This window comes from Chelon labrosus (assembly GCF_963514085.1).
Source record: "Chelon labrosus genome assembly, chromosome: 22".
NCBI classification, from domain to species: domain Eukaryota; kingdom Metazoa; phylum Chordata; class Actinopteri; order Mugiliformes; family Mugilidae; genus Chelon; species Chelon labrosus.
Window position 1 is genome coordinate 15,807,930 of NC_140355.1, and position 71,089 is coordinate 15,879,018.

The 71,089-nt window shown below is 40.4% G+C and overlaps 6 protein-coding genes across 6 annotated transcripts in view; all 6 read right to left on the reverse strand.

The window, feature by feature from the left end:
• Positions 1 to 3,581: 3,581 nt before the first annotated feature.
• On the reverse strand, positions 3,582 to 8,930 carry oacyl (O-acyltransferase like; the record flags this gene model as incomplete). Its single annotated transcript, XM_084572649.1, has 15 exons — positions 3,582 to 4,152; positions 4,249 to 4,391; positions 4,525 to 4,711; positions 4,833 to 4,956; positions 5,049 to 5,159; positions 5,250 to 5,329; positions 5,417 to 5,582; positions 5,668 to 5,769; positions 5,844 to 5,946; positions 6,022 to 6,225; positions 6,324 to 6,508; positions 6,591 to 6,731; positions 6,827 to 6,909; positions 7,894 to 8,027; positions 8,774 to 8,930. The coding sequence occupies 15 exons, from the start codon at positions 8,928 to 8,930 to the stop codon at positions 4,051 to 4,053; spliced, it is 2,022 nt and encodes a 673-aa protein (XP_084428775.1). The 3' UTR covers positions 3,582 to 4,050.
• Positions 8,931 to 11,974: 3,044 nt separating this feature from the next.
• Positions 11,975 to 22,067, reverse strand: znf532 (zinc finger protein 532). Its single transcript, XM_084572365.1, has 9 exons — positions 22,015 to 22,067; positions 17,457 to 19,818; positions 17,134 to 17,315; positions 15,953 to 16,129; positions 15,283 to 15,445; positions 14,882 to 15,187; positions 14,511 to 14,623; positions 14,262 to 14,400; positions 11,975 to 14,190 (listed from the first exon to the last, which is right to left on the reverse strand). The coding sequence occupies exons 2-9, from the start codon at positions 19,785 to 19,787 to the stop codon at positions 13,687 to 13,689; spliced, it is 3,915 nt and encodes a 1,304-aa protein (XP_084428491.1). The 5' UTR covers positions 19,788 to 19,818; positions 22,015 to 22,067; the 3' UTR covers positions 11,975 to 13,686.
• Positions 22,068 to 31,000: 8,933 nt separating this feature from the next.
• On the reverse strand, positions 31,001 to 32,891 carry rx3 (retinal homeobox gene 3; the record flags this gene model as incomplete). The annotated part of the gene is made up of 3 exons (XM_084572651.1): positions 31,001 to 31,447; positions 32,183 to 32,418; positions 32,630 to 32,891. The coding sequence occupies 3 exons, from the start codon at positions 32,889 to 32,891 to the stop codon at positions 31,001 to 31,003; spliced, it is 945 nt and encodes a 314-aa protein (XP_084428777.1).
• A 4,298-nt stretch (positions 32,892 to 37,189) lies between these two features.
• Positions 37,190 to 42,242, reverse strand: cplx4a (complexin 4a). The gene is made up of 3 exons (XM_084571681.1): positions 41,951 to 42,242; positions 40,151 to 40,238; positions 37,190 to 37,535 (listed from the first exon to the last, which is right to left on the reverse strand). Exons 1-3 carry the CDS (start codon positions 42,112 to 42,114, stop codon positions 37,308 to 37,310), a joined length of 480 nt encoding a protein of 159 aa, XP_084427807.1. The 5' UTR covers positions 42,115 to 42,242; the 3' UTR covers positions 37,190 to 37,307.
• Positions 42,243 to 44,366: 2,124 nt separating this feature from the next.
• Positions 44,367 to 54,827, reverse strand: lman1 (lectin, mannose-binding, 1). Its single transcript, XM_084571655.1, has 13 exons — positions 54,328 to 54,827; positions 53,261 to 53,415; positions 52,042 to 52,149; positions 51,317 to 51,378; positions 50,850 to 50,949; positions 50,596 to 50,719; positions 50,196 to 50,254; positions 49,893 to 50,025; positions 49,505 to 49,692; positions 49,061 to 49,137; positions 45,113 to 45,275; positions 44,903 to 45,027; positions 44,367 to 44,807 (listed from the first exon to the last, which is right to left on the reverse strand). The coding sequence occupies exons 1-13, from the start codon at positions 54,545 to 54,547 to the stop codon at positions 44,771 to 44,773; spliced, it is 1,551 nt and encodes a 516-aa protein (XP_084427781.1). The 5' UTR covers positions 54,548 to 54,827; the 3' UTR covers positions 44,367 to 44,770.
• Positions 54,828 to 63,406: 8,579 nt separating this feature from the next.
• The window catches only part of ccbe1 (collagen and calcium binding EGF domains 1), a 29,347-nt gene continuing 21,664 nt past the window's right edge, over positions 63,407 to 71,089 (reverse strand). Inside the window, exons 7-11 of the mRNA XM_084572099.1 lie at positions 69,337 to 69,445; positions 68,585 to 68,724; positions 67,104 to 67,139; positions 64,538 to 64,573; positions 63,407 to 64,148 (exon numbers count right to left, since the gene is read on the reverse strand). Of these exons, the coding sequence (XP_084428225.1) occupies positions 63,885 to 64,148; positions 64,538 to 64,573; positions 67,104 to 67,139; positions 68,585 to 68,724; positions 69,337 to 69,445 (585 nt within the window). The 3' untranslated portion in view covers positions 63,407 to 63,884. The remainder of the gene's footprint in view (positions 64,149 to 64,537; positions 64,574 to 67,103; positions 67,140 to 68,584; positions 68,725 to 69,336; positions 69,446 to 71,089) is intronic.

Sequence of the window (71,089 nt, forward strand, 5' to 3'; positions counted from 1 at the left end):
GGTGACGAGAAACAGGTGAAACCAATCAAGACGGGGAAGACAATCACAAAGGCGGGAAGGGACGCAAGACCAAGAACTTAACAAAATAAAACAGGAAACTGAAAAACATGAAACATGAATGAAATTGAACACAGGAATTAAAAAAAACAGAACCATGACAAGTTTCTCATGTCTCTACACTGAATATGATGCAAGAGCCTGGAGTCAGTCCAATGAATCATCCGTAAAAGCATAAATTATCATTTCACACTTTATTTAATAGATTTAAAAAAAAAAAAGAAACAAATACGCAGATGTTATTAAGACTGTAAAGACAAATTTTCCCATTTCCAGCCTTTCTATTTTCTACATTTTATATTCAAATTTCTCATTAAACGATTTAATATATTTTCCTAAAGTGTTCCTTTATGTTTTTGAGCTCAAACTTGACTGATGGTTTGTGTCTAGTCTAATGTTTCCTCTTTATCTCTATTCTGTTTTAACGACGCGCATGTTATAACTTCTTGAAAACCCAATTTGATTATTTGAGAGGATTTTGCTCGAGACCAAAACATCTTGTTTTCCCCGTGCTCATGTCGCGCTCCTATTTTTAAGTCAAGGACAGTTTTATAACCGCGCAATTAATGGCTGTTACATCATTGTTCCTCCTGTAACAGGTGAGAGGAGCGGGGCGTTTTACTGCTTTAAAATCAGCACGCTGTAAATAGTTCTCTGGCCACAGTGACCCTCTGGAACGAAACGCCCTGGCTACTGGTCTATTTTTTATTTAAGTAAATAAATAAAATATATTCTTTGCGACTATCTTTAGCTGCTAGTTCTCTGAGAACACTCATCCCCGTCCAGCTGGCAAAACAATGTGTGACTATTGTTAGTGTGTGTGTGTGTGTAGAAGTCAGTGACAGGATTTATGAATGAGCGGATGAGGAAACAAACCGTTAAAGTCGTTACGTCACGTTGTTTTTACTCTTTTTGTGCCGTTATTTAACACTCTTATCCTGACACCTGTTGCCGAGGTACATTCTCAGTCTACTGAGACGTGGAGGAAATATTTTTCCACTTGGTCACTGAGTGTTACATTCATTGAATCACCAAGCAACACTTGGCTGTAAATTTAATAAAGTTAGGACTCGTTGTGACGCTGCTGCATATTTGTGCGTGTGAGCAGTTTTATTACTCCTCAGAAGGAACACAAGGAACAGCTGATGGGTTGCCATGGCTGTTGGGCAACAAGTAATCAGTACTGAGATTTAAAGCATGCAAAAACCAATCCTGAGTATTATTCTGTCAACCAACCTCAGTCCTTCTTGATCTTCGAGTGTGCTAGATTGGATCTTTCTCCAAAAGGATGTGTCTTTGTCAAACATTTTTTAAAAGACGTGTGTTTTTGAGAGGCTGTGGTGTGGACTTGGCCTCGTGGAGTTGTGTATTCATGGAGAGCGAGAGAGAGGTGTCGTCTTACCAAAGATATATTTTTACACCGTGTTGTTACACAGACTGCTTCAGCCTGGCGTCTGCTTTCCTTCCCAAAACTCCCAGGACAGGACGCTTTCGTAAGAAGTGTGCGTCACGACCACGTTTTGTTTGTGTGGCTGCATGAAAGTCAGCTGAACAATGTTGGACCTTAGAGAGCCTATAATAATGAATCATGATCCCTATAAGCTGTAGATGTATTTTTTATCTCGAACATTTCATGCCAAAAGGTTTTGAACAGGAAAAAATACCAACAGTGAATAAAACCCTGAGCTTGAAGTGCCACGCGACAAAGCTCAGGCCGAACATAACTGGAGTGCGAGGATGGAAACGCAGGCGCGTGGCGGTTCTGCGTCATAAGAAATTGAAAACCTTTGTTATGAGCTCGTCATCTGAGTCAGAGCCACTTGTAAGTTCTGACTCACTGTGACGGAAAGTGCAGCGAAGCCATCGTCAGAAGCAATTTGTAAATAATTGTCTTACACCAGAGCTTTTAATAGAAGGAGAAGGATGGCGGGGGAGTAATATAATGTATGAGTGAGCTGCATGAAAATGATCTTCAAAGTGAGAAAAATTCATTTTGAATGGCTTAAAAAGGGATCTGTAAGTGCCACCTGATTTCCTGCTCTATACTCGATGTTGTCACCTAGGTTTTTCTTCCTCTTTAGTTTAGCCTTTTGCTAATAGGTTGCCTTTTTACTGCCTGCTGTCAAACTACCCCTGCCATTAATTGCATTCCCAGTGGCAACTATTTTATGGCAGCAAGCTTGCCTGGAGTTGCTCCATTGGGAACTGATTGTACTCCAGCAGATCGGGTCAATCAAATCGTTTGGACGGTCGTCATGTGGTGATGGACGGAACTTCTAAGCACTGTGGAGTGGAATTTGACCCCAAAGTTTCGGATTTGGGACTTTTGCCTGCATCCTCGTGCCCCGAACTTGGGTTATCTCCATTTTGAGTCAAAAATATGCTCGTTTGTGTAATCACACACCCATCATTGCACTAAAACAGCAGCAGTGTGGTGTTGTGATGGCTGCACCCACATGAAAAGTCCGTAACCCCCTGCCACTGATACCTTTAGTTTGTAGTTAATTTGTGTTCTTAATTAGTTTGCTTTAAATGGTTACTTTTTACACACATAGTTTACAGATAAAAGACATGACACGGGTTTGTTTCACTCATTACATTTATATTATGTTGCAGATTAACCAGTTTTAATTTTGTTAATCTCTTTCAGAGTTACAAGTGCTGGTGGGGTCCGCTCATGGTGCTGCTTCTGCAGGCATGGAGCAAAGGCTCAGGCCTGCAGAATAGACTCCTTGGCTGATTGGGCTGCACCAACTCCCCACACCTCAGGGGGAGGAGGATTTAGCTTAGTTTGGCTTTATTTGTTTATTTTCTTAGTATATATAATTTTGTTATTTCTTTGTTAATGGCTTTGTCAGAGAAGATTTTTCTGGGGGGTTTTGTGTTTGTTTTTTTTGTTAGATGTTAATTGTTAGTGTAGTGTTTCTGAGTTCCCCCTAGTGTGTCTATGTGGTCTGACCAGCCACTATATATGTTCCCCATTGTGTTCATTGTGTTAGGTCTGTTTGTTGAGTTTGTTTCAGTCTGTTCCGATTAGTTTTTTCAGTTATAGCTGAGTTGTTCTGATAATTTGACCTCTTTTTTGGGCCCAGAACCTTAATTAATTTTTTGTAAGTTACTTCTTTTTGCATTCTTGGGTGAACAAAACCTTTTTTTCTGCAAACCACCTGGGTATTCTCAAGCTTTGGTCAGCTCCGTCTCTCACAGGGGTGGAGGGGGTAATTCCCACTGCAAACCTACAAATCTTTATATGCAGATGACACATTATTTTACATGTGAAACCATTTACCTTAAACCAACTCAATTTCTTTGCATTGAAAAAAAACAAAAAACAAAAAACACTTACTGACCCCGCAAAAGGTCATTGTTGGTTTTCCTTTTCTTTTATAAATAAATGTTCCCATTGCCTTGTTGAAATGCGTGAATCTGGTTGCATTAGCTGTGCGCTGCTGCATCTACAAGCTGGATCACCTTTGATTTATTGCACTGGTGGTCTTATCTTGACAAAAGCACAGCAGAAAAGATGCATTAAAGAGCAGTCAAAGAACAGAACAGCTACCATAAATGCAATTTAAAGCATCGTAGATTCATCCACAAATGCTCTGATGATTACTTTTGCAGCCGCAGAGCAACGTCCACAGCTGCAAAAGACAGACAGTGCCGCATACGGTCCAAGTTTGGTCTTTTGAAGGGTTAATGAGCAATGAATACAGACACATTATCTGCAGAACACTTCCTAAAATGTGTTATTATGAAAAAAAAAAAATAAATCTTACATGGCAACACAGAACGTGATATGAGGTAATATAAAAATGTCGGATCTGCAACATGTTTTCTGTTTGAACACGTGGTAAATTATCAAATGATAAAATAGTAACCTCAGCAAACCAATGTGAATAAGAAATACTCCACACTGGTATATTACTGACATAAATGGGTGAAAGTAAAAGAACGAAGCACAAACAAAATATAGGACAAAGCGTGTTAGTAAAATTAGTGTCTCCATTTTAGGAAGAGGTAGGGCCTCTCCACTAACACGGTAAGCACGTAGCTCGCCACCAGCGTCAGCACCACGTGCCCAAGGAACAGGTACATCTGAAGGAGGCAGACACACAGAGGTACGGCAAGATGAAGACGAGGGTCAAATGATTAGAAAAGCACTCTGAATGAAATGAAATGCACAACACTTACGAAATTGATGTCCGTGTAGTGGATTGGGGTTTCTTGCAAGCCAATGTAGAGGATGATGAAGATGGGGTGACACAGATAGCAGGCAAAACTAATGTTGGAAAGAGGGACCCAGATACCCTGTGACAAGAGGCTGTTGATGAATCCTGGAGAAACAAAGAAAATACAAATTAAATGTCTTTAAATGTGTTGTATATTTCGGCTTCCATAAGGAGTATGGTCTTATGAAACTCTTTTTTCCTGCAGAGCAGATTTGTTCATCCCCAACTTTAGGTTTACCTCCGTAGCCCTCCTCGCAGGCCAGTATGATCCAGGTAACGGCCAGCGCCCAGAGCGGTCGGTGCAGCCCCTGGTAGAGGGCGTGTGGCAGAGAAGGGTAGGCTGGGGTCTCCCTGAGGATGTAGGCCAGTCCAACCAAAGCAGCCATGAGTGACAGACAGCAGAACCAACCGAGCACTGCCTGCCACTGGACCAGCAGCAAGAGACAGGATAAGCACATAAGTGGCATTACAACTACTGGTCTTTAAATGCAACATAGGCAAGATTTTTGCATAGATGCCTCTCCGCATATTTAGATGTTCTCTCACCTTTTGCTTTAACAACTGAGCTTTCTTTGTTGTCAGGTATATTCCAGTCAAGATCCCTATCAGAAATGGCCCATATCTTGTGTAGGGTTTCACATAGTAATATAAAACATAATTCTCGGATGTCCTGCAAAACATAAAGCAAATTTGGTTTGGTTTTCACCTAATATTTCATATTTTAGTTCTTTAAGTTTTTGCACTAGCACTAGATTGTCTTACATTGTCGATGGCTGAAATACCGGTAAGTGCATGAGTGCCGTTATGACTGCACTGGCCACCGTGGTCATCAGCAGAAGGCCTCCTGCGACGATCGCGAACACGCCTCTGTGTCTGATGGAAAAATACAACAAGCCAATGTAGAGGCATGTCGACTTTTAACGATATTTCAGAATCACATTTAAAAAAAGGATGTAGACGTACAGTCTGTAAAAATAAACCAAGAGGGGAGTGGTGGCGTAACACTGGAAGTCCAGAGACAAGTACCACGTCCAAGGAATACACTGAAGAGAGATTAGGAGATTAAATGTTAAGAATAAAGAGTGTAATCTGACTTTAAAATGCAGCGTGTTGGTCTAAATTAAACCTACTATCTCGTGGACTGGGAGGAGATTGCTAATCAGCAGTAAATTAGCCCACCAGTAGGCATTACAGTCCATCATTGTGTCTACAAACGGGAACCAGTACGGCCCCCACTGGATCGAAGAGATGAGGCCGATGGTTAGGCACATGATGAACAAATGCAACGGCTGAATCCTGCAGAGAAGAAACATAAACAGATGAGGAGAATTCACATTTATATCGCCACACGCGTAGACAACGATAATAATTATAATTGTACCTTTTGATTCTCTTGAATAGATAGTTTGCAACCAATCTGGTGCTCAGTTTGCCTTCTGCCTTGTCGATGGAGCCCAGCAGGGACCGGGCGCTGAGCAGACCCCTGAAACACGAAACTCATCGAAACTAGCAACTTAAAAACTCACACGTGATAAATAATTTGTTTTCCATTCTCACCCCAGCAACAAGAAGGTGTCCACGGCCAGAAAAACAGGCCCGCTGATGGTGAGCACGTGCAGAGGGCTGCTTTCAACAGTTTTCTTCCAGTCTTTGTAGTTGTCTGCAACAGAGATATCGAAACAATGAAGTGAAAGAATATTTAGGTGACGTACAGATTGCGTGTTTCCTGTCGTACCTAAGGTGCTGATTACAGGAAACTGTGCAGAGTGGCCGCACACGATCCATAACAGGCTGAGAACGCGGATGCCGTTCAGCGAGGAGTAACCTCCTCCTGGGATGGACGGGGAGGTGCTTAAGACCCCCTGGCTGGTGGTCTGCAGGGATAACGCCTGAAGGCATTCGTACCCAGACGGATGACACGCTTGTTCAGGTCTGCTGTCTGATGAAGACGATATTTAAAAAGGCTGATTATCAACAAAATCAAGATTATTCTGATTATTAATCAGAATATGCAAAATATACATCGTATAAATATACACGTACTATTTTCTTCTGAGATGCTGTTATTAATTTCGCCGCCGGATGAGCCGTAAAGGTTGAGGCCGGAGTTCAAACGGGTCGACTCCACCGTGGGACTGACCTCCCTGTTCCGCTGCCACCTCATTATAGCTGTAAACAGGGTGGCCGCCAGAGGAGGTGCCACCATCACGCAGCAAACAAACCTGTAGGATATAAAGGGCTCAGTTTACAAGCACAAGCACGCATGCGCATAATAAGGTGAACTGAGCCCGGTCGTATACTGACAGACAGACGATAAGGGAGGCGTTGGCGTCATCGGGCTCAGGCTTGCTTGACATACAGTGGATCATGATCATCTTCTGGGTGGACTCGTTGACCAGGATGGCAGGCAGTGGAGGAATGAGAGAAATCTGATTAAACTGAAGTCTGTCTGTTTTAAATAAAAAAAAAAAAAAAGTCACATGTAAAATAAACCAGAATGACATTTCAATGAATCCAGAGCAAACAGGTTTCAGAGTCACTGACCGTGAAGCACCAATGTTTGCACCTCCTCCTCCTGGCATGAATCAGGCACACAAATACCCACAAAGTACTGGACTGTTCCCTGCAGTCATAAAACAAGTTGATTACAATCTGCTTCCTGTCACCACAGTGGTGTAGTCTACGTGATATGCAGGTATACCCACTGGAAAAGGTCCTGAAATTCCGTATAACCACTTTCCCGTTTATAAATTCGCCCTCTCTGTTTTGATCCTCCTGGCTTTTGGACCATAGGGTAGTGGTGGGCGGATCGATCCAAATAGGGGCTTCCGTGTGTGTGTTGTGGATGAGAACTCTACCTTTGCACCATTTTTTGCACTTGATTGCTTAAACTTTATTTGTGTGAGTATATTGTTATTTATTTATTCATTCGTTTTTCTTTATTTGAAACTTATTTGTCTTGTCTTGTCACTGGCTGTTCAATGGTTAATTAAAGTCCAGCTGTTGATATCTGGTATACATCTTGTGCTGCTCACAATTCATTTACATTTAGATAATACATAATCAGTCTTTCATGACCTCAGTTATGTGTGGATGCATACTTTATGTCTGTGAAGGTTCTCGGTCATCCAGGTCATGGTGTATCCAAAAAAGGTTTAAAAAAAAAAAAGCAACTGGACTTGTAAGGTTTTTTGAGAAGACAGTCTTCCCTGGCTAAGATTTGGACGTTGTTACCTTCAAAGGAGTGTCCTTTGTCCCTCAGGTGTATCGTTATCGGTGAATCGTTTCCTGATGAACTGGCTCTCCTGTGTTGGTACATGTACCAACATGTACCAATCCCCAGTCCCCTAGAACTGAAGAAGCTACTCGGATGAGTGGTGAAACGTCTTCTCAAAAAACTCTACAAGTCCAGTTGCCTTTTTTAAACCTTTTTTTGGGATATGCATACTTTATGCATTAATAAGCGTGGCCGTTCTTGTGTGGGGCCATTTTGGATCAGCTGCTGCTCTGGGAGGGGTGCTATACCCACTAGAATAAACTAGACTACACCACTGTTGTCACCGGATATGTAACGGTTATGATTTATGGTTGTTGCTGTCGTTGTTACCTGCCTAAGGAACACCTGGCAGTACTGTCCAGAGAAGCTGGGGCCGTGGGCCGAGCGGCACTGCTGCAGCAGACCGGGCCGGTTGGCGTTGCCTCCTTTGACGTTGCTACCCATCTTTCCAAATGCGTCGTACACTGGCGGCACACGGAGAAACAAAACAAAAGCTGATTTAAATGCCATCTCCAGGAACTGTGGGGCATGATTTGTTAATTTTGCCTATAAGAGGTTGATATGTTGCACCGTAATTGTGCAATTATGCTTTCTGTGCCTATTAAACGACTTTCCTGTGAAATATAAAAGATGAAAAAGTTAAAAATATGGGTTTGCGTCGTTCAAAATGTCTTGAAATTGTCACACTTACGAATACTATACAGCCCCTGCAAAAGTGTCTTCATTAATCATTCTAGACATTTAAGATGCTATTGTTTCCAGTTTTAATGCACAATGTTCAATGCACCTTGCATTTTACATAACGTATGTGCTCCAATCAGGTTTCAAGTGTCACTTGCCTCCCCCCTCCCTCCCCACCCACATCCTATATTAAGCTTCAGTCTGAAATAATGTGGTTGACAACAAATTGAGCCTTCAGTTTCACGTCATACATCCGTTCAAGTCTAATGTATAGACTTGTTATAAACTTTAAAAAGTGAATCATTTTCAGTTAAACAAAAAAAGTAGTATCCTTATAATTGTTGTTTAGTAAATAAAGTTTAAATTCATTACATATATTTATACTTTTTAATCTGAACTAGCACTGAACATGTGACTTTAAGATTTATTTCTTGGGTAGACCATTCTGAACGCCCCCTCATTAAAACGGTAAATGAGCCATAACTGCCACTGACCCAGTCTGATAAAACAAAAAAGCAGCAACACTCACTCTGAACAGCATATTCCTTTGGCTTGTCCTGGTTAATGTCCGAGAGAAAAGTGTCGGTATCCTTCATACATCTCTGGGACGCGGTCGAGGCCTCTGAGTTCTCCGTCGAGACGACACCCCTAACGAACAGAAGGAACACCAGCGAACTCGGGGCCATTTTTAGAGCCGACTGCGCCTTTTTAGTAAAGAGAAGGTGTTTAAATAACATAGGAGGGGGCACATCTTCATCCAGAGAGAGGCGTGAAATTCATCGTTCACGGCTAAATTGAAAACCTGCTTTATTGCTTTTCCCCTGGTTTTCTATATCAGGTGTGAACAGGATTTGGTTACATGAAAGAGGATGAGGGGCTTACAGAAAGATCCGGGCCTCGCACATCAGCAACATAATTAAAGTGAAAGCCTAGGGATAGTGACAGGCAACAGGGTTATATTTCTTTAAAAGCCAAACGAATGTTTCACAATACGTCCAACTGTATTTTGTGGAATAATATTAGAATGATTTGACTGTCTATAGTACATACATATCTGAATATCCACAAAGAGTGGCTGGATGGTCTGATTGTTATGGATGTGCTTGTAATTTTATACCACGACTTCATTCATTCATTAATTTATTCATCTTCTGCAACCGCTTGTCCACCCTGGACAGGTCTCCAGTCTATCGCAGGGCTAACACAGAGAGACAGACAACCATTCACGCGTATACCACGACTTGCATGACTGAAAACCTACACAGACATTTGCATTTGATTTCATTAAACTTCCATCTAAGAAATGAAAGTGATCCAGGACGCACAAAGTCCAGAGTTGCCGCTTGTTGAAATCAGCCTTAACTAAAACACCTGCGCTTTCGCTACTGTGAAGATCTCATTTCTGAAAAGTGGAAGACACGCCACATCACCACAGATTGACCACTAGAGGGGGAAATTGTCCTAAAAACATGAGCAACACTGACAGGTTGCAGCGATCAAGTCAGATTATAACCTTTAAGGTCACTCTCAGAGAGTAAACACATGCAAAGTCCTTCTTCTGACATATAATTCTGAGTTCAATGGGCGGTTCAGTTAGTAAATAACAGTTAGTGTCAGTTTTTGGCCACAACACTCAAAGTAGCGTCACCCTGTGAGGCTAAAATGGAGCAGTGTTTCAAAAATAACTCCTGCATACACAGATTATGCCAACTCAGGTGCCAGGTGTCATTCACTCATTCGTCTTCTGTAACCGCTTGTCCTGTGAAGGGTCGCGGGGGGTGCTGGAGCCTATCCCAGCTGTCATCGGGTGAAAGGTGGGGCACACAATGGACAGGTCGCCAGTCTATCACAGGGCTAACACAGACAACCATTCACACTCACACCTACGGCCAATTTAGAATCACCAGTTAACCTAACAAGCATGATTTTGGACGGTGGGAGTAAGCTGGAGTACCCGGAGAGAACCCACTCAGACACAGGGAGAACATAACTCCACACAGAAAGGCCCAGTCGGCCCATGGATTCGAACCCAGAACCTTCATGCTGCGGGGCATCAGTGCTAACGGCCCGCCTCAGTCATTATCAACTTTATTTATTTAGCTTTTATTTATTTATTCCCTAACAGATACTCACTAGATTGTTGAGTGCTGTAAGAAAATTTAAGAATTTGAACGACTTTTGGGCCAGCTTTGACGAGTCAGAGCATTCCTTCTTCTTCTTCTTCTTCTTCTTCTTTCATGCAGATTTATGGCTGCACAAATCCCGTTTATGCACAGTGGACTCCAAAAATAACAATAGTATGATTTAAACAGTCGTTAAAACAAGGGGAAATTGAACCAAACCATGAGCTGTAATATGCTAAACCTTAAGAGCAAAGGGAAACTAGAGCGTACTGTGTGTCCATACCACCATATGATGCATGGTGGTATGGAATCCATCTCTTTGATCTTCAACTTCTCCTCATATGTCAAGCAGACATATGCATCAATGATTTATTACCTCAATGAGTGATGAGGACTTCAGACAACAATAACAACACACATTGTAACCACACCGGCAGCTCTTGTGCAGTACACCTTAATCACCACTCTGAGACAGGCACACAAAACAGCTAGGAGAACAATAACAACAGCAACAAGAAGGATCAAAAATCTGACAATTCCTGCACCCCAATGTCCAAATATGCTAGTGAAATCACCAAGGGTGAAGCTATGTGTTTTGTGCAGTTCTTCAATACCTTGCTCAGTGGTGTGTACCAGGTCCATGACATCAGCTGTAGCATCTGAGATCCTAGTGCAACATTCAGTACCTAATACCTTACATAAATTTTCAGTGTTGTACGTGTGAAGGTAGACGTTTTGTCTCAGTGTATACACACTTAACTTTGTTCCCGACGGACACAGATGGGTGGTCCCCGATCTTGATCTCTGGTGAAGCAGATCTCTATCTATCCACCCCAAAAATCCCTTTCCTATGACCAGAGGTCTCAGGTGGGCCCTTCTGTGACGGGCACGGACTTTCACCGCACCCAGAACGGTGATAAGCTCACCCAGCTCTTCCTCACAACCATAAGCACTTTGCAAAACTGATAATTCACTTTAAGTTAAAACGCTTTTCTTATACAGAATTAATAATGAAGTATCACTATTAATACGAGTTCTTTATCAAAAGTTTATCTCCCATTTTACATTTTTATTTCGTGATCTCGTCAAACGCAGACAGGGCAAGGCACAATATATAACAAGACATTATACATTTGCACTTACCGAGTCGCTGTTCTATTGAGATCCTGTTCGTGACGCCAGTTGTTAGGGAGGAATTTGTGGTGATGCCGATGAAGAACGAGAAGCACCAGAGTCCTGTATGTCTTATTGCCTGAAGGAGTTTATTTAGGCCCGTATAAGCTTCGTCATCACAACATAAGTGCATGAGTCCACCTCAGTTCTAAGGGACAAACTGTAAAGCTCAGATTCTTATACTAGCAAGCAAGGCCGAGGCAGCAAACGGGAGATGTGTTAGCATCCAATTGGCTATTGTACATAAACATGAAGATAAGCATTCACACCAGCTAGGAAATACAAATTGTCAGACAGTGACAGAGGGCATTATACTCTACAGCTATGTCTGTAATGCAAAGTATCCCCCAGAGAGTGAGACTGAAGATGCCAAAGAGGGACCTTGGTCTTGGCATGTTCCTCAGAGAGAAAACAGGGCGGATAACTGACGCCAGAAGTAATCACACATTAACCACACAAACTATCCATAGGGAAGAGAAATTATTCACTAACACTGTGAATATTTTTGTTCCCTCTTCGGATTACAAAAAGTAATTTGATTGATTGTTTGGATAGGTGCAGCTTTAATGCTACAGGAAACTGGAAAAGTTTGTCTGACATTCTCAGTATTTAAACCAACTCAAATTACTCTAATCTGCATAAAGTGGATCTTATTAGGAAACAGCTGTATGACAGTTAAAACAGCATTTATCAAAATCCAGCAAGTGTAAGTCTGAATAATCATGACTTGATTTCTGAACTATTTTCACAGGGAAGAGCTGATGCCTCATGTGCTGTCGCCATCAGATCTTCCTCCTGACAGTTTTCATCATTTATTGAGATAAAAGAACAACTTTGTACACAAGCATCAGAAATGTCTAAAAATGGCAGCAAGCAGCAGCAGCAAGACACGCTCTAATCAATGGACAAGTCACAGACTGCTTCTCACAGGCAGCAAGACACTTAAAGTTGTATCATCGTTGCAGGAAAAAAGCAATAAAACAAACCGGTGGACGTCTTCTGGAAAAGCTCAGAACAAAGAAAGCAATGGAAAAAAACAATCTTGAGATGGTGTTTAATCGAACGTGCCGTCTCCCCCCAATTCAGATTTACAGCAAAGTTTACATTCGTTTTCCCCAGTGTAATATCCGTCAGTGAACATTCATCATGATTATTCCACATTATCCCAAATGTAGACAAAAATGTAAAAAGCAGAAAACTAAAACGGTAATGTTGATATATGGATGTAATACAGGTTTATTACAACCGTATTGCTATTGTCCTATAACGGCTAATATGCTGCTCAAAAAAAGCACTTTGTATATTTTAAATACTCAGGTATATAAATATTTTTAAGTGACTTGTGATCTGAAATAGCTGCCATTTTATAGTATATTAAGACAGGAATGAAAACATAAAAAAGATTCACAATCCTTTACAAAATACTTTTTAAAAAGCAAATTTGGCCCATATGTTTTGTCTTTAAAAGATAGAATAATGTTTGACTCTTTTTAAATACTTCTGTAATATATTGTTGCGTATGTGATATGTAAATGACGTTAACATTAATAAAGCGGTGTGGAAATGAGACGGATGAAAGGCGTCCTCTTCAGCTGATTGTCCTGAAATCTTACATTTTTTACTTTAGCTCAAACTTATTGCGGAGATTTCGTTTGGGATCAGTTGTTTCTGGGTGTATTACGAGACCAGAGCTGGGGGTCTTATTTTTAGAAAACCTAAAATAAGTTGAAATTGAGGTGCAACAAACCTGTACACCGGGGGAAACTAGCTCCCACAGCTCTATATATATTTATCAACCGGACATTCGTCGGACGTTAGCAGCATCGACATTCAGAACACTGCTGCCTGTATGAGGATTAATCCCATTACAACAACATATTCATACATTTTCTAGTGAGAACACGACTATGGAAACTGCTTACAATAAAAGGCTCAACTCAGTTCAAGGCCTATAGAAACGTCTATATGTGTAAAAAAAACTATTTTTCTCAATTTACTAAAAAGACACATAAAGTGGCTTTGTTGTATATTACATATTTGTGTGTGTTTATGTTCGTACATCTACAGCATAGCTACAGCCAACGGAGGTACTGTAGGTTTAGAGATCTGTGTTGCTTTTTATGGAATGGTTTAAAGTCTCTTGCTCTTATTTTTCAGCCTTACTCAGTCTCTTCGACCTGATGAACGCCATCCCATGCGTCCTCATGTGAGTATTCAGATGTCCCTCCGTTTCAAACATCTTCCCGCACACTTTGCATTTTGTGCTAGGCGTGCCGTCATCGTTCTCGTCCGTGACGTCTAACTGGTTCTCTCTCTGACTCTCCTCGTCCTCCTTGCCCCGCCCGTTGTATCGAGCGAGGCCATGCGGCTCCTTCAGCCGATGGACGATGAAGAGGTGTCGGGCCAGTGAGCGGTGGGAGGTGTAGCACAGGCCGCACTCCTGACACTGGTAGGAGGAGCCGTCGGTCTTGTGCTGGGGAATGTGCTCGTGGAAAGCGGAGATATCTTCGGTGGCGAACCCGCACACGGCGCACTTGTGAACTTTGAGGATGTTCACCTTGAGTCTCTTCAACGGCTGCGAGTCGGATCCCCTGGAGTTCAAACCTGGAGACCCCTCAGCCTCTTCTGCCTTCCTTTTGGGGCTCAGGATCTGTAAAAGAGGTTCAGTTAGCTAAGGATGTAGAGGAAAAACATGAAGGTAGAAAAGGAGCCTCACAGTACCGTTTCCTTGTCAGATGAAGCCTCCACATTTTCAGGGTTAACAGTCTTTCCTTCGGCGTCTTTAACGCCATGCATCAGCTTAATGTGCTGATCCAGCAGCACTCTTTTAGTAAAGGGCTGACTTAGAGCTGGGCAGTGCCTATCAAAGTAGCAAAATAGCAATTATAACTCCTTGACGGACTGTCATGAACATTTAGTTTTCTCTTATTTGCAAACATACAGTTTGCATGCATTTTCGCATGTACTCACGGGCAGGTGTAGACCTTCCGCAGACCCTTATGTTTGAGACGGTTGTGTCTGCAGAGACTGTGGGATGAGCTGAAAGACTTGTCACACTGTCGGCACGGGTGCTTCTTCAGTATCTGCAAGGGGAGAATGTCCAAGATTATGTCTTTTGTCTTATCATTATAAGAGGCTGGCTTTGGTACATTTTCACGTGTGTTTCTTCTATACTTGCATGCAGTAAGTTTATGTTTGCTTTCTTACAAATCTGCTTGACACAGGGTTATGCTGGTCTCTTTGGTCCGATTGGTCTATCATTAGCTGAACCACCATTGAACAGGCAATAATGGCAACATGTCCCAACATTGCCAGTATTGAGCGTAGTTTCAAACCTTCACCTTGCCATGTTCTCGCCTCACGTGCGCCACAAACAGCTCCCTGGAACTAAAGAGGCCGCCGCAATCTCCACATTTGTATCCTGAGCTGGCAGGGCTCTTCAAGTCTGCCGAACAGTTGGTCTTCTTCAGCGGTGACGGTGAAGGCTTCTTTTCTCCCTTGTCTTGACCCTTGACACTTCCTCCGTCTTTGTTGATATTTCTCGGGGGGCTGTTGGCGCTGTTAGAATTGGTGGGCTTTGTGCTGAGAGGAAGGTTGATACCCAAGTTCGGTGGACCCTCTATGGTCTTCAGGGTCCCGTGGATGGCCTGGAAAAGAACCACACATGCACAAGTTATGCCTAGAAGATTTGATAAACCATGAACAAAGAATGGCTTCAATAAAATATTTTATTTTTGTCTACCTTGATATGATCCAACATGAGTTGTTTCTGTGCATAGTGCATCGAACAGTCGGGACATTTGAACACTGATACTTTATGATTAACGATGTGCTGGTCGAAGTGTGTGTAGAGTAGAGACTGCAGAGTGAACACTGTATCACACATGGAGCATTTATAGATCACCCTGAAAGACAGAAGAAAGAGATGATTGCAAGGTGTGAAACACGTGGTAATCTTGGAAAGTCTGCTAAACATTCAGTTGTTCTTTCTTAATGTTGATTTTAGATTGAGATTTCAACAAACAGACATTATTTGGTTTCGTGAGCATCATCTGACACAATCAGCTTCAATCTGGAGGGACAGTCATGGAATAAACAGCACTTTGGTGCAAGGACAGCTGCTTCTGAGCACCCGTATCATCAGTCCCGCTAATGATGTTAGGCAGTGGAAGGTTGTCATGTGGAAAAAAACAACCCCATGTTAAGCCTCCGCATCTAAAACCTATACATCCTCCCACTGATGAAGCAGGAAGCGTGATTTTCCACAGAAAAGTGAATTGGACCCGGGAATTACATTGCAGGGCGTGAAAAGAAGGATCACGTGGACGTGTGTGGTTGTCAGCTGAAACACCTTGTTTTTATTTCAGACCTTTGCGAATGAAAAATAGCAGAAGCAGCATCTGAAAACCTACTTGGGTTCTGCTGTCTTCACTCCTGGGTGCTGTGTGTACACATGCGAGTGTGTTCCAGGTGCAGACTTGAAGGCCATGGGGCAGAGAGGACATTTATAGAAGACCTCGCAGTGTGTACTCTGGATGTGGGACTTCAGAGTCGCAAGATCGGCAAAGATCACGCTGCAGTGGATACAGCTAGGGACAGAAATTATGGATACAGAGGGAGGAAAAGTCAGACTTAAATAACATTTAGCTGATTCAAAATCAATCTGGCCCATTCCACTGAGTGAGGGAGTTTGTTTATTAAATTTAAAATACAAGTCTCACTTGTTTTATCAAAGATCTGTCGTATTTCATTATAGCGTCAGGGGATTGTTAGTTTAGCTAGCCATATGGACTGGAAGCATGGGCAAGCAGCTAGCCTGGCTCCATTAGAAGGAAAACAAATGTCCCTACAAGTACCAGTTAACAGGTTGGACTTTATTGTGTAGGTGAGAGTTTTTAAAAAAAAAATTATTTTTAAAGTTGGTCATAGCCAAGCTACTTGCCACGCTAAGCTAACGAGCTGTTCACACTAGGTACAAGTTAGACGGCAGTGTTAATCTTTAACGTTTAACTCTTTCCAAGAATATATTATGAGAACATATATGGACTTGTGTTAATAATTTTGCCTGGATGAGTCTTGGAGCATGAAGTCCAACTTTGAAATTCAAAATTCAAATCTGAAATGTCGTGAAAGTGCGTAAAAGTTTTTCTGACGCAAACAGGAACGGGATAGCATATTGTAACAAAGCCGATTTAAAATTTCAAGACGTGGTGCTCGTTTAAAAACAGTTTGATAGACTATGAGGTTATAATTGGGCCATAATTGATCAAATTAATGCATTGCTTTTTGGGTGACTCTTTCCCAAAAAGTTTTGTATCAAAGATTTGGGATTGTCAAGCTGTAGCAGGCATAATGTGATAATTACTGAAATTAAAATGACACTATGAGTGGCGGTTTGGAAGAAAAGCAAGAACAAGAGACATTTAAGGCAGGGTGTGGCCACTTAGAGAACATCACGACTGTGTGTTTTATTCAGATTTTCCAAAACCGTAGTCTCAGCTTAAGGAATAGTTTGTGAATTAAAGTTAAATGAACATGATCTCAAGCTTCATAATCTATATCTCAACATAAAAACTAAAAGCGATAGACTGACCGGTAGCCGACTCTCCGGGTGTAATGCAAACAGTTCTTGGTGACGTGCGACTGGAAGTGGACTGAGCGGCAGCTGGCTCCACATTCAGGGCAGATGTAAGGAGACTTGTGCTGGTGGATTCTCTGGTGTGACAGAAAGCTGCACTGATTCGGGAGAAGCATTTGGCAAATAGTGCATGTTTTCTAAGGGACAAATAAGAAGAGAAAGGGAAGTCTTAATACTTTTATGATTACACTAAAACATGTACAAATTTTTGTACTAAGGACCAGATTTGCCTGAAGTAACTTAGCCCGAGCTACATAGAGGTTTACACATGCACACACCTGACCATTGGACTCCAGCGCTTGTTGATAGTGCATGGCTAGCGAGCTGTCATCCTGGAACATTTCGTTACACTCCAAGCATTTCAAATTGTGCCTGCAGAGCTTTGATGCATCATCCACCAATGGCATGGCTGCTACAAGAGGAGCACTGCAAGGGGCTGAGATCACTGCAGTTTTAGACTCACCACCTGAAACTTTCCGTTGGATTTGACCTGCGGGTGTCTGTGCTTGAGAGGTGGAGGTGCTGCTGTTTGCATTCGGCGGTCCTGGTGAAGTGGACGCACTGATCATCTGGTCTGCGGGGATGGGCTTCAGGATTAGGTGCGAGCACTGCATGACTACCCCTTTGTCCTTGTGGCCCCTAGCATGAGACAGGAGGCTGCACTTGTTGTAGAACACCAGACTTTTGGCACAGTGGTTGCAGGTGACCTCGATCCGCACACTGCGACGTTCGTAGTGCTGTGTCAGGCTCTTCTCAAGCGCAAATGAGTCTCCACACTCCAGGCACTTGTAGCCACGTGATGGTAGAGCGATACAGGCTGACGTTGGCGGAGAGAGGTTTGGGACGTACACAGGCACAGGATTCATGCTACTCAGGACTTTATTGAAGGCATCCACCACGGAGCTTTGAGAGCTTGTGAAAACTTGAACCCTAGAGACTTTCTTTGAGGCCTGGCCAGCAAGAATCATCTGCTGCTTGACTTGAGATTGTTGATGCTGGGGCTGTTTGCAGGAGGACAGGGCCTTTTGGAGATCACAGGCAGCAGAGGTTACTGTCTGAGGCAGAAGATTGAGGTTAGTAAGATGGACTGTCTTTGGCACAAGTTTGGCATTTGCCAGGCTGGAGGCAGGTACCATGACAGTCTGTTGCTGGATGGCGTTCGCAGCTTTCAAGATGGCACTGCTGGCGCTTTGCACTGATGCAGCAGGGATGACTGTTGCTTTGACTGTAGTGTTGTTCGCCAGCTTTAGGTTGATAACTTGCGAACCAGCCGTCTTGACTGCTGAGACTGGCAGAAAAGCTGTCGCCACCGGTTTAATTGTCATTTGCTTGGTTATTTCAATTGAAGGTCCTCCCGTGGTGGCCACTACTGTTGCTGGCAGAGAGGGCCTCGTGGCTGATGAGAATATTGCACTGGTGGTTGCCATGACTGTAGGGCTGTTCTCTCCTTTTTTCTGACCCTCAGGATCAAACTCTGGGAGGACTCGTGTGACAGTTCGTTTGATTTGTCCAGATGAGGTTTTGATTGTTTTGATCCTAACCTTTGGGATGACCGGGGTGGTGTCTGTGGATGAGGTTGGAGAACCTTTGCTGCTGCCTTCACTGGTGACACTAGATGGGCTATCCGGCTGTCTTGCTGGTGGCCTCTTTAGGGAATCTAAGGCTGATTCTTGCTCCTTCTCTGAAGCTCTGGGGCTTTCACCGGTCTGGGTGGATTCTTTTTGTGTTGCTGGAGAGTCCGAACCACCCAAGTCTGTAGCGCTGGCCTTTTTGGCGCTGAGAGCTGCTATGGCTGCTATACAAGATGAAAGTTTTGTAGAGGACTTAGCTGTTACCAATGGGACACTGGACACATTAGCGAGTCTTGATGACTCCCCGGGTTCCCTGAACTCTTTAATTCGAGACTTGAGGACAGTGTCCTTGAGTTCCTCCTCATGCAAAGTTGCTTGAGACAGATTGTTGGGCTTACAACCAGTGGCAGCGTCATTGTCGTTGTTGTTTTGATCAGGTTTTTGACCTTTTTTTGTTCTGGGTTTAGATACACAATCCACCGCAGTAGATTTAGGACTATGGTCCTCTCTCTTAGGCTTAAAGAAAGTCTGACCTCCCTGCTTATCCATGGGGTCATCCACCTCAATTTTATCATCATCATCAAACTCTTCAGCACTAGAGATTGGACTGAACTGATTGAAGGTAGATGACTGGTTGTTCATTTTCTGTCCTTCCTCTCTGTGAGCTTTCCATCTGTTCTTGCTGTAATGAATACCAGGTGGTATTGTAGACAGGAAGCCATTGTGAAGTCCATTGCCAACAGAATGGGAGAGGCGGTGGGAGTGGACAGGCCCATCCTTCTCTGATACAGTTCCACCATGTTCACTAGCGTCTATGCTTCGGATGTTCTTCACAATGACACTAACACCAACGTCATGCGCTGTTGATGGATTGTGGGCCTCGTCTTTGTCGGCCGTTGCCCTGCTAGTGGGCTGCTTGGGTTGTCCATCGTGGTCATCTTGGTGGCCAGATTCAATCGCAGCTTTAGGATCCACCATGTCGGGGATGTCGAAGGCCGCCAGCAGGTCATCAAAGTCTGGCGTCTTCATATCTCCCATGTTCCTGCTCCTGTTCCAGTGAGGAGATCGCCTGGGAAACACAAATAAAACAGAAAATTATTAATTATGTAGGTCTCGGTAACTCTCTTTGCCGGCATCTTTTTCATGCATACAAGTTTGTATGCTCTCTATACTGTCTTTGTATAATAGTGTGTATTTGATTAAAATCTAATGCAACAGAAAGATGGAAAGATGGAATTTAGTGTGACTGTATTATTTTTGCTACCACATGTGGTCTCATAGTGAAAAGTAGGTCTGTAAAAAAATCAACATACCAGATCAACTAAGTCTTACACAAAAGGTTGATGCCTTGTGAACTGATGCTTCATATTCAGATGTCTTATGTGTAAAGTTGACCTCTTAACCCTTTGCAGAGATGCATTGCTCATACTTTCGACAGTGGAAAGTGGATTGTTGAATGAATGAATGAATGTTTGTCGCGCAACAAAAACCCTTGACCCACTGGTCCAAACCTTTGGAAATGAATGGATGGACATCATAATTAACATCAACCTTTAAACCCTGATGATAGTGTGAAATACAATGTGAGAATTAAATATAAATGAGGCCTTTTGTTTTAGTGATAGTAAATAACGAAAAAATTCATGCTGAGATCAGATATTTGCTCTGATTTATATTGTATCACTGCTGATATTTTGAAGAACATCTCCATGTAATGCTCGCCAAGCTGGAAACATGCTTTTCAATTTTGCCTTCATTAAGATTTGATTCTGTTCAAATTTTGAGATTTTATCTCAAGGGGTACGATGCTGAGACATAAAGGCAACAATGCGGAAATCTGTACAAACATTTTTGATGATAAAAGAAGGAATAAAGCTGCCAATGCCAGTGAGGTAACAAACACAACAGACCTTCAAAGCTGGGTTTATTGTTGGAGGGTGGTTATACACTCACAGTCAGTATAAAATATTAATAGTGCTCGACTGCAATAGAAACAGATGCTCCACCATTGGAAACGAATAGTTCTTAATTGTTTAATAGTGCCTAAACTTTTAGGGGATTTAGGGGACTAGCTGTTCTCTCCACAATAAAGCCTTAGTTTTGTGGTTTCATTGTCTCCACTTGGCGTGCAAGTGTCCCCTTAGAGTACAACTTCTAAAATACCACCTTAACCATGAATTAGTCACTGCTTTCTGATGCTTGATATTACATTTAGTTCTCTCTTCTCCTTCTCCCTCTTCAAATCAAAGCATGCTCACTTGAAGAAATTACATACATTATGTACGTAAGAGTATGTGCGATTACTGCCACATTTAGACCAGGAAGGGTCACTGACCTACTTCAGAGAGAAAAACACCAGGTAATGAAATAATACTTTTCTTGAAAAGCTGCTGATGCAACATGGCAAGGCTGCACCACTAAATCCCTGTCTACATCAGAGTGATATAGACTTATTGAATGCATATTTTCTGATTTATAATCCGGAAAATATTGCAGGCTACATAGTCTATGTTATTAAAACATTATTGCCACTACTGTACTTTTTCCATCAGAAGATAGCTAATAGTAGATAGAAGATCAGCTAAATTTATTGGAGTATATAAAGAGTAAACATCATGTTAGTGTATGTATGACCTGTAAGCATGGAGAGAATGTGGATTATCATTGTCTTTATTGTCTGGGGCAAAAGCCACAGTCATGGAGCTGCTCTGTTAGTACGTGCTGCTACACCAGTGCTGCTCTTTGATCCAAATGCATGACAGCCACATCTGCACACACAGACCAATAGCTCACTGCCTCAGCTTGGGTTTCAGAAAACAAAAATAAATAAATAAATAAATCCTTAATTCAGCCCAGATGATTGGATAGCTGTAAACATGAGGCCGACGCAAAACATATGACATAAGAGAAGGAGACATGATATGGACAGAGAGGGGAGAGAGAGGACGACAAATGCAGTGAGAGAGGGGGGAAAAAATGGCTGCTGAGCTGTGTGAAGCTGCAGCAGGGGAGAGAGAAAGGCCTGGTGGAGAGAACAGCTAGTCACAGCCATGACAGCCAGAGCAGCCTGACATGGAACAGAAATGAAGATTAAATGCAGACTAATATGACAAATACACAACGCAGAACCTCTCTCAGCAGCGGCAGCAGTTTAATACACATGCACTTTAGCACCTGGAATCAACACACAATGTAAAAGACTACTGCAACTAAAGTGTTTGTGAAATAATGGTGGAAACATGCAAGTGAATCAGCAACTCCTCACCCTCTCGCCTCCGTCCCTCTCCAGCCACTAGCCAAACCTTCTTTCCTTCCTTCCTTCCATCCTGCAACAAATAGAGTCACAACACTACTAACCCACAAAAGACATCCACCCCACCCTGCCCGAAAAAAAAAAAAAAGTCTTGTTTCTTCCCAACCACGCAAAAGGCCCCGAATACAGAGTCAGGTTACAGCCAGGGATCTGGTGAGTGGTGGTGGTCCTGGTATGGATCGTCCTTAGTCATTCTCTGCACCTCTAGCAGCACAGAGACATATTAACAGACAAATAGATCATGCTCCTGTGTGTGTGAGAGTGTGTGTGTGTGTGCTGCAGATTCATAGACTCCCAGCCAGCCACGTCCCCCTGCCCTCATCTCTTCCCAGATCTCCCTGCTCCCCTCGCAGTGAGCCATGCTGCATAGCACTCCGACATCCAGCCAGAAGTGAGCGGTGGCGGCGGCAGCAGCAGCAGCAGGGCCTGTGCCACGATAGCCAGGGGCTGAGCTGAGGAGGGCTGCCATGGAGCAGCCTCGGCTATCTCTATCCCAGTGGAGCACAGAGACGGCATTGTTCCTGTCAGCCCTCCGTCTGCCTCAAACCGGTTTCAGCTGGTTCCGGACACCAAACATAAAGCCCTGTGCTGCAGCACGGCCTCAGAAACACACAAGCAGAAGCAGAGTGCACTCCTCCTAGGAAGTGCTGCAGAAATCTTCTCTAACCTAGGTGCATACTGATATAAAAGTAGAAACATTTTATCCACTGGTGGGGAAAACATGCACCGCCTAGAAATTAGGCCACAAATTCAAACAATGAAGCAGTGCACAGGTTCCAAACTGAAAATAACAGGACATCAAAATAAAAAATGACACATATAAACACAAGAATATTTATTTCCACAAGGTTAGAAAGTGAAAATAATGATAAGAACAATGGATGAATTGAACTAAGAAGAGATCATGATGGTAGCAGAGGCTCAGACTGATACCTTGGCCTGTTTCTGAATCCTATCCCTCTGTCCTTTCACTCCAGACACGACTGTGGTCTCTTTGAAAACTAAAAACCTACACGTAGCCCCCAACAGCATTTCACCCGTCTCTGTAGCAAAGAGTGTAAACAGAAGACAACAGTCTGACATGTGTAAACACAGGCCACTCGTACGCCTACCTCCCCATGCCACCACTGTCCGCCCCCGTACGCCCCCACAGAGACACACATAAACATGCACTTGCATGCATATATAGAGTTAAACGTGGCATACCCTTGTCAGGTTTGTTTTCCACTCTGAGAGATATTCAGGGGGATAAGTCTTCCTTGCAGAGGCCTCGGCACTTGCCTTCACTCAACCATTCCCGCCTCCATCCTCCTCCTCCTCCCCCTCCCTTCCCCCCTCTTCCCACTCTCCTCCACTCGGTCAGCCCTGGATTTTAGCCCCAGTCCAGGCCTCGATTTCTCCCGAAGCCCCCACCACTGCCGCCGCCGCCACCACCACCGCCTCCACGGCTGTGCATGAAGGGATGGACGGAGAAAGAGGGCAGTGTTCAGCAGGCGAATCAGGCCTTTTGTCTCTGTCTGTGCAGGGGAGGCGGGGTGACGGGGGGGGGAGATGAGGGGGACTCTCCACTCTGGTTCTGGAGCAGCAGCAGCTGGTGCAGAGAAAGGAGGGAGAGAGAGAGAGAAAGGGAGACAGAGACAGAGGGAGGTGGGGGAGACAAAGAGGAAATGGAGGAAAAGGAAATGAGCAGGAGAGGTGTATAATACGGGCTTGTATCTGCACACTGTGTTCATATTTGAGGCCTTTGCCACATAATATGATCTAATCTTGATCCTGCACACTTCTTCAATGACGTAAACATATTGTATACATGGCATAGGCCTCTGTTTAGGCCCATTTGTCTGTCCTCATGATATGTATGCCAAGGTCACTTTAGGGTATATAACAGCACAAACGCTGCAAAAACAAGATGGCCTCTTCTGACATAAAACATATAGTGAAGATACAATTTACTCATACATGTGATGATGATAAGCTAGTTTTCATCTGCAAACATGACCGAAATACTCCTGATCTGATTATCCCTGTAGCCCACACAGTAACATACCCACACAGAAACAGGCTTACACAAACAACAAGCGGATGGAAAGATGATATCCCGTTACGGCATGAGTTATACAATATAAAAATATCAAATATTTCATAACCTACCTGGGAGACTGCAGAGAGAGGCTTTCAGAAGAGCAAGACTGACTCTCTTTGGCCTGCTACCAGTCCTGGATACATCTGGCAGACCTACCCAGTGCTGCAGCGTAAATGAACCTGGATTATGCAAAGGACCATGCCAGATTTTATTCTTCAGACACAACACAAATCTGTTTCACACACTGCAAAGGTAGCTGGAGGTGACATGACACAAAGGCCCTCGTGCTGCCTCTCCACACACTACTGACAGATTCAGTGCAGGAGAGGAGGCTGAGGTCGCTCCCCACCCCTAACACAGACAAAGTCACATGACGTCACGTTGCCTCCATTCATGCCGGGCATGAGAGGAGCTGCTGAAAGCTGGCAGGCTCTTTTTTTTTTTCCTCATTCCAGGGATTTCCTGCTCGATAAAATCGCTTGAAAGCTTAACATCAGCACTTTGAAGGCTGGAAAATGTCACCCTGTGTCGGATTTCACTCTCGATTTATTTAGTTTTTACAATCACACTATATCAATGTATGTAGCATGTAGATGAGTGTCTGTCTTTTCCTCAAATGCCCTTAAGTCACCATTACAACCGGCTGTTGTGAACCATTCCCATGAGGCATCCCCTCACTGCAACAAAGAGGTCAATGTGTGGAGCATTTTACAAGAAAATGGCAAATAAATTAGAAAAAAAATATTTCTTCATCATCCTCTAAGCCTTCAGTTTCATCTTAAGCTCTCTCTGGCAGATCACAAATTTAACCCCTTCGATGTCGCTGCTTTTTGGGAGGATCACTATGTAGAAACTGATGCTACAACCAAAAATTTAAAGAAAATATGGATAAAATGCTGCAAAATGCCCCCCAAAAATGCAAGCAATAAAAATACAATACAACATATAGAAAACGCTCGATATAACTGGGTATGTCTGGTTAAAGGAAGCACTAGGACACTCATCCTCAGCCCATTTGCACACAATAAAATAATATTCCTTCCATCTCTGTGCGTCCAGTAACCTCATAATGGCACATTAACTGACACTTCTCCGGCTGAAAGGCCTCCCTTAATGTCTCTCTCTCTCTTTTTTCTTCTTTTCATAAAGCCAGTATTATTATTATTACAGTCATGACACCACTTAATGTGTCAGGTGACGTTTGAAAAGAATGAACAGTATGATGGGAAAATACAAGGACATTATTTTCCCTGCTCAAAACTAGATTTTTTAGCTTGATATTATTCATTATTTTTACATAAATTAGTCTGGGGAAACTTAAAACTGCTATATTATGTGCTAATGTGAATAATTTATGTTGAATAAAGATGGAAATATAACATATAGATGACCAAATATCAATAATATAAGTGTTTTTTTTTATACTTTCAAATGCTGTTTGGTTGTTCCACATTATAAGTGATAAATTTACAGGAATTAGGCTTCATCAGAACACGTGACTCAACATTTATGGACTGCATATTCACCCCACACTGCCATCTGCTGTTTTCACTCCAAGAAAGACTGAAGGAGAGTTTTACAGTTTTTTCCTGCACATTAGTAGCAACACAGTCAAAGTTCAAAACTTATAATTACTGCCTGGACGAATGACGTGGCAAATTGCGCTCTCGTTTTAATTAAGCATTCCGAAAATTAAAATAAAGTGGTCTCCAGTGCAGGCAATCAGACATGAGTGGCTCTTGTATATGTGGGAACCCCAGGTTTGTACCTTCACTGTGTAATGTTACAATTAACCAAAAGAAATCTGGACTAGACCTTGTATTTCAGAGGTATATTAATATATTTCTGGTTTTAAATGGTTTCTCAAGACATTTCCTTGCTACTGGATCTTTTTGTTTCCCATAAAATAGATTTCAGATGGCACTCTGCACTGTGTCCTACCTGTTGCTGCCCTTTGAACATAGGTGACTCATCCCGTTTTGTTAAGGTCACCCTTAGACGAGGACATGATATGTTACGACTCTAACATCCTGCTGCGATGTGTTTGGGGTTATGACCCGAGGAGAGTACCCGGAGGAAGCCCTCAACCTTTTCAGCACAAAATGTTACTTACCTGCGTAGACTCCTTATCTGTCCTTGTCTATTCTCTTCTCTCTGCAATCGGTGTGTCAATACCGTCGTGAAAAGGATCAGTCAAGTATGAGAATTTCACACGGGGCTCATACGTGGGCGGCTCACGCTCTTTGAGGACTGTTTAATTCACACTGCTGTTGACATTTCCAGAGGCATAAATGCTCCGTAATAATCAGTGCCAATAAATGATGTGGACTGTGCTTAACAAGATGACATGTGTTGTATTGTCAAATTCTTGTAACTGAGCAAAGAACAGGTGTTGTCTACAGCAAAAAACGTTTGTATTGTGTTGTTTGACTTTTTTTTCCTTTGCTCACTGCTATGTTTAGAAAACGGCATAACTGTAAGAGGGTGTGATAACGCAGAAGATGAAAGAATAAAATACAGAAATAAACTATCGATATTATAATATAAATGTAAAACTAAAGGATCTGTTGTCATGCTCAGCTGAGACTAGAAAAGTTTGGGGTTAAAACTTGCTAGTTTTATACTTCTTCACTATTCACAAGCTTGTGGTTACTAAGGACCTGGAAATGACTGTGAGCACTTCAGATAGTTTTACAAACTGCTACTGCACAAAAAATATATTGTATTTATACTACGCGATCTGACACCTGTAGAGCATTACAAGATGAGAAATTTAAAATAGTGTGTCAGGGGCTTAAAACAAAAAATATAATGATCATAGACAAGACATTACCCAGATGAATGTGCAAATACAGCCATCAGCCACAACATTAAAACCACTGACAGGAGAAGAAAATAACATTGACGATCTTGTGACAATTCAATGTTCTGCTGAGAAACTTTTGGACCTGGCTTTCAATCGTGAGGATGTTACTTAGCACCCACCTAGACCAGACCAGGCACCCCTACTCCATAGCAATGACACTCCTTGATGCCAGGATGCAGCCTGACACAGGCACACACACAAAAATAGTTTAGGAACAACTAAAAAAACATGAAGAACAGCACAAGGTGTTGACCTGACCTACAAATTCACTAGATCCCAAACTGATTAAGTATCTTTGGGATGATCCACAGATGCCCCTCCTGTCGACACCAAAGGACCCAAAGGCCCCCACTAAAGACACTGTGTTGCCAGACACCACAGGAGACCCCCAGAAGGCCCATGTCCATTCTCTGATGAGTCACCTACACAATATTAGGAAGGTGGTCATAATATTATGAATGATCAGTGTGTATAATTTCTCAAACTTTTTGCAAGCACAAGCTGGATGTGTGCAGCATAGTTTATTACAGTGAAATGAGATAGCCTTAGGAGACTATACTGTCGTATTTCGTAACTAATCTACGCTCCACAGAAGGGGGCGGTAAAGCACCACAATCCCCCAAATGTCCAAAACCATTTGAAGAAGAAGAAGAAGCTTTACAAAATTAAATTGAAATTACAGAAATTATTATGCATTATGGTATGTTTGATGTTATTGATCGTACAGAATGCAAAGTCGAGCATCTATCACCTGCACCTAACGTCTAACTGTTGGTGGCCCAATGCATTGTGGTTAATGTAGGCAAGGAAATAGGGCAACAACAACAACAAAAATGGCAATATAGATCCTTTTATTCTCAAAGAAAAAAAAATAAAAATAAAAAATCCATCCAACAGAGAGAAAATAAATAAATAGGTGTTTTTTTTTTCTTTAGGTATTTCGATTCCAGGTTTAATCAGCCTCTTCTCTACTATATTTTAGGGGGAAAAAAACAACTATTAATACTACTACTACTGATTCTTGTGCAGAGCTTTTGCCCACAGGCTCGTTGAGACGGAAGCAATTAGGCTCAGAAATTCATCATCGAGAAATGACGTTGACACCTCCTGCAATCTCCCTGCAATCTCTGGGCAAACAGTGGCGACCAGTAATTACAGACTATAGATGATAATTTGCCATCATGTCTTTTTGATTTCGGTGACCCGCCGTGGTACTTTTAAACCCCGCCGCTGACGTGCAACTGTGTCAGGAGGGGCATTTAACTTTGATCATTAGTCATTTCCATCAAAGGCACCGGGAGTGTAACTTCAACAAGTCTGCAACTGAGGCGCATCGTTTCACACCAAATAAAAGTCGACTATGGTGGAGATTTTCTAAAGTTAAGTCGAGCTAATTAGGTGCAACTTAAGGATTATTACTCTTTTTCGCTGCTTAGATCTCATTTTCTCTGATAACATGGGCGGAGTGTGTTTATGCTACTCATGGACTTGCAGACCAGTGTGGCCAGTTTTTATTATTCTGGCTGCAGTGCCCTGTATGTTGCACTGCTTAGAGAGTCCTGCAGCAGTAGGTGGAAAAATGTACCCGAGAGGCAATCACTGGGCAGTAGGTAAGAGAAACTTTACATTTTAAAAAGATATGAAATATTGTCTTTTCTTTCGTTTTTTTAAAATAATAATAATAATAATAATTTATGTATATATTTATCTGATGTATCCATGCAGAGAACATCACATACTATTTTCAAGGGTTTGAAATTATTTGCTTTTTGAAACAAATTTGCATATAACAATAATTATATTAATGTGTAATAATAATAATTGATATGCATTTTATGTCATTGCAGTACATTAAAAAAATATTTGCAGTTCAGCTGAATACACTACAAAATGTGATTAAAATTACTGTGCAGTTACACATCATGGCAGGTTTTGGTTAAATCAAACCGTAGCTTGAAGATTTATTACTGGAAGGTCAACGCATCCCGTTGTGTCACAGGTCATTTGATGGGAAAGAAGAGTATTGAGAGCCTGCCTGAGATGCAGGAGGCAGACCCTGACTACCTCACACCCTCAGAAACAGCCAGGCTCACGGGGCTGGGTCGATACGAGCACCTGATGGAGGCTCTGGTGCAACCAAAGAAACAGAAACAGACGGTGGCACAAACTAAAGACAGGCTCCACAGGAGCTGGAGACAAGAGGACAGGGGAAAAAATCTGAGAGAGGTCAGTGTGTGGATATATTTTTTTTTCGCTTTCTATCAGTTATTTTGCAAATGCTAAAAAATAAATAATCATTTTCACTGCTCTGTAGATGTCAGACTGGGTCCTTCGGGCTTTGAAACTGCAAGACACCGACTCCACCTGAATGCAAAACCAAGTTCTGTTTGTAATCATTGTTGCGTGCTCTATAATCACATATCCACACAATATATATATATATATATTTTTTTCCTGCTGTAAAAACCAAACCATTATTTTATCAGTCATTTCAAGTTTCTCTATCATGTGGCATTTTGATTACTGAAGGTTGTGATACATACGCTGAGAACCTGAAATAAATTCAACATTGTGATAACTGCATTGTTGATGTCGAATCATGCTTTGCACACAACACATGACCTTTTGTTGTCGTTTTTTATTTTTTATGTAGTAACTCGTTCATACCAGTAGATGGCGCCAAATATTTACAGTTTTAAGAGCGTGTGGTTTCTTTTTGTTTTTTTTCTAGCTCTCATATGCTTAGTATCTTAACCTGCTCACAATTACATATTGAAATCAGACCAGTTAATAGTTTAATAATGCCTTTGCTCATTACACAAACACCCAAACAAATAAACACACACCACTGTCTGTCTGTTTAGGAATGATGGGTAAGTGGTGAGCAGGGTATTATTAGCCCTCAGGGGTTGCACAGAATGGGAAATGCTAATTGAAACAATTTGGTGACACACATCATTCTCTTAAAGCCAAAGGAAAGTTTTCACTGCAGTCTCTCTTTACTCATTTGTCACGGATGATCGGCGAACAATGGAGGTACAAGCCACTTTCACCCCCATTATGGGTCTAATCCCAGGAGCGAATGGGATAAAGTTTACAGGAGTTAATGAGGAGGAAATAAGTGGGTTGAGAAAAGCATTCTCTGAAAACGCAGAGAGGAAGTCTGGGAGTTTAAGCCTTTTTTCTTTATAACACAGCCACCATGTTTACTCAAGCTCTTTGGGGAGGAAATGCTTGTATGGAAATTTTAAAATAGATTTATACCAATGTAGAAATACAAATACTTTTAATGTTCAATGTTTTTTGTTATTTTCCACCACTAAGGGGTGCTATTTTTAAAATTCAATTTTAAAATGTGCAGTGATTTTGTCTGAAGAATGAAATATATATATATAGGAAATATAATATTTCCTCTTGCACTGTAATTATTTAGTTATTCTTGACATAATCATACAAGTTTCTATCCTGTTTTCATTCCGTCACACATCACTGTCAAATCTAATGTCCCACATATGACAAATTCTCAAGGAAAACTATGGTACTCACACATTTGTTGATGGATTTCTACACAAACAGTTTATTGTATAGAGAAAATAATCATGTTTGATACAAGAAGTTGGAGTAAATCTAAATGAATACAGCTCCACTTACTAGAAAGGGTTTCCGATGGAGTTTGAATTTGTTCTACTGGTAATATATCACTGGATAAGAATGGGTCCGGGATGACTGAATGTAAAACTTTATGGTACAAACTGTTTGCAGAGAAGATAAAGGAGAAGAAAAACACCATTTTTACAGCAAGTTCACCGTTAGTGTCACATGTTTCCTGAAAGTCACCTATGATGATGTCTCATATCCTGCAGGGCGACAGGAGCTCACACAAACATCCATAATTTTACCATCCCGTCATTATGAATGCAGTCAGCTTTTCAAAAGATTCAGCAATATGCATGCTGGCCCTTGGTGTCCATTTTAATCTCCACTCAGTATCACCACGACTTGCCGAAAGACTGAATGTGTTCCTTGGCCTTCATCCTCAGTGAGGCAATACTGGAGTTCCTTGGATCAGCTGAGCACTGGTATGCTTGGGGCGGGGGGCACATAGAACCGATGTGGGGCAGGTGAGAGCTGTGTCCCAGGGCTGGGGAGCTGAGGAAGGACGCCGGCAAGGAAGACGGCATGGAAGGGGGAGGAGAAGGGGTGTAAGTGCCTGGGAGGCCTTGCGAGCTGGTGATGAAGCCTGGGAGTGACTGCAGAGAAGTAGAGGAGGTGATCGGGCAGGAAAGCCAGGGGTCCAGCTGCAGACCGGAGCCCAGGGAGCTGGCGGGAGAGCGGGCGAAGGAGAGTAGAGAGGAGGAGGTGTCCTGGAGCTTGATGGAGCTCACCTCCAGCTTCTCCTGGCGACGCCACTTGGCCCGCCGGTTTTGGAACCACACCTTAAAAGAAAGAAGGATTCTTTTAAATTTTCAATTAACTTAAGTTCAGTTTAATATTTATTCCAGGAAAAGCAAGTTTGGCTTTCAGAAAGAAAGAAATCCATTACAATAAGACAATAAGCTTTAAAACGATAGCCTTTAAACACGTAAAATATAACATTGTATGAGCATTTTTTAAAGTTTTGAAAAGTGAAGACATTATGATGTACTCCAAGATTATTATTATTACTATTTAAGCACTTTATATTAACTTCACTCAATGAAAAGAGACTTTTATAAATGTAATATTATATATTATAATAATATAAAACATTAAACATCTAAGTTTATGTTTATTATATACATATATTAATAAATCTTTTAGAAATAAATCTTATTTGTATTATCCTTTTTTACAATCCTAACAAACAAATAAGGTTGCATTTTTGTTCTACTTTTCTTTCACTGCATGTGCGAATAAAAGGCTGCAGATTCAGCATTTAATGGCAAAGTTAAACACACATGGATATAATTAAAATTAAAATAAATTAAAAGTATAGGCCTAATCTGTTTTTCTAAATTTGTAATATTACATTTTTTTCTTTCTTTTTTTTTTGGACGTCTGTGTTTTGTTAGGAGATGATGCACATACTGAATGCACATGAGAAAGCATCATTATGTTTGTCTTACAGGGAAAACTAACCCTGATCTAATAAAAAATAAATAATGTTGTCGTTTTTTGGTGGGGACACGTACCTGCACTCGGACCTCCGGCAGGTTGACCTTCAGGGCCAGCTCCTCTCTGCTGTAGACGTCCGGGTAGTGGGACTTCTCGAAGGCCCTCTCCAGCTCGTGGAGCTGGAAGGTGGTGAACGTGGTCCGGTTCCGACGGTGTTTCTTCTTGTGGTTCTCGTCGTCGGACAGTTTGCCGTCTCTGTCCGGTGAGTCCGGGCACACGGAGGCTTCCCCGATGCTGCTGCCACAACACACAACTGCAGGAGGAGAAGATGCAGAGTGAGGACGGGCTCCACTTTTTTCCCCAATATAGTAAGTTTATTTATTTATTTATTTATTTTAAAGAAAGGGCAAATAAGAAAGTTATACTTGATGATTTTTGGAGGAAACAAAGTAAAAGTATCAAATAAAAACTTAACAAGTCTTAAATTGGCTTTGCTATTTACTGAAAATTGATTGAATACTTACTGTCACAACCCTCCGAGTAGTGATTTTTCTTCATTTGGGTAACAAGTGCATCCCCACTGCGCTCTGCATCTTTGACCAGATTTTTCCCTGTCATGCTGTATAGGGACGATTTGTGGAAGAGGGTGTCCTCTTTAAATCCCAGTATGGCCTCTATGCTGTGGACTGTGGACGGGTTGCTCCCCGGGCTCTGGACCGAGCGTGCGGAGGGAGACATGCGCTCATCCATCATCATCACTTGGGAAGCTGATCCAAGAAGCCACATTGGTTGGTAAAGTCCAGAAAAAATAAGAAAAAGAAGAAAAATCAAAAATACACACACTCCGAGGAGTTCTTCCGAGTTCTTCTCAGGACTTTTAATTTTTAATAAGTTGAAGTTAAACGAGGAACCAGACCAAAAAAGGATGCTGGGAAACTTGTCCGTGCCAGTCAGTCTCTTGCGCAATGGTTGTGGAGCATCTTCCGAGGCGGCTTTTAAAGTAGTGCCTGCTGTAAGACCCCCTGCTCATGCGGCACCCCCGCCTCACGTCAGAGAAGGGACGTCCTGCTGGATTTTAGGGGGTATCTGTGCGCCCAAACAGGCACCAGCCAGCCTCCCACACCCCTCCCTAACTCCTCCCCATCTCAAGTGCATCAGTCCGTGCTGGCTCTAAACCTACTTACATAAATCTTAAAACCATCTTTCCACTCCTCCAGATGTCATGTTCATGTCAGTCTGAGGAAAAAAAAAAAAAAAAAAAAAAAAAAAAATCGAGGAAGATTAGGCCCGCAGATTAAGGTACAACAAAATCATAATTACAAGATTTCGGGTGAGGACAGAGATTGCAAGATGGCAGCTTAATATTTAATCAAAGCGTCAAGATATTGTTGCCAAAATGAATAGACTTTAGCTGAAGAATTATTGACCTACTGTAAAAAGAAGGCTGTGCTCTTCAAAGCACATGTTGAATAACAGTATAGTTACTTTAATGGGGTCATAAAATTAAAATTAATTTACTAATAAACCACATTTTTATTTTTATTTTTATTTTCTTATAGGTGTTGAGTCAATTAGGGTAACAAAGGCCAAAAATAAATAAATAAATAACAATTTTGAGCTATAGCCACTTAACACCAAACAAAGATGGGCAGCAGTGTGGTAATCCCGCTTAAGGGGATTACATTATTTTACTCAAAAGAGTTAAAACCCTTAAAACTATTTAGCTTTTCCTAATTAAAGAAGGTGACCTTATCCTTTGTTTGCCCAAGAGAGGAGGAGGGAGGGCACACAGAGATCCAACTGAATTTAACGTAAAAAAAAAAAAAAAAAGTAGGAAAGCAAGTGTATGCAAAACCTTATCTGAAACATGGTTTTCTTGTGTGTGTGTGTGTTGTGACAAGGAGAACTTGTGATAAATACCTACCAGCAGCAATGTGAAAACATCTTCTCTGATGCTTTTAACTCACCAAAATAAACACTAAAGATATGGCTGAGGCTGGATTGAAGAGCTCACTTATTATTGGTGAAACAGGTTGCTGGATCCATTTGTTTGTTAGCCTAACCTTATAAATCACTTTTGTGAAATAGGCCCTTGTTTTTTATTGTTTTTTTTAGGTCTATGAAGTAGTGTTAGACCCGATGTTACCCGTGGCAAAAGCTGAATATTCAGTTAATTTCTCATTAGCTTAGCTTGACATCTGATTGCACACAGCTTGAATGAGGCTTCTCATTAGTGGTGATCTGCATTAGTGGTAACCCTAAAGTGTCACCGCTATGCAGAGACAGTGATGAAAGACAAATGTGTCAGTGTCTAAGGGTTAAGACGTTTCAAACTTTTTTGAAAGTGGTGAAATTGGAACAACTTGAGAGTTTTTAAGTAATAAGTAGGCAATAAACTGAAAAGCTCTCCCCTGAACTTTAGCTAAATTTGGCATAAACACAATCAATCAATCAATAAATAATTAATTAAATAAATAAAGTCTTTCTAAATTAGTAGCCAAAACTCAAAAGGAATAGTTGGCAATTTGTTTTTCTTGCTGATAAAATACTTGCTCATGTCTGTATGGTAAATATTAGGTAATCTATCTTAGCATAAAAATTAATCAGAGGCAAATCGGTGCAAACAGCTGTCCTGGCTCTGTCCAAAGGTAACCCTAAAATCTCATTAGTGCAAATGTAATTTACGTTACTAGCAAACTATTTCATTTAACCATCGTTTTAAGCTATTATTTATTTTAACTGTTTAACTGTTGAAGCGAACTCTTCCCACCTGTTAGCAATGACTTTTAGCTAACCGTTTTAAACGTTTATAGCCGTTACTTTTGATTAACTCGTTCAGCTGTTTGTCCGTTATGTTACTTTTAGCCGTTTCAACAGTTTCTAATTATTTTAACGGCTTATCCCTTAATTTTGGCTAACTAATTTAACCGTTTATCCCTTCAGTTTAGCTAACTATCTTAACGGTTTATGTGTTACTTTTAGCTAGCAACTTTACCTTAAGCCATACGAACTGTTTATCTGTTGCTTTTAGCTAATTATTTTAACGGTTTATCCATTTATTTTAGCTAACTATTTTAACGGTTTATCTATTGCTTTTAGCTAATTATTTTAACGGTTTATCCATTTATTTTAGCTAACTATTTTAACGGTTCATGTGTTACTTTTAGCTAACTATTTTAACGGTTTATCTATTGCTTTTAGCTAACTATTTTAACGGTTCATGTGTTACTTTTAGCTAGCAACGGTTTTATTCATTACACCGGGCGAGTTAGTTCATTTATTCTTTACCTTAAGTATACGAACTGCTTATGTATTTCTTTTAACTAGCTGTTTTAACGGTTTATCTGTTCATTTGAACTATTTTAACTGTTTATCTTTTGATTTTAGCTAGCTATTTCAACCTTTTATCTGTTACACACCAGGCTAGCTATTTCATTTATCCATTACTTGAAGCTATTGTTAATCTGTTGCTCATCACTAAACTATCAACCGTTACATTTAGCTAACTATTTAATGTATACAGTACATTACTACTAACTATTTTAACGGTTTTCGATTATTTATTCCCTAATCCATTTCATTTATTTATTTCAACCATTCACAAAGTGCTTTAAGGAAACTTAAGACACTGTTTATTCACTGCATTTCAACATTTTATATATATATTTTTTGTGTGTGTTTTTATGGTGCACCCTAATCCTGAATAAGAATCAATAGTTTAACTTGTAGATGAACTTTGTCATTAGTTTTTGCAGTTTTATAAACGAGAGGTAAATATAAAACAACTGTGTAACTTGCCTAGCTTGCACTTCCTTTTCCAGTAAAAAGAAAAATCATATATTTAGCATTGGAATAAGTTAGTTTGTCCTCTGATATCCTGATCTGGGGAGAGAGACAGAGGGAGAGACAGAGAGAGGGAGAGAGAGGGCACAGGCTGACAACCTTGGCTGCTCTGATCCTATTAGATGTAATCTCCAGACCTTACAAATCCACAGCCGTTTAAACTTGGGTTCATGTGAAACTCTGAAGGTTGTAGCTCCCCGTCCCCCACCCCTATTCCGTTCAGCTTAATCATTACAAACTGTTTGGATAATGCTCAATTAAATTAAGACCAATTTCTTTACTTAGTGCACTAACCCATATTCAGGTGGATAGGATTAATTGTGAGTTAATCTTAAATATTTAATGGCTGTGCAGCAGAATTTGTGTGTGACTGTCCATTTCAAGCCACTAAGGATTTGAAATCCGAACATAAAGCCCCATGGAAACATTTATGGCACGGTGTCTTTTTCCAAAACCAGGAACGCTATGACTGGCACAAAAGAAGAAACATTACCTTAAAAGATATTTTCACAAACCAACACATTGCTTGTATTCAATATACATCTTTATTTGAACAATACATTTGTCTGTTTCCATATATATCGTCAGTGTTTATGTACATTGTTTTCACTTCAGTCAGTATTTTAAAATTAGGATTTGTGCAAATCTGCAAATGTCTCTGCAAATATTTCAGGCTCAACAGTTTTTATTACCTTTAAACTGTGTGTGTCTTTAAACTTGTGAAGATGACCTGCTTTGAAGTAACACCGAAAGAAACAAAAAAAAAAGCTAACTCAAACACCACATACAAAAGAAATCTAGAATAACCATGGAAGCAAAAGGACAGTTGAAATACTCAGACAGGATTTGTATTCTATAAGAAAGTTTTGACATTGTCATTTATTTGACTTAATTGTCTCATCTTGTGGCAGATAGAGGAAAATTTTGAACATTTTATCATAAATAATTAGAATTTTAAAGATCATTGTGGCCTGTGGACCATAAGAACTTTGTGGGTATGTTTCAGGGACACTCACTTTTTCACATCATCACCTAAAATAAAGAAAACAAAAAACAATAATGTGGGAGAGATAGGGCACCCTGCTGGCCACGATTTAATGCATTTTATTGCAGTGATAAGCTTTATATTTAGTAACAGGCTAACAGGGAAACGTTATAGTAGATCATTCAGTAGATACAGACTGGTAGTTGTAATAACACACTGGTGAAGCCAGACTTGTTTTGCATTAGATAAATATGATTTGCATTTTACAGTGTGACTGAATCCCAGACATTTTACCACAGCTTGATGTGCAGATTCCCAGAAAGTGGTGGAAATTGAATTTTCTCGTCTTCTCGTCTTCGAACACATACGACCATTCACATGACGGAGCACTTCTCCTCTGCTTTGCTCTTCAGCTCGGTGACAGTGGCCGAGGCCTTCTCCTTCAGCTGGTCCATGTCCATGTTCTGCAAGTTTTGAATCTGGCCCATGAGGGACTCCTTGCTCTCCTCCTCTGTGGCGTCCTCATCCACCATCTTGAGCAGCTCCTCTGGCACATCCACGTCGTCCCCAGCCATCTCGAGCATGTTCTCGTCCTGCTCGCTCTGCAGGTGACAACATCGGGAAAGAAAACAAGGTCAGAGCCCATATATGTATAGCTGTATGACAGCAGATTGTGGTGAATTCATCTGATTACCGATATTAAGGCAAAGGAAATCAGTTTCTACGCCGAATAAGTGCCAAAATAAATCTTTTAGTCAGGCAGTTGAAGGTCCAAACTAAAGAATAACCTAAATCAGTTCATAGAAATTTTTCGCCAGATATATTTCTTCATGTCAGAATCCTCACAAATACAATATGAAATCATTTTTGTGGCAGATAAAAATCTTACTTTTTAGATGGCTGAACAGGATGATGCTTCCTTTTTTACACTATTGGTTGAACGTGTTTTAAAAAGATTCAGTCAGTGCTGTATCTGGCCACATCTACAGAATCTAGTACCAAAAAGGCTAACAATGTTTTGTTGTTTACATGACTGAGCCGGAGACTGTGCCTTTTTGAATGTAAACAACTTAAAGGCTTTTTACAGGATTAATGTGTAGCTTGACGGCCTGGTTTCCGGGTTCCATTGCTACACTAACCTGGAAGCTAACCCGAGTTCAGACAGGAACACATATTGTTAAACACTCATAGTTTATAACAAAATGGCTCTGATTAGTTGCAGGATTATCCAGTTGTGTGCAGAGACTTTTTTTTTTCTCTCTGTATCAGTTGAAACACGTCCCATAATAAAATTCACTGGTATTTTGATTAGAATCGACTCTGGAGCCAAGCTATAGCTAAAAATGGTTGATTAATCATGTTTACTTCCTTTGATTTTACACGTTCAAAACTTTTATTTAATACTTATGCTTAATCTGGTTGGGTCTGAATAAAAATGATAAGACAATAATAATGCAAATAACGCAGCAAGCAAGTACTGTAGATGAACTCTGTGATCTGTCTTAATCCACGTTCAAGTAACCGCACTCGAGGATATTCCCGCGGCCTGTGATTTCTGAACATTTGCGAAGCAGATACGACTTTCCTCTGACTTCATTATCCACGCAGCCACAATTTTTTTTGTCATTGCATCATAGAAAAGCTAAATTTAAAGCCTTTTCAACAAACCAAATCTAATCACTTAATATCAGGAATGGTCATGCAATAGGCACAGTACTGTGACTACTTTAAACTTCAATCTGTGGGATTATCTCAGACCTGCTTTAGCCTTTCCTCTTCCAATCCCAACGATAGTCTAAAGATATCTTCCATAGTGTTGCACGAGACCCTAATTCCATAAGATGAACAACACCAATGTGCTGTTTATTCTCACACATGTTCAATGTATATATATATATTTTTATTTTTTATTTTTTTCTTACTCACACTGATAGCTTGTATATGTGTTCTCAACCACCTACCCATTCATATAAAAGAATCAACATAATGGGATCCCTTTTGCGGTTTTATTGTTACTGAAAATCAATTTAAAATGCAGATTCCTGCTCTAATGGATAGACTTTGGTCTTTGTTATTTGTTTGTCATTTTCCTTTCAGAGTGACTTACAATGTACACATCATTATGAGGGAAATAATTAGATTTATACTGTATGTGTTGCTTCCAGCAGTTATCGCTGCAGTGTATGTGCTGTTTCAATTTAAAAGAAAAACTGTGAAAACAAATGCACCCATTGTTTAAAACACAACACAGAACAAAAAGATAGAGGATGCAAGAAAATCCACCTGCAGACAAGGTCGTCTCTCCACAGGCTTTTATTTCAACATAACAATGTACAGCTTGATTAGTTTTGTAGTTCGCCAATAGATTCATTTGTAGGGCCAGAAATATATCGACTAGCCTTCTTTAAACGGCTTAAATGAAATCCTTACATACCTTTGTCGCTCCCTCCATTCTTTAAAATCCTTGAATTGCTCAGTTTACACCCACTAAAGTCGATTCTGTTGTTTCTAAGAGCCAGTTCACCCTGACTGGTTCTTCCTAATGAGCCCAGGACACCTGCTCAGTGGCATTTGACTTTGTAAGACTCAAGGTGCAATATGGGACGCGTAGGCTAACGTCTCCAGGACGTTGGTCTTTCTCACTAATCTGTTGGCATGGCTTCCGCCTCCTGTTGTCCGAGCTGCAGCTGCCAAGTGCTGCTGTTAGATCACGATAACCTCCACTTACCATGAAGCAGCTATTTCTACCTGCACAGACAGGGAGTTTTCTTCTGCCATTGGTGGGTACAACCCGTACTGCCAATTATAATTAGCAGTCTTTACTATATGACTAAAAAAATGTGGTATATGATATAATTTAAATAGTATACAAACGTGTAAAAAATCTTTTATAATATAATGTAGTTGCAAGCAGATAGAATGTTTTATGACCAAGTTTAACCCCTTCTGTGGTTGTTCTGCAATCATAGGGGAATTTTTAATTAAGAATTTCATTATTAAACCCTTCATAATGTCCCCAACTTTATTTAGAAGTACATTAAACTATTTATTAACTGATTGCATATGGCTTATAAATGCTAAACGCCTAAATGTAGAGTTTTAAAGTAAAGTGCTACCTTGATGACAATAAACCATTATAAGATTATGTCTTTGTAAAATTAAGTTCATTAATGAACAGAAGTGAATAAACTACAACTATAGGGATATGATTAATTACCTTAGGCAGTCTGTATTTATCTCGCAGGCACACCCTCAGCGTTGCCCTTTCTGCCTTCTTGTGCAAGAAATCTGCATCTCTCTCCATCCTGGACGGACAAAGATTATATATTAGTAAAAAAACAAAACAAAAAAACAATCGCATTAATGCTGATTTAAATCTGTATTTTTCCCAAAGCACAATACTGCAAATTACAGTTGCTCTTGTAAAGATGTATTTTTCCTCTTTGCATTACGCTGTTTATGAAAAACAGTTTCTTACCAATGTTTCATTCTGTTTATCTTTTACCGAACCTTCATCCAACCTGATTTATATTCAGAGGCTCAGTCTGCGGCAGATCAAAGTCATCACAACATCCTCAACTTTGTGTAAATGCTGTGCTAAAATTACATTTCACGTATGGGTTCTCACTATGTTCTGTTCTGCGAAAAAATAACTGATAGTATGTAATTAACACACAAAGCTGTATTGTGAACATCCATACTGATGTTTTCATGTTTGCAGATATACCATGTTTAATTTCAGGTACAACACAGTTATATCCACAAATCATAAAGCACATACTAAGGCTGCAGCTATGTTAATTTAACCTTTCTTCTGATCAAGCATGTTTTAATATTTTAATCTTGATTCCAAATGATCAAAGGCAACTCTCTACTATAAACATCATCACTGATTACTGTCCTGTAAGTTGCAGTATGTGAAAGCCGGCGTATTCCTGCACTGGGGGCTCCCACATACTTTCCCTTAGCCAATTAAAGATGGGATTATTAGGGCAGACTGAGTCGAGCAGATTTGATATTAAGCCAAGACACTGCAACTTGAACTGTAGTGAAACGACAACAACAACAACAGTGTATTGAAGTTTTGAAAAAAAAAAAAAAAGAATACAAAAACACTTGAAAATGTTCTTTATGGCCAGATTGTACAGCCTCTTGGACAGTTTGCAGAAGGAGCATACCATCTTTCCTGTTCTCTCTTACTAGTCTAAATCAAAGGTCAGATCATAAATTTTTGCTGAACTGAATTAATCAAAAGAAACACACACTCATGTTAATATCATTCATCAATGTCATCTTTTAAAACAAACAAATTAAGTCTTTAAATACGGGGGAGTAGAGAGGCAGGATTAATCTTGTTATGCAACACAGCCTGACAGATCTGCTTGAAGCTACTCTGCTTCAGAAAAGTCGAAAGTTCAGATTTATTCATTTTCAAAAGAAAATATTTTACTCATTTATTTAATTTAGGATGAATTCATGATACTGGATCATTTAAATTAGTTAACTTTTGTTAAAAGTAATATGCTTCAGTGTGTTAATGATAGCGAGGAACGCATTAAAATGGATCCTTTACAAAGAGCTAAAGCAAATGATGATTTTAATAGCAATAAATGAATGATTCAGAACAAGACAAAAAGAAACAGATGACGGATTATCGATCCAGGCTCAGCATGACATGTAGCCTCGGTGGATTATTGTGGAGAAAAATTTGGAAAAAATAAAGGATCCACTATGGTGGTGCCTCTGCTGTGACCTTCAGCGACAGATACATCTGTCAGAAACACAACTTATTGATTGTTAACATAAACAGATAAAAAAAAAAAAACACATTAGCTGGTACTTTTAGTTCAGTTTAGATTTGAAAAATAAGTGATAAAATATAGAGGGAAAATGTTAAAAAACATGATGGGGCAGAAAACACCTTGTCAAGGTCAGTGTGTGCACTCTGCAGCCATACTGTTCTCAATGGGCCAGTGGCATCAATTCAAAATGGAGTACTGTCGGTGCTGCTACTTACTTTTCCTCCACCAATTGTTTTTGGTACTCTTCATACTCCTCTCGTGTCATCCCTGCCGCTTTGGCTGGATCTGAGGGGGTGGCCTCCTCTTCTTTGTCACCTCCACCACCAAGACCAATTCCTGACAGGGGGTTCCCAATCATGCTCTTGATCAAGAAAGCCATCTTGAGTTGTGCGACTGTCTAATCTGCAAGGACGAAGATGTTTTTGTAAATGAAAATGATGCTGCTTCTCTTATGGCGCCCTTCGCTGTGGCTTCCTATAGCCGTCAAATCCAGTGGTAGCTCTCTAGCTAACCTGCTGCTTGTCCATAGAGCCAAGGACACACTGACGACAAGCAACAGACACATACACACACACACTTAAAAACACACACACACGTTTTGCCTCGGCCATAATCTGGATTTAATCCTTCCTACTCCGCTATGCTAAGAGGCAGATGGCCTGTTTTCTCTCCATTTCTAAACCATGCAGACCTTTGTAAATATCATCTTTGTGTCACTTTAACTCTTTGTGCATGTTCTTGGCAAAACTTGGAGCAGAACACATCAAAAAAAACTTTTGGAGACGTGAATCCTCAATTTGTGACTACACATGTGTTGCTTCCGCCCACTGCTGCTTAATCATATTAGTGAAGTACGGGCCGCCCCGTGCACAGCTTATACTGCCGAGACCAGGCAGAGTAGAGGGAGAGCAGTGGGATTACAGTCTTGTTTATCCCCATGAAGCCATCCTTCATGCAGCGCTATTGTTCAGTGGGAGGATGATTGATAGGAGGATGAGAGATGGGGAGGAGACAACTCCCATTTCAGTTAACCACAATCACTCCATCCTATCTAGCTTGGTGAGGAACCTGTAGATTACATTTTTGAGCAATCAAAAATATTCAAGGTGATTGTCTGCAAACAAATGAGTCTTAAAATGTATATTTTTGTTACTTTTCAATTGTTCTCTTTCCATGAAGAGGACTGCAGGGCTCTGTATGGGTAGTACTATGCCACAAGATAAGGAAATATATTAGGCCTCTTGTTAAATCTACGATCTTAGAAATTGTCTACTCCACCTTATATTTGCCACATTGGGCTGCAGGACTGAGCTATACACATCTTAAGCACCCAAGAGATTCAAACATGGTCAACTTCGATTTTCTCTGTAAACTTTAGCTACATCTGCATATCCATAGGAAACAACCAATATGTCATGCCAGTATTTCCTGTATGCAGGTCACATAATTATCTTATTCACTTAATAGAGATATCCAGCAAACTGCTTCAAATTCTAAATAATTCCAGATAAGCTTTCATTGTAATCCAGTACTTCGATATCAGTGTCTTTTATAGACATCCATTGTTCCCAGAAGACGAACTGGTAGTCCTTTGACTTTTTCTATACTGACTTCATGAGCCTGACATTTAGGGTTTTATAGTGAAATATCACAAAAACTATGTAATGGATTGCCATGACATTAATGTCCTTATCAGGATGAATATGTATCTAAAACGATTTGGTTTTCAAAAACCACAAGTATTTTAAGTAAGCTCATGAATGCAAAAAAACAACAATAAACCTGTTAGTTTTAGCTGTAGCATGTGTTAAATCAATGTTAGCATGTTAACATGATCAACTCAGCTGTTTATAATCTGCATAATAGCATCGCCTGTCAGAATGTTAGCGAGCCTGCATTGGCAGTTAGTTTAAAGCGCCGCTGTAAAAATATGGTACAGCATCATGGACCTGCTACCAAGACTCTTAATATTGTTGTAAAGCCAGGTAAATGTTTTCAGTGGATTAGTAATGCAGTGACGACAACGCTTTAGCTTTTACAAGCTTGTTATCTTTACGACACAGTATAGAACACTTTATGAGAACCTATAACTGTGCAGTTAATAAAAGCTCTATAACACACTGTAAGGCTCCATATATGTGTATTTATGCATCTGTGTCATGCTAATTTGTCAGCCCATCACTTATGAATGCTTCAACAGATAGGGGCTGAGAAATACAGGGAAAAACATTTTCATCTGTTCTTATAAAAGTAGTCATATTAACACACTCTGCCATAATATGTCATATAAAATGTCTATACACTGCTTATAAATGCAAGGTGTGTCATGTATAACTACAGAAAGCAAATAATAATAAATGACTATATTAAACAACTGCTCTAGTGGTGCAATTTGCCTTCGGTGTGGCTTTTAAATAAAATAAGAGGTGCAATTACATATGTTATGTCATGTAACATGCATATGTAATTTGAAAAAGATGCATAATGAGTGGCATGTTTCTCAGCTAATCAAACAAAAAGCAGAGATCAGAGTAATTTGTGTTTACTGTTTTAAGTAAATTGTTCAGATAGAGGATATGTCAGATTTTGACATGTTTGACTGAAAACATATAAACAGAGGCCGGAATCCGATGTCTGGGTTGCCATCACCAGCATTTTTGTAGTACTTTATACAAAATTGCACATTTCAAAAACACAGGTTCATTTGTTTTCAGTTACTTTTGTGAAATAGCACTGTGGCAGATTTCAGCTTTTGCAAACAAAATCTAATGGACCTGACCAGACAGAAATACTGAAAGGAACATGTTACATCTTGTTGGAAATCCAGAACAACAAGTTTCACGCTGGCATTCATACACACTTTCCTGATCAAATTAAAAATCTTCAATTAATTAAAACAAACTTCCTCAACAAAACCAATTATTTTCAAGTACAATAACTTACAATCTGAAAATAATCAAATCAAAAACAAAAAAAAAATTACGAAAAATGGACATTCCCTCATTCACACAGGCTTGTTTTATAAACGCATTTCATCAAAAGAATTTCTTTGCCGCTGCTTCTTGTTGACTTCTACGAGAAGGAAAAAAAAAAACAGAGACACAAAGAATTAGACAATTGATCATTAAATTACTCCAGCAGGATAAACAAAACAAACAATGTCTTACTTGTACATGATGTAGCAGAAGAACAGAACTGATTGGATGACAACAAAGATTGCAAAATGAACAGTGGATAAACAGGAGGGCATGGGAGGCACTTCGGGGCACTTCACAACTTTTTCAGCAGGATTCTGCGCATAAAAACAAACATAAGAGATTTAGTCAAATTAATAATAATCTCTGCTATAAACTGCTTGAAGTGGGACTCCAAACTACCTGAGCGTTACGCTGGACCAAGTGCTCCACATCTCTTCTGACTGTGTGGAGATGTTCCTTGATGTCGTTGAAGTGCTGAATAGTCTCATACGTCCCCAGTCCACCGGCATTCCCCTGATGTTGGGCAGAGCCAATCTGTTTCAGTGACTCATGAAAGGAGTTTCTGCAGAGACAAAGAGAAAACACACCAAGTGTCACAGAGTTCACAGACCCGAGTGCAAACAGTCTCTGTAGAAGCACTTTATCATGACCCTTAATGCTGCAAAAAGCAAAAACCATTGAGTGAATACATGTTGGGAAACAAGATGCACGCAAAATATGCTGTGTGGTATTGTTTATTTACAGTAATATAAAGTGTCCAAAATTAATCTCTTAATCCCTATTCACTGGAGGCTACATGTTCTCAAAGTTCAAAAAACAGAAAATTACCATCTGATAAAAGAGGTCATGATTGCTAAATTAATCCCTGATAAAAACATGTTCTTACAACAGATTACAAGTACAGTAGGTTAAGAAACAGGGGAGCACTATCGGGATTATGAAATCTATAAGAGGCTAGCTATGAGGCTAAAGATGAAATTAAAATGTTGATTGAAAAAAATTTAACAAAGCACTTGATGGCTGGAAACCTTCTGAATGTGCTGCACTATATTTGAGCGTGAAGTTAAGAAGCTTTAGAAGAGAAAAGTGATGCAGTTCAAGGCCACAAGGTACATGTTTCCATGAGAGTCAGAGGAGACTTAAAGAATAATAATAAAGCTTGTTTTATACTCCTGCAACAGATCTAGGCAAAGCAAATTCCGTAGCCTATACAGGGGGCTTACATTGTTGTAAACATTTATTCTGGTGAGCTGGTGTCTCTGCATCATTTTGCTGTTAAAAACACCAGTGAGGCATGACCTGAAATATATTTTGACAATTCTTTAATGCAGTTTAGTTAGTTTGTACTTGATTTACACCAATGCTATCACTAGAAATACCACAGCTAATATGCTGTAGTGACCATTAGTGACAGACTAGCACAGAAATTGCTGTCTAACTGGCCGTCCTGCCTTCTTAAGCATTATCTCAGTGTTTTACTGTGCTGTCTAGGTCGAATATGTTGACCTTTCACTTGTCATCCTCACACGAATCACAATTTGTGATTTGTGACACGCAGTCTTCAGTTCTGTGAATCCAGGTTCCAGGTTACTGTACTCTTTGGGGTATTTTTTTTTTTTGGAGCATCAGTGTTTGTCCAATTCTGTTCTGACTGCTTCCAGACAAAACTTCAAAGGTCAGCCAGTCTCTTTAGTCTTTACTATACTTGTTGTGGTTGTGCGTCTATACACAAAGTAAAGACTAATATGTCTTATTAAAACATCTTTAATGGGTAACTTTTTGCAACAGATTTCCTTTCTGGAAGTGTCGTGGAGGTAAAGAAGAGAAAAAATTATGGTCGAGAGAAGTGGAAGTCACTGCCAGTATCCTCTAAGTTAGTATCTTCTATGCTGAGGTGGTCCAGTAGTTATAAGCCCTTTAAGACTGGATGCTGCTTATGTATCTCTTTTTTACATGAATGAAAACACTTTTAGGTTTTTAGAGTGCTCTTTAGGGTATTAATGGTTTAGAGAAACATAATGGTTTCCTACTGAAATAGTGCGGTATTAGGGGTCTTCAACAGATCTTCAACACTCACAACAGACCTCAAAATATACAACTGCTATGCCTCAACAGTTACTGAATGTGAAATCCAAATCTGTACGTCCACTTTCAATTTCGCCAGTAAATGAAATTACTGTGTAGATCACTCTCAGAAGAGAATGAATGTGCCTAAGCCTGGATCACATTTCTCAGCAAAATTAAATTTCTTAAAGATGATTACTGACAGGGAAAAAGCAATATGTTTCTCTTATCATCTTAAACACATCTAAGACGATTAAGAAGAAAAAAGTGAAATGACAAATGAGCAGAGCTCCAGCAGAGTACGTAGGAAGACTCTTGGGAGGGATGATTGTGACAAGAAATCATTTGGAGGGAAACCATGTTTCGCTTTTGTATGACAGATGTATTTAAAGACTACTAATCGGATAAGGACGAAATGGTGCTAAGATGTGGCCTTTTCTTGCACGGCCACATGGCCAAGGTCTGAAACAGGGATGACATATAAACAAAATCTAATTTGTTTCACAGAGAGGGGAAAAAAAAAATCTCCCTTGAGAAAGTAAGTGAGCGTTTATTAAACCCTACGTCTAATCTTCATTCACTACAAGTGACCCATTTATGAGCCGAAAGCCTTCTTTGTATGTTTGGAGTCTGAGATGAAGTCTTATCATAAACTCCGTGTTAAAAGACGGGTCAGGATAAACTGAGGACTTAATCTACAAAGTAATACAGATCAGTCGCTCACATTAGCACATTAGACTGAGCAGCTGCAGCCTTTTGCCAGCGTCTGAACATATTTACTGTGTCAATCAACTTGCTCCTTTGCACCATCTTAACTTAAAACATGCTTTCTTAAAGTCCTTCCAGAAACTCAGTTATCACCTGCTCACTATAAGATTTAATACACTTAGAGAACTAAGAGGTTGCACGTGGGTAAGTGGTCGCTAGGCTCGTGTCAGTTTGGGGTCAACAATACAATAAAGAAAATCATGTATGCAAAATCTTTTGAGGACCAATGTCCTGTTGGATTTAGGGCATACAAACAGCTTGATTCTTTTATGATACACGAGGCTAAGAGATTAATGTTACATAAAATAAAATCTTTAATATCTTGTGATTCTGATTAATTCTTTATGCAGATGGTGTGTTGAAATTAAGACACAGTCAAATGGCAGCTACAAGAACTGCAGCAAAGTCTGTAAGCAAATTAATAAACTAAGACTTTTTAATTTTCTACACAATTAAAAACAGAGCTGGAGGTTGACAAACTAGTGAAACTAGTTAGATAAATCATACATTAATTATATGTGAATGTGAAAAAAATCCAGTCACTAATCTAGAAGTAGGGTTTTGTTTTTTTAATCTGTCGCGTGACCACAAGCATCTTATCTGACTAAATACAAGCTCTACGAGTCAGAAATTACATTGTGTATACCTAATCAGGCTTACTTACTGTAGGATCCAACATTAAACAGTCATTTCAGACTTTAGCCATAGAAGACAAACTATGATAAAATCTCTTAAGATGCATTATCTTAACATTAAAAATGTGTGTGCTCGGTCATCTGAGAATGGCAAAGGAAACCATTTTTATAGTTAAAGAAGGTGATTCCAGATGGATATTATATGTATCAGAAAGGACCCAAGTCTTATTCATGGAGACAATATATCTAAAAATGTGACTTTCTTGTGCAGTCACAGTTTCCCAAATGGGCTGTTTATCAATACCAATAAAGCAAACTTCGAACTTGACATTTTTGACTCCAAGGGACAGACTGTGGGACACAGTATTGTCATTCTGTAACTGGAACACCACTTGATGGTGGTTGTGGTTGTTGTCCACACAAGTTACCCCCCGATGTGTCCTCGATAAAACGGGTGGGGCAGGTACACACCCAAAGTTTTGTAAAGAAGTCCTGCTTTAGCTCCAATTCTGAATTGTACAATAATGAAACTCCTAAAATGTATTTTATTTTAACACGTCCACAATAAAAGAAGAGGTTTAGAGGTAGGATCCACGCACAGTGATGATTATCCCATTTAGTGGTGAGCTTGTGTGTGCACGTGCCTCTCATCAGGCACTGTGGAGGAAGCTGTCACAGCAGCTGGATTATCAGGCTGGCAGACACCTGTGATGTTGCCGCCACTGCATCCTGAGATTAAATATGATTTGAGGGATTTAATCGTCAGGATTTCCCTTGTTTTCCTCAAGTATCACGGCTCTCTCTTTATGCTTGTTGCAAAAACAACAGCTAGTTTTTTAAGAAGAAACAATCTGCAACAACAACAAATGTTCTCACTTACTTCAGCTCGTTCAGATTTCTGAGAACCTCCTGTTGTGTTGCTAGGACGGAGCCCAGCTGTTGACCGGAAGAATCCACCTAAGAGGGAAATACAGAACGATAGTCTGAAGGTTGAACACTATATTGTTGGTGTCTGATAAAGCCATCATAATACATGTTTCTTAGTTTTGATTATCTGACATATGAAGTGTTTACTTTGACATGAATACGTGAACATCACGTGTTTCCTAATCATGACAAAATATTATTCATTTGTCTCATCAAGTTTACACCAGTCTCTTATCATCCAAATATATTTTGAAAAACAATTTGCAAAACATTAAACATGCATTTCTAAATGTAACATGCAATACCAAAACCCAGACAATATGAGATTATTTGCAGCCCTTAACACCACATCCCTTGCTTCTTGTGCGGGTGCGTTTCTCATTGATGACGTGCTCACCTGCCCTGACTCAACGTTCGTCCCCTTCTTGGCAACCTCGTCCGTGATAGCGGAGACATATCGGCGCTGCTCATCCAGAATCATAGCGAGCTGGCGGTGGAGCTGTTTGATTTCCAGATGGATCCGGTTCTGGCCTTCAAACACCTGACGGATCTCCCTGTCGTTTACGCTCTCATACAAATCCTCAACTGAAGAGGATACAAATATTCAAGATTAAAAAAAGTTAAATCTACAGACCTTTCATGGTGTATTGTAAAAGCAATGTTTGGACTTATTCTTTAGTCTTTGAATTTTTTTTTTCAAATATTCTAACGTCCCAGATTTTCTATAAAAGCGAATTCATAGTTTTATGTTTTTTACACCCTGCATTTTTATTCAGGAAACTAACTTGGCTCTCCTTGGACGTCTGGGTGCTCTTTCTGAAACTCCTCTTTCTTTTTATCGAGCTCTTGCTGGAAGTTCTGAAATTCCTCCTGGTACTTGTCCTTCTCTTCTTTAGGAATCTCAGAATCGACTGGAGGCTTCAATGGGAAAGACAAAAAAAAAAACCCCTCTGTGAATTCAATAGAGGCTGCGCTTAGGCTATATGGTGCACACACATGCATGCGCACACCCACACAACTAGAGAAAAGTAAATGACACACACACAGGATTGGAAAAGGTTTTAGGAGCTCTAGGAAAATGTAGTTACCGGCTGCTGGCCTGGCTCTGTGAGTCTGAATAACAAGAAGGACAAAACATCGTGGTCATCTGACGGAGAAAAAACATTCTGAATTAGCAAATCACCCACATTTAAATAATACGCTGATTGATTACAACAATGTGATAATACAATGTGGTAATAATACCTTCTCAAAGATAATGAAAACATGTTGCAATGAAAACTGTTTACGTTTGTAAGAGGAAGGCTAACATAACTGGAAAAAATACAGGAAATTACCACATAATATTATTATTACAATTCTTCTTTTCTCAGCAGAAGAAAAATACCAAAAATTTCAATCTTGTGTCAAATTGAAGTCAGCCTCCAAACGTGGCAACCTGGGCCTGGAAAACTAGTCAGAGATTTTAACACAGCAAACTAATAATACCTGCTAAACCACCGGTGGCAGCCGAAATACCAAAGAAGCCGTCGCTAGGAATGATCATGTTGTCCACCTTTGTGCAGAACTCGTAGTCCTCTTTGTCTGGAGTGAAACCATTGTTGATCAGGACCTGAGGAAGAATAATCAAAGTACTGGTGATGACTGATTCAATCAAAAAAAATAAAAAATAAAAAATAAATTAGCGAATACTATAAGATACATTTTATGCTTAAAATGCGTGTGTTTTTGTTCTCTCCTACCGTCAGTGTCCGCTTGTAGTACGTTATTTTGGCTCTGATGGGATAGGGTTTGTTGCGGAAGTCTCGTAAACACGTACCGAGGGCTTGTGTGCTGCCGTCACTGGATGAAAACAACATTTTAAGGCAAACATACACCTGTTACATCTACTCATACTACTCTGCTGCACACAAACATTGTTCAAGAATGGAGAAAATACAAGTTTATTAGATAAGTGAATCACATTAATGCCCGTGTATGTTTTTGTAAACACTTATTTAGCGGGGCAGTAAAACCCATGAACTCCAAGACAAACCGAAATGGCACTGAAAAAGTGATTTAAAGCTTTCACTCGCCCGGGGGAGATTAGGAAAGATGGAGGATTATTTACTTTCCAAGCAAATATAATCATATTTTCTAATCTTCTTTAAGTTGTTCAAATTTGAGTTGGGGGTGACGTCAGAGGGGAGCAAAAGAAATGTTTACTTACTTTTGGTGGTCATAAACAAGTTTTCCATTGTTCCCCACGACTATTATAGCCGGGTTGTTTTTCTGGGATGAAAAAAACAAAGAATCACATTAATCCCTTTGTCATCTGAAGACGGGAGGTGGCCTTTTAGGTAATCATATTAAAAAAACAATCCTGTACGCGTGCAAATAAAGAAGATGATCAAGTGTGTGGAGTTTTTGGCCGAGTCTGACAAATCAACACCCTTAATTGTGAATAACTTTAAAACTTAAATATAATAATATAATTTAAATGACTAAGTTATATCAATGATTACTGCCGTGCAGCTGTTGAGCTATTTCTGCTGTTATAGACCAATGACCAATAAAGCATTTGGTCAATGGGGATTAACTTGCTTTGTTGAGCCTGCCTCAAGTGGCCATTCGTGGAACTGCAGATTTTTTTGAGCACCTTCGCATTGGTTTAATTTTTCACTCGCCAAAGTTGCTGCTTTTAATATGTTGCCATTTTGTGTGCTACTCTCGTTTGCACTTGTGTGTGCAAACTCTGCGGTAGTTGTTCCCTTTCTGATTGAAGCCTCCACATTGGCTGAACTCCCATAATGCTTCGCTCTCAATGCAAACAGACACCAGTGTGTTACCATAAATCAGCCTTCAGAGGAGATTCTCAGTACCTGGCATTTTTAAAAACGTGCAGTTTACACAGTCCCCTCTTAAAAAATGTAAAGAATCCTCAGACTCACTAACCTTTCCGTCATTGTCAAACGAGTCAAAGAAGACACCAAATCCATTCCACTGATCAGCAGCTCCGTACACTGGACCATCAAGGCCTTGTGCGCTGGTGAACCACATGGCCTGTTAGACAAAGAAAAAAAAAAAACTATTACACGCATGTTTGTTTTATCATCCTTGAATAAACAAAGCTGTAGCCATATTTGTGGACAGTGCTGGTTTAACAGGGAATGAGGGTGTATATTTAGCCATAGTAACCATAAATTTAAAAAAAACATATATTTCTAAATGACTTTAATACACAGGGGCAGCTTTTACGGACTGCAGTCTCTTATTTCTCATCTGACATAAACACAGATGCATGTGTAATAAGTTCATTTTTGCAGATATACTGGTTTGGCCCATCTATCACTTAGCCTTAGTTATCACTAGGCTGTCTCTTCTGCATGCTGTTATAAGCAAACTTCACATGTTTGAACTGTTCTCTACAGTTATTTAGTCTGTTGACAAACGGCTTGTCATTCCCCCCCCACCATGGGTATGAAACACAATGTACACCTTCCCTTCAAACGCAGTTTTCTCCACATTTAAGTATCCCTGCTCAGTGTAACATGGCATAAATTTATTGAATTGTTGTAACAGAAAGTTCCAAGACAATCCAAAGAATATTTTTCACATAAGCACATACTAACATTAATGAATTTAGGAGTGGATTGCAGGACTTTGCTTTTATAAGCCAATTCATTCCTGTAACCGAACGCGACACCAAAACAACTACAGTTTGGGGAATATGAAGATGACCAGTCATTGTGTACTGATTTCCATTTCTACATGAGATTTCAAGACTTTATATTCATACAAATGGTTAAGAAGCAGACATCCACCACACAGGGAATTTACTTGAATGGCGATGTTCAGCTAACTTTGCAGTAAACACATTGTATTTTATTATTTTCTGTAACGCCTTCATAAGTTACAGAAACGTGCTATTCACTGACAAATCAGAAACAAGTTTCTATGAACTGAGACACTTTCCAGAGATGTGTCTTTGGTCTCCTATAACATACTGTAAGGCTGCAGCAGCGGATATGTATATCATCATAGTCTGACATAGCAGTGCACAACTAAAGAAGGCCAGGGTGGGTTAATACTAAACCCCTGTATCCCCAAAAAAGGGGCACTGGACTCTCTTGGCTTCGTAATCAACCAACAGCAGAGTTTGACCCCTTCTTACCAAACCATCTGCTCCCATTCTGCCTCTTCCAGATACTCTGAAGGTCACCTCGGCCTCCCAGTGCTCAAAGTTGACTTTGTTTTTTGTCCACACAGTGCCCCTCTGACTCCTGAGGGATGGCGTAATGCGCACCTGGTCTGCACTTGGGATGGCATCTGGATGGGAGAGGACAGCGAGTGAGTTAAGTGACGTAACGAATTCATCCCAAAGTTCAAGAGATGCGTTTATATGTTTTTCCGCAAGCAGAAGTATTCTATTCATCACTGTAACTTGGGTAATAGCAAAGGATTATTGCAACCAAGCTTGTTAAACATTACCTTGTTCCGGTTTTAAATTGGGAGGATTTACTGCCATGTGTGAAAGTAAACTGAATAATTGGGGGGTTGGAGCAGTTAGTCAAAGCAAACAACTATGGTCACAGTGTCTCAGTTTGACTCCGGGCACTCGCATCACTGTTCCCTCTATGTTTATCTATCTCTAATCTACCTTGTCCTCTACTGATGTGATTTTAAACTCTTAGAACTTGCAAAGGATAGACCATTGAGACATTAGTCTGCAGACTGACCACAAATTAACATAATCATTCTCACAGCCCTAAATCAATGTTGCTTGATAGTCAAAGTACTGTAATCTCATGCAGCTCTCATTGAACGCTCATATCAGCAACTGGACAACTCACTGTGTGATGCAAGAATCCAAAGGCCCATTTTTTTTTTTTTTTGTTTGCAAGAGGAGAGTTCAATACTGCAGCTGTATGTGTCTGCACAGGCTTTCTAATCAGTCAGTGCCTTTAATGCAATGTTTTTAAAATCACTTAATGTATTACTAAGGCTGGACGCTAAAATCCGAGCATTTCTCAGTGCACTTCTGAATGAACAAAGCAAAGCGCTGTCACTTCTTCTGAACAACCTGAGCGGAAACGCGTCAGTTTCAAAACTGCACACACACACAACCCACCTCAGCTGTCTTCGTGGCATTTTGAGTTTTTATGGTGTGAATTTAACCAGTCGATGCATTTGGATGAGCAGCGGTTCTGTGATGCTGACAGCTGCTGGAGACAAACTTACTTCCAGTGTGGATCCAGAAGGGGATACTGCCGTCAGCCTGAGACAGGTGGGGTCCTTTGAAGCTGTATTTGTACTCAAAGCGGCGGTGAGGGGACTCTTCTGTCGCCGGCGCACCTGTGGAAATGTCGGCGGCGCTTTGGTGAAATATTAACGCGGTGAGAAAAGTTAAAATGAAGAGTCGAGGGTTAGCAGCCCGGCGGAGGGCTATGGACACCGCCATGTTTCTGTATCACTGCTGACGTAGCGCTGAGTCCACGAGCATGACGGGAAGCCTGTAGGGCCAACAGGGCGTTTTCTCATTGGTCGACTCCTGAGTGCTGTCCTTAACTCCCTCCCCCTTCCTCCCTCCTTCCCTGTATCATATTCTGTATTAAGAGACACAGAGAAAGGAGCCTCCAGTATATAAATAAATGCAATACAATACAGTAAGAGTACTGTACAGTTAAAGAATAAAAAAAAACCTCTTAAAAATGTCAAGAGTGTAGTAGCAACCAGGAAATGCATGTGCACAAACGACCTAATAACTGAATAGTTTGATATTGTTAGATTTTTTATTTTTTATTTATACATTTCTGATAGTCTTGCTCTGTATAATCTTTGGTTAATTAAAAAATAGATAAAGATGTGAAGATAGAAAGGAGCTGAGGCAGGTTGGTGACTGGCAGCTGATGACCTCGGATAACCCCAATCAACTGTCAATCAAAGCAGTTGCACTCATTGAATAACTTTATATTGTATATATTATTGAGGACAAACAACCAAAACGCTTACAGGAAGAGACAAGGGCAAAGCACCTGGCTCAAAACATCTACAAAACACGGACGGTTATGTACTGTGTGTACACACTGTGGGGTGTGTGGGTGATTATGTGTAAGGGTATGTATGCTATGTTGTGTGGCTGAATTTTCAGTCTGGAAGGAAGTAACCCACATAGCAGAGACATGTGGGCCAGATCTGGCTTGAAGCCGGCACAGGTGGCGTTCACTCATGTAAAGGAGAAGAGATACAAAGAAAATAATGCATGATATATCATTGTAGTATAATAATATATGACATATATGGCAAAATATGACTATAGCACTGCATTAGCACAGACTAGCACAGATGCCTCACAGCAAGAAGGTCCCAGGTTCAGATCCATGGTCTGACTGGGCCTTTCTGTGTGGCGTTTGCATGTTCTCCCTGTGTCTGCATGGGTTCTCTCCGGGTACTCTGGCTTCCTCCCACTATCCAAAGGCATGCTCGTAGGACATGTAGGTAATGGATGATTTGTGTGGTGTGCATACACACACGTATACACAAAAGGAAATGTTTTAGCATTAGGATTAGTAGTGAAATTGTAAAGTGGGGTGAACATATCCTATTAATCTGATATACAGTATCTTAATGTAATGTAATTTTTAAGTTAACTATGTCAAGTGTATTTTGAATAGTTAGGATAACTTTCATCTCGTTCATACAGTCACACTTACAAGACCATTGATTTTAGTGTTTAGTATGCTATGGTCAGTTTACCTATTAGCAGCCTCTAGGGTAAAATAAAAAACAATTATGCTAATAGCTATTGATCCGTGTTCTGTGCATTGTGCTTGACCTCCATGGTATTATTAAGCTCATGGCAGCTTCATTATTTAACCCATAATAATCAATCCTGTGCAGGACTACAATACAACTATCTGATTAAATATATGTTTATTTAGGGATATATATAACATGTGAACACATTATAGATTTAGAATTAGTCCAGGCTTATTGAGCCATGGCTGGACTCTTTATTAAACTTGCAGCAGGCCATTTTTGATGGCAAACTTTTTAACTTGTCATAGTAGAAAAATCCCAGGTATTACTTAAAACAGTGACCATAGAAGTAGGCTAAAGCAGCATTTACATTATGTCCTGTTTATTGTGCTCTTGTGCGAATGAACTCCAAATGAATCAGGGCTTCTTGTGGTATTCACAACCTGGTCTATGGATGTTTTTGGATAAGTCAGAATTCACAATTTGTGATGTGGTGTCTGATATTCCAGAAATGGTGGAAATGAATGGTAAATTAACATATTGTAATTTAGTCAAATAGTCAACACGCAGCCTCAACAGACCTGATTCAGCTGGATACTTGAGTAATAATGAGAAACTGCAATACATAGTTTACAGAAAAGCCAAAATGTATGGTATTGGTAGTAATTAAGAAACTATTACTTGTCATTATTACACCTAAAATATTAATTTAAGGGCATTTTAGACATATGTGATGAGTTTAACTTAACATTCAAAACTATCTGCCAATTTCCTCTTGAGTTTTATCCTTAAGTGTTAATATTAGCAGAATAAGTTGTAACAACCCAACAAATTTCCATTTTAGTCCTTTAGTCCTTTTGGTTGATGAACTGCCTGTGTTGTTCTGGAGCCAGCAAAGGGTCAGTGAAAGGTTAGGTGGTGGCTGCAAGAGCTTTCACTGCAGCCTGAAAGCCTCAGTGGGAGATGGGAGATGACACAATTATGTGCTATTGGCTTTCTATTTACTTTCACCTACCTTCCTCCTATTGCTAGTGGAGGTGCAGCGTCACTGTTGATTACGGGTTCAGGAACAAACCCCAGAACAAAACAAGCTATTGTGGCGACACTAATCTGGGGACTTTATCTATTTAGACAAATGTTTAGCAAATGGCAATTGAGCTGCACATGTGAGAAGGCTTATTTAATCATGCAACATACACGAACAGAGATGGCTTGTTGATTTCAAGAGAACCATTGATCATTTTGCCGGCGTTACAAAACCACATTGGCAGTTTCCAGTTTTTTAGATGCACAGATGAACAGATAAAGTTTTAACAAAGCCAAAAACTGTTGCCTAATCTATCCCCTTCTCACTTCGGTTGCTTTCTTATTGGCGCAAAGCTGTAATTTTTGTTTAAACTTATTTTAACACCAAATCACATCTGTGAAAACATGACAATCTTCTATTGTTGTAGCCAGAAGACAGATAAGACTCACAGGATAGAAGAGCAATTATTTTCTCTTATGGTGTACCATTGTTGATACAAAACGTCCATTTACTATTATTTTTACACATTAAATAAAAAATTATGGAAAAACAATCAATCCCAAAAATGTTTAGCGAATAATTCCTATCATCAGGAAAGACTGACTCCTCCCTCCATCATCACAATAATAAAATCCAGTCTATGACAGGAATGTTGCATTGCTCATTCTCGTCAAACCGGTTTCATGTAATGCTGTGAACTTGACATGCAGCTTGTACACATACTTATGTCTGTCAGAGGCGCTTTGGGGCATGCAGCCCTACAGGGAAAGCATTAGAAAAAGATCACTCTTAATGACGTTTGTTGAAATATTATGATGTTGCATCAATAAGTAAATCCTTTAAAGAAATTAACTATGAAATGGGAAAGCAGAGTCTTAAAACACACCACAAAAGCCCCCAAAAAAGCCTCAGAAAACAAACTAGAGTGGTGATGAGTGAGCAAAATTATCATGAAATCTAGCAGCGGATTTAGGGAGCAGAGAAAATAGAGGCCTCTGTCCTTTGTCTGAGGAAGTCCTCATTAGAGAGTTAAACCACACTCTTTGTTGGGAAATGTAGTATTTGAATAACAATAGCAATGCTAATGGATCCATTTAGAGGTGGACAATTGCAACCTGTAGGATGTTAATGGGTCACTGAAACTGTGAATAGCCTATCACATGAGTCAGCACAAATATTTGGCCAGTGAATTATACGATGCTGTAGGAAATGTAATCCTAGAAGTGACTGGAAGTTGAGTTTTTCTCTATTCTGTATTTACTGGAGCCTCTAGTGTCAGCGTGAACACGGTTTGAGCTGAGTTATATTTTTATTTCACTTTACTCTGTGTATTGTAGAACATCACTTCTTGAGATTTAGCAATCCCAAACTGGCCTTAACAGATAAAACAAATACCTATTGTGTTGTCCCCTAGGGGATTTGGGCATCTAAAGATGTTTGTATTACCCATGTCGCATTAGGGGGAAAGGGAGAGTGGCTTGTCACCTCCTGGTGTGTCACAGTGGCTGAGTTAAACGAAGGCTGTTGCTTCACTGTGTTTATTCATACCTGAAAAGCACAAAAGCCCTCCATTACCAAGTGAACTGAAAGTCTGCTGGGGTGACAGCATGCTGAGGAAACGTCCTGTGGTTGAACCTGCTGTGCTCTTACCACCATGATGCAAAACTTCCCTCAGAGGAGCATGAGTTTTATGTTTATATTACCTTCCAGTGGGCCTGGTTTTACTACAGTATACCTGTAAAATTACACACAGTTAATATGAACAGATAAGCTCCGTCCAGCCCGATTCCTGATCATTTGAGATAATCTACAACGATTAATGCTTACTCCACACGGGCTTTGCTGCCGTTTTATTTCTTGGCTCAGTTCTGTGCACACAGGCCACATACTCACCCCGGACAATGCCGAAAGGACTAAACCTTTATTTCAGATTGCTTCAACACAGTCCAGTGTGGTCCGGGGAAGAGAGGGCACTTATTGTCCACTAAGGACTTTGCCACATTCATTTGAGGAGCAGCCCTTTCTCATTATTAACAGACACACTAAACGATGGGCCCCAAACAATACAGAACAGATCCCTTTATGCGCACAAGTGCTCAACGTTTCAGCAAACCACTGGGCGCCCTCCACCACTCCCTCTTCTTTTTAGATACCTGCACATAAGTGAAAGATGTGGGGGACACAAAAGATATCCTCAACTTTCCTTTTCTCCCATTCTGTGAAACAGGCCCATTTTAAAGCTTTTATTTGTGCAAAGCCTCTCATTAACTCCGCTCATGCTGCCTCCCTCGGCTTGCCATCGCTTAAGTACTGGGTGTTGTAAAAAAGCTACCAATTAGTCACTCATCAGCTCCAATTAGAGGAGACAAAGCCTGAGTAAAGATAACTCAATGAGAGGGAGAGGTGGAAGGGCGAGGGCTAGCTATGTGTGTTTTTTGTGTGTGCCCGTTCATAGGTGTGTGTGTGTTTGTGTACATGTGTGGAGCCCCCGGGCCGGCACAACACAGTTTTTAATCACTGAAGAACTTGTGGCCATTGAGTTTGACCCACTACGGCACAGGTCCATTCACTCCCCAGGCTCCTCAGTGGACCCTTTTCTCAGGGCCAAGTGTTGTTGTGCTGGGAAGACAGGCCCCCCAGGAGTCCCAGAAAGAGAGCCATTCAATCCTCTCTACCTGTTTGCAGCGTATAAAGCACTTAGTCCCAGGCCGATCTCTCATTATTGTCTCCTTCACTCTCAATACTTCCTTAAACTTAGGCCTCAACAAGAGCAAGCCCTTTTAGAGGGGGAAATAGGGGATGTATGTTAAGGGGGTGCCTTTCGCCTCATTAGAATTGAATTTGCACTGTCTTGTAATTACGTTGAAGGGCAACAATGTGTTTTTTTCCCCCTCATAATCTGCACTGAATAGAAGATTTTTGGGGCAGTTAATTTGCTGCCCATACTAATGCATTAATTAATGAATTGGGTAGCACTAATTTTCTCTACTCTGCCTCTCTCTGTTTGTTTCCTCCATCTGTTTCCAACAGTTCTGGGCAGCCACTACTAATAAAATTACCTCATTAAGGCCTGTATTGCAGCACAGTAACTCACTCATTCATTTGCTATTAAACATTTTCTTTAGAGGGAGGGGAGGGGGTGCTGTATGTGTCCCCATTCAGTGTTGCATCTTTTTGTGGGTAGTTCTAAATAATGAGAGGGACTAGCAGAGAGATATAATTGGGAACAAGGGGACACTTCAGCAAATATTTGAAATCTTTTTAAGGCTCGTCCTCGTATGATGACGGTGATTAATTACTTCCAGAGGGGATATTGAAGAAATATATTGCCAAGTTTTTTTTTCTTTCTGTCTTTTCCTGGACGAGATGACCCCAGCTTGTTAAAAGGATGTGCAAAGCACTTTAATATCGGTCGCTCTTTAATCAACTGCGAATCATGACATGCACTGTTCTCTGAAAATGGGATGGTGTATAGTAAACAGTGATGTGTAGTTTAATGAAGGTGGCGTCCCGCTGAGTGCTGAAAAAAAAAATTACAAGTCTGTTTTTGTTTTTCTGTGACTGGCACAAATGATGACGACAGAGAGTGATATCATTGATAATTATCACGACTCTAATGTAGGCATCAAATCCTGTGGATATTATTTTGCTATAATTTACTGTAAAGCGGATTTAGTTGCTTCCAAGAACAAAATAGTTAATTACTCTCAGAGAGACGAATTCATCTTTGAAAGATATCAATTATCAATCGTTGTGTTGGGACAATGAGTCTCAAAATAAACGAGAAAAGTCACCAAGCTGAGAGAATATTCCCACAAAGCTTTATTCATGTCTGTATCTGGGTTACCTTCATGTGCTGAACTACTCCAAAGTTTAATGAGTTCACTAGGAACTGTGTGCTGTGCATCATTCAAAAGCTGTAGTCACACAGTATAATGACTAATTACTGCCACCTAGTGGACTCAGACAGACATTGGATGCAGCTGCACTGTTATATTTCCCCCTATTATTAGTAAGATTAGCAGTATGTATCGTGTATAAACATGTATTATCACAAAAAGAACTTAATTTCATCAATTTGATCTGAAAAGTGACAATAAAAAAGTTAGCTGAACAACCTGGTATGCAAATTTCTAAGATAGGCTGCTAAAAGAAGTCAAAAAACACAAACTAAAAATAGATGGAGGCATTCTTTACCCTTTGTCGAGAAAACTGTAGGCTAAAAGGTATGACTGATAAGTTCATGGCCTAAAAATATGAGTTATACAGCTCTTGTTACATGCAGGTTCAGTTCAAACAAAGATTAGAAGTTAATAACTTCAGTTTCAGCTGATTGTCTGTTTTGGCATCTGTGCAGCCATCTACTATTTTGGTCTCGATAGCTCATCGCCCATGCCGGTCTGCGAGGACATTAGGATGGTGTCCCTTCTTTCCCTTCTTACCCAGTGCCAGCATATTTTAGTCCCACTGACACATCTGGTGGTGATTTAAAATATAAAACTGGCTTGATACCCAGTCAGAGACAGAGAGTGGAAACAAAAAAACCTAAGAACCATTCATGACATATTTATCATTTTGCTTGGTTTAAGGCTTGGTACTTGAATATATTATGCAACAGTGACTTATAAAACTAATAAGCCATAGTTAAATAATATTAAACAAGTGTCAGATGTTGAAATGGTTTAAGGTAGAGACATGATGCTCCCATACCCACTTGACGGCTGTGATGATCCACTTCATTCTGCTGTGGTTGTTGATGGAGAACTTGGAAACACAGCGATATTAAAGCCTCAGACCAGATTTTTGCGAGCACGGTGCTTTGACTTTAACTGCATAGTCTTGTTATTGATGAAAACAAAGATGACATCACCTTGTTTTGGTCAAGCTCCCAAGACTATAACGGCAACTTCACTTCTTCCAAATAAAGACAGAGTGGAAGAAAAAAAGTTATGAGTACCAGACACAAAGGCCAACCAGAAAAGGGTGAAACAACAGAGTTTATGCCTTGAAGAGCCCGTGACACGTCCAAAACCCAGCTTGGAAGGCCGACGTCAAAACCTCAGTCGCACCTAAAGCAGTCCAAGCAGGTCCAGTCTCTTCCAGCAATGACTTCATCAAACAATAATGGCAGCAGCTAGAGTTATGTTACGCTATATAATCCTGTTGATGTTCTCAAATAAACAGAGAACAGCATTTCTAAGCATGCTCTTTAAAACATATCTCAAAAGGGCAAGCATAATTATCGTTTCATTTTCAAACACAACAAGATTTTAAATAAACCCATCCTGTATACAGGAGGTGAGACAGACGTCTGTTTTGCTTTTCTTTTAATTAGTAATTTGGCTTTAGCATGGATACAGTCATCCACATATAATTTATCTCCTGTTTGGCCATAAGACACACTGTTTTGTAAATGTTCTGCACGTTATATATTTAATTAAGCATCTTAATGACTCAGACTTTTACGTATTTGAATTCTTTTACAGAAGTCAGCGCCTTCTGCTAAAATTTGATGCTATACTACGAGACTTAGTTATAATGCTCTGCTCGGAAGTCCGTAAAATAATTCAAAAATTCTTGACTGACTACTGTAAATGTCAGTCCTTTGGAGCATTGGCTGTGAGAATGTCTCCCTCTGGTGGTAAAAAAGTCAAAACATGTCAACAATAGGAAAACACACTCGTGAAGAATCCAAACTCTGGGATCATTTCTGGCTGCTGACAAGTTTTCCAAGTGAAAATGAGCTTCACTAGACTTAACTGATTGTACAGGACTGCTTTCCCTGTAACAACAACACTTTTATTTTCTCATATGCAATATTTAACTGAGTATATGAGTCAACCTGCCCCCTCCCATTCTCACCACCTTCTACAGAGGTACTATAGAGAGCATATTGACCAGCTGCATCTCTGTCTGGTCCGGGGCTTGTAGTGCCTCTGACTGGAAGTCCATACAGAGGGTGGTGAGGACAGCGGAGAAAATCATCGGGACTTCACTTCCTTCCATCCAGGACATTGCTAAGAGACGCTGTCTGACAAGGGCCAAAAACATCACCTCAGCCCCCTCACACCCCCAACATGGACTGTTCTCACTGCTGGCCTCTGGAAGGAGGTTTCGCAGCCTACAGAGCAGAACAGTCAGGTTCAAAAACGGTTTCATCCCATATGCCATAAGACTGCTCAACGCACTATAAACAGCACCCCCCTCCACCCACTCCCATTACCCTGTAATTAAAAACGTGAAATAATATTTATCTACATTTCAAGTTTCTTAGATGTTTATATTTATTATATTCTGTATATACGTTCCTGTAAATTGTACATACCGTTTCTGTTAAATATTCCTGCTGTACTATGAGCCATTGTACCGAAATTTCTTTTTGATGAAAATCAAAATGACAAATAAAGTCAGTCGAAGTCTATATCTGGGTTCCAAAAATATTACCACTACTGCTGCTTATCAGTGGGTGTGACTATAAGAGTAATCACAAAGTGAGACCAATTTACGAACCAGTTCAAACTTCCCTTCCTTTTAATCTTTACCTTGTTGCCGTGGCAACTGAGAATTACAGCGTGGCGCCTTACAGATTGCATTAGAGCACTAATTTTAAACGCTCCAATCGAGCATTCGTGCTGCTTTATTACCACTTGTGAATTCTCTTCAGCTTACGTCAGCCGAGTTGTTTGGATATTAGCTGGCTCACTTTGGGCTGCGGTTTACATGAGAAAGAATAAAATCATAAAATGATGAGAACAGAAGGCTTTCATGAGAGACTTGTTTAATGTGCTGTGTGTGCAGAGACATGCATCGGCGCAGTCGACTCATTTATGTTAAAAAATACTCACACATAATATACCATACAAAAATAAACATCTGTGATCAAGCGGCATACAGTACGTCCTTTTTTTTCTTTTAGATCAGTTAAATAAAAAGGCAAACCTCTTTAATATTTACACCTGATATAAAATATTTAAATCCACCCTCTTCATACATACATACATACATAGTCTGTTCAGTCTGTTCTCTCTCGTGCTGGTTTCCTCTTCCTGTTCCTCTTGGACCCTCCGCCCGTTCGAGGTGGAGTTTCCTTATAGACCTCGCCTGAGCCCGTATCCACGCCGCCATCCTGGGCCTCTCTCCAGCTGTCGGGGACCTCAGGAAAGTCCTCCTCTGGAGATTGGATCGATCGGCCGTACACTTTGCTCTGCAGGTCAGCGATGTCATTACGGATGTCTGCCATCAGCAGCAGCAGGAAATCAAAGGAGCCTGGAGGGCCCTGGGGGTTAGGTCCAAAAAAGAAAGATTTATCAAATATTTAGATTTTTGTCTTATTAATTATTAAAGGAAATTTAATTAATATGAATCTCCCTTTTATAGAATCCAAGGGCACTTCTTCTGCTGCTCTGTATTTACTCAGTAATCACTGAGTTGATCACGGCAGGGATCCAGCTGATCAATGGCCTAGCCACTGGGCTTTTTCTCATAATTTTTTAATGTTAGCATTATCAGGGTGTGCTTACTAATGCTTACTATTTAGTGTATAATATTATTTAGTCTGAGTCTATCGGTTTAATGTCCATAGTACACCTAGTTTAACTGTATTGTTCTGGCTAATAGCTACACGTTAGAGTAGTGGGGCATCAGTATAGATAGTCATAGTCTTACTGGTGGTCCAGCAGGCCCAGGAGCTCCTCTATCCCCCTGGGGAAACAAAAGCAAATATTTAGTTAAGATGAATTACAACAGAGGGGAAAAAAGCATGAGAAAAATTCATTATTTTCTGCTTAGGGAACTTTTCGAAGGGGTGTGAAGAAGGGAGGGAAAACTGAGCTCAGGATGAGAGTAACCACAAATACCTCATGGATTAAACAGGGAACACAGTTTAAAGAAACACGCGCTCTGGAAAATTCTACTTTATATTATTACCTTGGCCGGTTGATGTAATGCTTTTGGTGACTGGCTTCTGTGTGTTTTTACTGAGAGAACAACGTCACTTTATTGTTTGTGTGTCGTGTTGTACTGCTGCTTATTAGCTTTTAGCATAAAAACAAGAATCAGGTGGGAACAGCTCTATGTGAAGTTGACTAATACACAAAACTGTAACATCTAAATCTCACAAATAATATTTTGCATCTAATTTACTTAATCCCACCCAGAAATCACAAGTTGTGGCTTTACACACAGTTAAGTGGTGGTACAGCTATATCGCTCACTGAGCCAGAGAAACAGTTCCAGGATATAACTTCCCATGAAACCACAATTTGTAGCTGGACTCAGTACAAATGTTAGTGGTGCTGGAAGAGGCAGACTAGCTGTTTCCCATGCATCCAGTGCTAAGCTAACTGTAGTTATTGGACAAACACTGTATCAGCCTAACTTTGGTGGATATAAACTTATTCAAGACAAAAAAGTTTATATCTTAAAACGCTGAACTATTTCCTCAAGAGACTCTATACAACACACTCAACACTGTTAGATGGGCTGTCAGGTGTCGTGGCAGCCTGTTATTTACAGATGCATACGCACATTGATCTTGACTACTGTGGTTGTTAGTCAGGCCCAGGGTCACACTGAGGCTGTGAGTGTTTTGGCAGATGGTTTGGATTTGTTACTCAGTGAGACAGATTACTACCACCCTCCAATCTATCCACACAAACATCCGAGCTGTACCGAGAGAATACCGAGGTATTGTGTCAAAGGGGCACATGCACCTAAGTCGTTCCATGCATTCAGTCCACAAGCTAAGCAAACAGCGCTCTGAGTATGTGAGCTGCAGTACAATATCTTTTAATGAATGTTTTATGCCTTAATACCTCACGTCTGCAAATTTTAAAGCTCGAAAAGGAGGTATCATCGAAACCTCTTATCTAATCACGTCACTGTTAGGTCTGATAATGTTTCAAAGTTGGCTGGATACAACCTGCCTGAACGACCTCGGCTGGCTGCTCTCTGTCTAAATTGATTCTGACATCCTGCAGGATCAGGAAGCTTCAGCTTCCCATTGAAAGTAAAGAAACATCCCCTCACTCACTGCACCACTGACCTGCCGTACTTATCACAGATGAGGGTCATCTCAAACACTGACAGGCTTTTGTTTTGTGACTAAACATTTTATCAGCAACAGTCTCAAATAATGAAAATGATTTCAAATTTAACAGATGAAAACAACAGTTCAACAACTCTTGAAACTCATTTGTGTCAAGAGTACTAAATGAGAGGGGACTAACTCAGCTGCAAGTGATTCAAACTCACTGCAGAAGTCTGACAAGATCAAAAGGACAAGATGTCAGTGTTTTCTTCTGACCTGGCTGCTCTTTGAGTCTCTGTCTACGGTTTAATGCAAAAAAATGTGAAATATGCATCAACATGCATTGTGTCTCCTTAATCTGAGTCTTAACCATCTGCTGGAGCCTCCTTTAAACTCTTTGCCTTAGGCTTCCCAAGTAGGCAAAGGAGGAAAAAACCTTCCAGTTAGTCCTCTGAAAAATGGTCACCTCTTCCAGCAGGCCAATCTAAAGGCACTGTTCACAAAATCCATGAGATATCAGACAACCGTAATAGCTCGGAGTCTTCACACTGGAGGTCAGGAATTAGTGACTGGGTTGCCTCTTAATATTCTAGCTATTGACGGGGAGATGGCTTTGTGAACTGGGTCAGTTCTTACTCAGGATGCTGAAGAAATCTGTTTCCTTGGTGAGACAAATCATTTCATATCTGAAATAAATTATATGAACGTACACATGGCTAAACATGCACCAAATAAAGTTGCAGTGTACATAAAACTCTGCAGACTGCCATTTGGCACACTCGTAGTTTTGCTCTCTGAACTTGTAGCAACTTGCGGTAAAGTCATCCTAACTTCTGAAGGGACAAACTCAGCCTGTGCACCATCCAGCTGAGGATTTGCAACTATCCCGGCACGTATATCCTTCGTTTCACTTCACATCTGGAGAAGGTGAAAACCAATTAAGCTATTGAGGGTTGTCTTTTGACAGACACAGTTTTTGGCAAGTCTGTTTAGTTGGTACACTGGCAGTTTATGCAACAACTTTTACTCCTTGCCTTTCCAAGAGTAAAGCTTATACTGCCAGTTACGCCTGCTGCCTCCAGGGCAATGTGCTACACAGCTCAAGTCTTGTCTAGAGTATCTGCCTCTTACAGGAAACTTATATCTTAAAAATACACAGAAAAAAAAAACTTGATTGAGCGAGAAAATAACATCTGACCTCACCTTTATTCCGTCTTTTCCTGGTGCTCCTGGCGGACCCTGTTAAATAAAAACAATACTTCATATGTGTACATTGTTTAATACATATTTGAGTCAGTTTTCTTTTACACTCTAAACAAGTTTGTCTCTGTGCTAGCCTGCCAACATACAGTATGTATAACCAACTTGTTGATGCCTCCTGGCGTTGCACCCACACAAAAATGTGTTAAAGCTCAACTCAGTTTTACAGGAAAACAATTTATCCAAACTCCTCCGAAATACAAAACTGTCGTCTACATCCTGCTCCACCAAGGGAGATGAAGCAAGATTATCTTGGTGCTGGCCTCCAGGCCATTTCTGAGGGACTTCAGATCAATAGTAGAGAGCGCTTTGATCTGCTTCTTGGGATAATTATCTTTTAAGGAGTGTGACGAGACCGCCTAGGGAGTAGTGCCAATATTCAGATCATTACCTCTGAGTCACACATTCATCAGCTCTGAAGCTCTGACATGCAGTCAAACACATGTGACCTGGTGGCCAAACCTCATAACTGTGCTTAGAATCTAATAGTTTTTTTGTGAGAAGAGAGGACAACTCCCTCTTAGTCAGACCTTACCAACATGTGCTCTGGTCAATATAAAGAGTATGAATTAAAACACACACATGAAGCAGTAGATCACTTTCTACTGTAAAAACGTGGTCCCAGACTCCTCAGTTTCACTTAATGCAGTTTATGGTATAACAGATTACAAGTGCTGATAGTCAGATTTATCAATAACAAGATTACATGAATGGAAAAGCTTTAAAAAGTAGAAATATGTCTTGATGGCCACATCCTGCACATTCTTGATTCAGATCCCACACAATATGACGCAGGCTTTACATTCGCAGGCAAGACTGAGTGCTGCACAATAACACAGGGAGCCAAAGAAAACAACTAAAGCTGTAAATGGATTCCGTCCTCTCTGTTGCCATTACCATGTGTCGTCCTTTTTCACTTTGCAGAAATTTCGGACTTTAGGAGGGGTGCGTGATGGGATGTATTGTGTGTTTCTCTGGGGGCCTGTCTCACGATGCAGGATTACTAAATTATCTGAATAATCTTGCTGAATAAAAACCAGAACCCCATAAAATCTGCAGTACAATAAAAGTAGAAAAAAAGGAGAATATGCAGGTTTTACTGCTTTTCATATTGATTTAACTATTCTACCTTGTGACACAAAGCACAACTGTGATTCAAAAGAAAATAAAGGAAAAGTATATCAACTTATTGAGAGGTCACAGTTAGGACAAAAACATTTGTGCTTGTTTATTTAGAAGGCTGCACTGTTACACATGAGTAATACCACAAATTAAACTGTACATGAAATGGTAAATGGAATCTATTATATATTTGCAGTGAACATGTACAACCAGAGTTTTTACTGTCAGCAGAAAGGTGATTCATAATTATATTTATAATTGATTTATAACTGGGGGGAAAAAACAAGTATATATGAACTCACCACAGGTCCTCGGGGGCCTCGTTTGATGTGGTACAGGTCTGGCGTGGGTCCAACAGGTCCCATTAACCCCCTGGGACCAGGCGGGCCAGGTGGCCCCAAAAGTCCTGTAAGTCCTGGAGGGCCCTGTGGTCCTGGATCACCTAAAACAATGTGGACAAGACAACTGAAGCAGTCCCCAAACAGCTAGTGGTATTTATGCAATGCTGGGCAGTCACTCTTTGGTCCCAATTGAAATAGCTCATTTGTGATTTTGTTGTAATTCTATTCTTGTCTGTTTCTGTGGTGCAATCTACAGTCAACGTCCTGATATATAACTATAGATGTTTAAGATTTCCACAGTGTGAATGCTTTCATTGGACTTTGTATTTTTCTTGTATTTCTCTAGTAGAGCTGCCATGAGGTTGACATTTGTGGTTTGGACCACAATGACTACTAGAGGAAAGTTTATAGATACAACATTCATGTTCTCCTTAACCTGTCATTTAGCACCAATGTCAGTTCAGTTTGTTCAATACTTTGATTTACAGACAAATACTGTCAGTCTCTGTGCTTTGTCTTTAATTAGTAATAATCAAATATCAGCGTGCGTCAACATGTTAGCACTGTCAGTGTGTTACATCTAAGTTTATCTGTGCCTGAGTATGATACTGTGTGGCTGTTGACTCTTAAAATCAGGTCTGCGCAGAGCCTAGGCCTCAGCAGACTACGACTAAGCATTTATACTCGTGCCCTCAAAACTCTGGTCAGCTTACCTGGAGGTCCAGGGGAACCTGGAGGCCCTGGTAAAAATATAGGGGATGTCAAGGTTTTCTCACTCGTCATCTGCTCAGGGACATCAGCACTGTTTGACAGCACAGCCATCTGAAAGGAAGCACGAACAAAGAACAGAAAATAGATAAATGACAAAAATTAATTATAAACCAAATACAGAACCAAAATCTGCCCTTTCCCGTTAAAATGTCACTATTTGGTTAAAATGGTGTTACATACTGTGATTCATAAAGGTCTGCAGGGTCAAACAGGACAGGAAAACTAAACACTGGAGAGCCAACATCAAGTAAGATTATGCCACAGCAGTATACCCTGTCAAAGATGAAAGCTGATCTTCTATCTGCACCACACTCAGCCAGATGGAAGGCCAGGCAACCCCTCTGCATTATTCAGCATGACCAGGAGAGTTCCTGCTCTGTATGCTAAGTGGCATCCTTGGGAAAAGTTATCTTTGATCTTTGTATAACATCATGTGGATCTGACAATCCCTGTGGGAAACACGTGAAAGACCTCGCTATCCCCAAGAGAACTACAAATCAGAATTCATGCAGGGCGAAGAAGCATATGTCCACTCACACACACACACACACACACTGAGCAAGGTTGAGGTTCACCTGCTGATCAGTAGGAATTATGCAAGACTGTAGCCCGTGACCTTGGGAACAGGTGTTTGAACTGAAGGGTGTTCCTAATTTCACACTCTAAAATGTCTGTGATATGAAGAATGGAAAAATACTTCATTCATATACTGTAAAAACATACAGTGAGCAGCAAATACAGTATTTTCATTTTGTTTTCTTAGTATATACAGTAAGGCTATGGGAGCACCTAGACCACACAGCTGGAAGCAATATATCATGAGTTACAGTGGAGGGTGTTGAATGCCACCGTTGACAGACTCTGGCTAAGATAGGTTCGGACGCCTGCAATTACACAGAGGGAAGAGGGAGATGTAAATCCACTGCTGAGTTTTACATCAATACACACTTATGGACAAAGAAATCTACCAGCTATACATAGAGGAAGTTGTTTCAGTCCATTTTTTTTATTAGGGAATAAAGTGCAATTATGTTTCCCAAGAGCGCTGTAAAAACATGTCTGCTGTTGTTTCTGATGTGCTGTCAGGTATAAACTCCTTTAAGATAAACTGAAACCTTTAGCTGCTGATAAAGAAAAGAAAAGAAAATCCATCTTTATCAAGAAGAAATGTTTAATGCTCCACTGGGCCTTTTTGTGGTCAACCACAGCAAATTAGAAAAGTACAGTACCACGATAAGGTGTACACCGATCAGGCATAACATTATGACCACCTTCCTAATATTGTGTAGGTCTCCCTTGTGCTTTCAAAGCAGTTGTGATTCATCAGAGAATGGACATGGGCCTTCTGAGGGTGTCCTGTGGTGTCTGGCAACAGAATGTTGTTAGTGGGGGGCCTTTGGGTCCTATGGGTTGAGGGGAGGGGCCTCTGTGGATCATCTCACAGATATTTGATCAGTTTGGGTCTAGTGAATTTGGAGGCCAGGTCAACACCTTGTGCTGTTCTTCATATTTTTTTGAGTTGTTCCAAAGCCGTTTTTTTGTGTGTGTGTCTGTGTCAGGCTGCATCCTGCTGGGGATGGCTGCTGCCAACAAGAAGTGTCATTGCTATGGGGTGGGGGTGCCTGGTGTGGTCTAGGTGGGTGCTACATGTCTAAGTAAAATCCACGAGTGTCCAAGCAGAACATTGTATTGCCA

What these genes read in the sequence shown, in the direction of transcription:
- cplx4a (XM_084571681.1), bottom strand. Translation starts at nt 42,114, where the DNA reads ATGGCTTTCTTGATCAAGAGCATGATTGGGAACCCCCTGTCAGGAATT. An exon ending in AAACAATTGGTGGAGGAAAA is followed by an intron (nt 40,239 to 41,950) that starts GTAAGTAGCAGC and finishes TTGTCCGTCCAG; the next exon opens with GATGGAGAGAGATGCAGATT. An exon ending in ATAAATACAGACTGCCTAAG is followed by an intron (nt 37,536 to 40,150) that starts GTAATTAATCAT and finishes TGTCACCTGCAG; the next exon opens with AGCGAGCAGGACGAGAACAT.
- znf532 (XM_084572365.1), bottom strand. Translation starts at nt 19,787, where the DNA reads ATGGGAGATATGAAGACGCCAGACTTTGATGACCTGCTGGCGGCCTTC. An exon ending in TCATGTTGGATCATATCAAG is followed by an intron (nt 15,188 to 15,282) that starts GTAGACAAAAAT and finishes GTTCTTTTCCAG; the next exon opens with GCCATCCACGGGACCCTGAA. An exon ending in TGAGGCGAGAACATGGCAAG is followed by an intron (nt 14,624 to 14,881) that starts GTGAAGGTTTGA and finishes CTCCCCTTGCAG; the next exon opens with ATACTGAAGAAGCACCCGTG.
- lman1 (XM_084571655.1), bottom strand. Translation starts at nt 54,547, where the DNA reads ATGGCGGTGTCCATAGCCCTCCGCCGGGCTGCTAACCCTCGACTCTTC. An exon ending in AGACGTCCAAGGAGAGCCAA is followed by an intron (nt 49,693 to 49,892) that starts GTTAGTTTCCTG and finishes TATCCTCTTCAG; the next exon opens with TTGAGGATTTGTATGAGAGC. An exon ending in CGAACGTTGAGTCAGGGCAG is followed by an intron (nt 49,138 to 49,504) that starts GTGAGCACGTCA and finishes TTTCCCTCTTAG; the next exon opens with GTGGATTCTTCCGGTCAACA.